Source organism: Azolla caroliniana, unplaced genomic scaffold (genome assembly GCF_043228905.1).
Source record: "Azolla caroliniana isolate FFs.n. ecotype wild unplaced genomic scaffold, voAzoCaro1.0.p SCAF_12, whole genome shotgun sequence".
NCBI lineage: Eukaryota > Viridiplantae > Streptophyta > Polypodiopsida > Salviniales > Salviniaceae > Azolla > Azolla caroliniana.
The window spans coordinates 17,756,375-17,817,322 of record NW_028230447.1 but is presented as its reverse complement, the minus strand read 5'-3'; the positions used below and the strand labels follow the sequence as shown (position 1 = coordinate 17,817,322).

The window sequence follows — 60,948 nt, the reverse complement described above, 5'->3', positions numbered from 1 at the left end:
AACATATTTTTATCATCACTGTCGAGGATATGTGTTGAGTTAAGATAACTTTGCCATGCAAATTGTCTCCCTATGTTTTCTCATTGTTGTCCCGATAATCGATAAAATTCTACTTCTATATAAACAATTGAACACTTGAGATATTTTTCGTTGGATGAATTAGTGTGCTTTTGCTTCGTAGTAGAACAATGTTTTAAAATCTTCAATCCACTTTCAATTTTGAATGGCGAAATAAAATAAAAAACTCAATAAGCACCTAAATATTATCATATCAACATGACATGACCATGTTACTATTGAAAGACATTTACACATTTCACCAGTGCACGTTCTCTCCATTCATATGCACTTGCAAATATTAGGTTGCAATAAATGTTGATTAAGTTGAATGAAGTATTGTATTGTAATGACGTATTGGTCTTGCTCGTCAAATGTAATGTGACGACATACTCTTGGGTTTCCAATGTTTATTGTAACAAGAATGGGAAGTAGGTTGAAAACAATATTATTGCATGAATTATTGTAGCTCATCTCAAGAGCCGTATAAATCGAGGGTAGCCCATATTCTTCTTTGGAAAATTTAGAAAACATTACTCATGTCATGGTAATATGAAAATTACTTGTAGTAAAAGTAGTGATAGTTAAGATGACCAAGTGTCGAAATGCTTTCATATTTGATAGGGAAAGTTTACGTATTTGGCAATTTACTAGCCAAAGGACACATCACACAACCACTTGTTGCCTTATCATTCATCGCATCTTGTTTCTTCTTAGTAGATCTTAGGGACATCATTCACAATGCTTGAGTGAAGTGTGGCCTTGTAAATATGTATTTTCATGTGATAATAAACACAACACCATTTAGGAAAATTTTAAAAGAGATCGACATTAACTCTGTTAATTAGTTATTGTTCCCAACATTGGCCACACGATTTCATAGCCTTTGATTGTTGATATGATAGAAGCAATGGTAAATTAATCGCTAATCAAATTTAACGTTGACATATGATGACAACATAGGAGAGGGTGTAAGCGACAAACCTTGAAATGGTAACTGCCTTCTTGAACATTGCTTGACACTTATTGTTAGCATAAACAAAATAAACAATGAATTACTAAAAATGATTCATATTATTAACATAGGTGATTAAGCATGAATATGAGTAATTTGTAATTCCATAAAGATTATGTTAAATTGAATGATGTTGTTAATGCCAACTGAATGCGGGAAATCCATCGTTGTTGGAGGACTTGTTGCTATAACAACATGCCATCCCATACTTGTAGAGATATTATAGAAGCTTCTTGCTTTTGCTTGATTAAACCAATATCAAAATTGGTGATAAAAGTGAGGATTCTATCATATTCTCTAGATCTAGGTCAAGGTTCACTACTTGCTCTTCTTAAGTTTTGATGCATAAGTTGGACACCTCCTAAATTTTATGTCAAAGAGAAGTTCATCCATTCTCTCGTACCATGCCCTTGGTGTCTACTTCAATGCACACAAAAACATATGTAGCATCAAGATCTTCCTTTGTTAATTAGGTAGCTCAAAATTGAGTGGTTTCTTCACACATTACCCCCCTTGTTATTCAAAAAATTGAAAATTTTGAGCTACAAGCTACAACTAGATTGGTCCATTGGATCTAAGCTCAACATTTCTAAACAAATTAATCATCTATCTTTCCTTCCCTTCTTCTACGCATACCCTCTCGATGGTAGTATTTATTTGCATTAATTATGTCCACCCATCTCCATTGTACTTAATCTTCTCAATCAACTCTTGCCAACCATATTCTTAGTTGGCCTTTCCATTCAACCCAACTTGGGTGCTTCAAAATGCTTTCCAGTTTAAATTCTATTGCCTTTTTCAACATTGGATCACTTATTGCCTCCTCCACAAGGCTAGACTCCTTATCTTCTTCAAAGATATTTATTATGTTTGTGAGATCAATAAATTGACCCATCACATACTTCTAATGTGCATGCTCCTATATTCTCTTTGACCTTCTAGAATATTATAAGAGAACGTTGAAGATTGGCAAAGTCATAATAGTTCATCTCGCGTATATAGCAGGATCGGACACATACATGCATGCTAACTATTTCACGACATGAATGCCAATTGGCATTCATACAAACATGCCATTTGGGGATCACGCATTAGCCTATGCAAAGCTGATGATGCCTCGTAATATTATGTATATGAAACTCAAGTTCCTGAAGAAAGGTATGGGTGGCCAAATTTGTGACCATGTCATCAAATGTTGAAAACAATATACAAATGCATTTGTCACTTTCCATGTGTGCTGAATAATATTCACTACGAAATCAATTATCCCCATAACGATTGCCACTACACGGTGTTTACATTCCACCTTCTCCATGGTTTTCTTTTCCCCAAAAAAGATACTACATTAGTATTAAAAAAAAGCCCTAAGGCTATACTGTATACAAAGTTGGGGAACTGAAATAATTTTGAAAGTGAATAACATAGCCGGTAGGTCGTCAATGAATGTGGGAGATGACCGCAAATGTTGATGATGTAGTATGGAAGTTGTAACCCACTGGATAGTTATAAACGGCAAAAGGAGGCCAGAATCTCCTAGAGTGAACAACAACAAGGCTATGGTTGAATAAATCTAGAAGATGATAATAATGTCAATGTTCCAAATATGGATGAAGTTGCAATCTTCCAAAAGATTGTTGCAAGCAGTGAAAGAAGGTTAGAACCTTCTTGAAGTCAACAATGGAGGTGGTAGTTGGGATCAAATGGATACAAGAAGTCACAATAGATCGGTTACTAGTCCCAAATTGAAAAGTTGTGGACTTCAAGGCGGAGATCACCAATGGTGAACAAACATTTTGGCGTGAGAACCTTCCAAATATGAATGGATGTGGGAAAGGACATCAACACGTGTCGACAATTGTCGAGATAATTAGGAAGTTGTTAATCTTCCAGAAGGCCATGAGGAGCGGGGCGACAAGAGGCCAGAATCTCTTAAAAGGAGCTATGAGGAAGACTAATAAGACCAATTCATGTTTGGGAGAGAAGCCTCGACACAATTTATTCCGGAAGTTTCCAGCCGTGTGGAGGAGAAGCCTCTCCTCAATGATGGAAGTATATTCACGCCTAGCTAGAACACAAGCATGTTGAACCCTTCCTCAAACAAAAGAAACAACTACCATACTCCACCAAAACTCTAATAGCTTTATGGAATTGAACCTTTGAAAATTTGACCTAAAAGTAGACTTCCCAAACTTTCCGACAAGCTATAATTCTCTAAATATGGGGGAACTTTACATGTGTGAACTTCCTTGCACAAAACAAACTAAAAACTGTCCAAAAAGGCAATTTGCATCTATATCTATGTTTCAAACATATACACTTGTGAATATATAGAAACTAGAACAAGATGGCTTTCAAGTTCAATGAACTCAATAATATAGAGCACTTTAAAACTATGTTTATACTCAAAACAAGGCTTACTCAAGTGGATTCAAGATGAGCTATATAAAGCTAAATGAGCATGTTTAAACCTAGAGACTATACATTCCCAATGAGAGCCTACAAAATACCCAAATTTGAGAGAGAAAGGGAGATACCACACTATCCAATGTGTTCCTAATATTATAGCCATTCGATTAAGTGCACACTTTGATATTGGGGAAAAAGTGTGCACGTAGGGTTTTTTATGTGTGTTTTTTTGCAAAATGTTTCTCTCTACAATGTCGAAGAAAGCGCAACCCCCACAACCACTCTAGTAATTGCGCCATGACTATAATCAGACCCCCACAACCCCTCTAATTGCTTCCACAACGGTGATCAACCACTCTAATTGCTCCCACATTGTTCCTCGGATCACACCCAAATTATATCTCCAAGTGTGAAGATTTTTATATAACGTGTCCTCCATATATAATTGTAATATAAATTTCAAAATGTAAAACATTGCAATTGTACATTGAACAAACTTGAGCTTCTTTTCAGATAGTCAGCGAACGACCTTACATGATTTGGGAATGAAATAGAGAAAAGGCTTAGAAATCTTATTTTTGTTGATCATATCGTTGTTTTTAAATGTTTGGAACGGAGTTTCAATTTGGTTTGATGTAATTTTGTCATGAAAAAGTGTAAAACTTTTTGATCTGGAATTTGGCCTCTATAAAGAGCGTAGTTAACATAGTGGCACACTCAAAATGGACACACACACACACTTTTAACCGAATGACTACTCCGACAAACAAAAGTTTGTGCGGAAATTGAATTCAAAAGTGAGCTTCGAAATCCCCCCCCCCAACCTTTCTTCGTTACTTACATACTCTTTAACAAAAAAGTTTAGTGACGAGGCATTTCACTAAGCGAGAGATGTTTCACATGCTTGAGCTCCTTAGATTTATAACTCGAGCCACGGATTTCTTCCGGAAGTTTCCGGAAGTTTCCGGAAGGTTCTTGGCCCCTTTGCCAGACCCACACAAAACCTCGGAAAGTCTCAAAAGTAGGAGAAAAAACTGAGCGGTCGGTGTGATCCCATCAACTTGACACCAATATGTCTGTATAATAAGCCTTCCTCCTCTTTTTAGGGTTAGGTTAGGGTTTAGGGTTTAGGGTTTCTTGCATCTCCATTCCTTCTTGCATGTTAGCGGCAGAAGCCGCCATGGAAATTGTACGGAGTGCAGGCTCCTTTCAATCATCGGGAAGCCTTCATCTGCCCTTCCAATCATATCATCGCTGTATTTGCAGCAGCAGCAGCGGCGGCAGCGGAGTTCATGCCGCCTCTTCATGTTCTCGGTCTTTGCATTTCTCTGATCAATCCCGGAGAAGATCAATGCATCCTGACAGTCGATCCGGTTTTTTGAAGAAGACGACGAAGTTTGGAAGGTGTCGTTCATATTTTCTTCTTCTCCTCCTGCGGAGACGAGACGATGATTGTTATTCAACATTGAGACCACATTTTGTTGTGAAATCTCGGAATGAAAGCTCCTCTGATGGAGACTTGCACAGTCATCTCATTCAACGGACAAGGTATTTGTTTGGCTCGCATGTGATCCACTTGTGAGTTTGAAACCAATTGATTCTCAGAATATATTTTCAAAGCAATTCATGGGAATCAGTTGAAGCTTCTCATGTAGACGTAAGATTGTTCCTTAACAAAATTTAGAGTTTGCTGATTCCGTAGAATCTGATGTTGCTTCAAAATGCTGACTAATTGGCGGTTCCTTGAATTCTGATGCCTCTTCTACTTGGAACGTGTTCAAATCAATGCTATCTTGAAATCTAATGTTCCTTCTACTCACATAGAAAGTGTTAAATTCAATGGTTGCAATGAGGTCATGTTTTCAGCCTAAGTCTATTGCAATCTAGAATTTTTTGATTCAGTTGGATTTTAATGCCCCTTCGGCTGATTTAAGATCCATGGTTGTGTGGAGCCGTGTTGAGGTGCATTCTTGGATACAGGACAAAGTTTTAGGTCATTCAACCTAAATTCGGACTGATAATTTCAAAATCTTCTAGTGTTTGCTAGCATCTTTATATATTTTATTTTTGTTTAACATCAGTGATTCGTTTGAATTGTTTAAATGGATGCTCAGAAACAGGTTTGCTTGAAGTTGACCTCTCTTGTTTACCTGGAAATCGGAAGTATTGTTCTCTCTTTTAAACAAATGCTCTTTCTGTTTTGCTTATTCTTTATCTGAACAGCGACACAATTAGATCTTCAGAAATATCACTGGGGAGTGATGGCTTTGTGCATGAAATTATGGCACTTGCAGTTCCTGCATTGATGTCACAGTCAATCGAACCTATTGCACAGTTGTTAGAAACAGCCTATGTTGGGAGACTAGGTAATATTTTGTTTATTCAAAATTAAGTTCTTAATTTTATTTTTATTTTTAATATGAATTTTATTTAGACCAAGGGCCTAATTTGCAGAGAACTCATGAAGGGATGATGAAAAATACATGGCAAAAAATGGATGAAAGAAATGTGAGAAAGAAACAGTGCACGTAAACCTTGTGCTATGATCATTGACAAGTTTAAGGTCTTGGTGATGAGATGAGTAGGGAAAAAGCACGTCGAATTACATTTCAGCAAACTGAATATTAGATAATGAGAGAATTTAGAATTTCCATGGTCTTTTCCCAAAGACTCGTCCAAGGTCATAGCGTGATAGTCAATTGAAGCCTCAGGGTTTTTGATCATCATGGAAACGCTAATTATTAATCATATCCTGTAAATTTGCCCAAGAAAACATTCTTACAGTAAAGAAACTGTTAGAAATCTTATACATCTTGCCTAGGTTCACAAAATAGTGTGTGGGTATGACAATTTTTTATTTTCCTTCCGTTTATTACAAGTTTCCGTTTAGCTATTTGTTCCAGTCAATGCATGAGACCTGAACATCTGGAACCTGGGTATGACATTCAAGATCTGGAGATTGCATTTGTAACTTTTGTTTGTTGTGCATGCTCCCCCCCTCTTTGGGAATTCTCAACCCTTTTTAGACTTTGGCGATACGTTAAAAAATGAGGTTATACTTCAAATTTTTTCTGTGTGGTGTTTTCTATCCTGCATCAAAAGGATAGAGTAAACTATCCTCAGATTGTATGCAACTGATTCTGATGGTCGTGCTATGGAGTTGTGGAGAGTGCTATAAATGGGGAAGATAGCGAGAATGGCTCTTTGAAGTAAGGCTATACCTCCTAAGCATAGGATGTAGAGGTTATAGCTGTTAGGCACATCATTGACACCAGGCCTCATTCCATATATAGATAATTGGTTGGTGGCCTGCATCCATGCAGTTTAATCCCCTTTTTAAATATCCTTGAATTCCAGCTTGATTATTTGTCGTTGTAATCAAGTGATGATATATGGTCTTCTTTACGTGTTAGAGACATAATTTTCATTATTAGTGTGGCATTATCTTAGCTTGTAAACAAGCCTGGATCTTGGATTTTCTCCCTATGGATTAACTTGTAGATTACAGATATTATAAAGGTATATGTTTCAATTTCACTGCTTTCCACTTGCCTACTTGAGGTTTGCTCATCTTGAAGAGTTCATATATTTACCAATATATGGTGATATCATATGATTCTCTAGTAAGGGGGATGTAATAATATTAAAGAACTTAAATGTATGTACTAAGGATGAACGAACAACATTATTTGACACAACCAAGACCATGTGTGGAGAAGCTGTAGTTAAAATTTTGCCTAAGCAATGAGCTCAAGATGAAAGAGAAGTAACAGAATATGGCAAATACTTTGTAGCCTTTAGTTGTGCACATGGATTTATCTACGCATGTTTCTCAAAATGGACAAGATCTTTTGCATTCCCAGAGGAAAGTCCTGAAGGGTTGTGAATCATTATTTTTGCGCAGTCACAACCAAGACCATGTGTGGAGAAGCTGTACTCAAAATTTTGCGTAAGCAATGAGCTCAAGATAAAAGAGAAGTAACAGAATATGGCAAATACTTTGTGGCCTTTAGTTGTGCACATGGATTTATCTACGCATGTTTCTCAAAATGGACAAGATCTTTTGCATTCCCAGAGGAAAAGTCCTTAAGGGTTGTGAAAATCATTAATTTTGGTGCAGTCACAAATGCATTTCCCCACACCACTGTCTGCAATGTACACATGTGTTGTAAAGTGATTCTAAACAGTTGGTATGATGAGGAGTGTTATGATACAAGGAGATACTTGCAATGAGAAGTGATCTGGGGGATTTGGAAACAAACTAGCTAGAGCAACTCGCCAGTGCCTTGTAAGGAAGAATAAGATATACACTTTGCTAAATTTGAAGGTGGGTGTGTCCGTTCCATGGACAAGCTTGTAAGCAGCCCACTACACATCCGACCTTATTTCAGGCTTGGCAGGAATATGCAAAGATACTCGACATTTTTTAATAGCCCCCAACCCATATGGCCATTTCCACTTCTACCTTCTTTATCCACAAAAGGTGGAAAACGCCATTGGGAGGTTATAGTTTGGAAAGGCTCAATATCATCATGGATTGGTAGGTGAGATTTTTATCTAAGCCTGTGATGATATCTAGGATTTATAGAACTATCATGACTGGAAATTGCTTGGCTAAAGTATATGGTTTGATCCTAGAGTTAGAATCGAGTATATGTATGGGTAGAGAGAAATGGCTGATGTTTAGTCAAACATGGTGGTTTCTGAAAAGATTTCACAACTTTGGATAAAATATTGACCCATCCGAGCCCTTTTCAAGGAGTCAAGAGCCCATTAAAGAAAACCTATTGTTGCGTTGTTGATTTCCTGAAATCCTTTGACATGCAGCATTTAGAATCTCATCTCATGCAGCAACTAGAAGCTCTTGGTGTCCTAGTAGATATGTAATGGGAAATCTATGCACTATAGTGAATCAATTTTTGTATGATTGGAGTAAAACAAAGTTGCCGACTATCACTCTCTCTATTGTCTATATATAGATGATTGAATTGCATTAATACGGGTAAACATAGTGATATATGCCAATGACATTGTGTTGATGCCAATTCTTACAAAACATTGAAATACTTTAAAGTCGTCTTTTAAAGGCAAGGACTTGTCAGTCAATCTTGATAAAACTAAAGTGACGTTGTTTAACTTCATCGAAGCATGGACAATGAAATTAGAACTAGAATTCTTCTTGGGAGAGGAAGAGATGGCATACACATGGGCCTACACATTTCTAGGAGTAACATTCCACCTAGATTCAAATTCTCCCTGCGAGAGGCTGTTCGTGCTTGGGTTTCTTGTGGATATACAGCCCTTGGTGCCCCTCTAAGACAGTGTGTGCATGCACAGTTCCAATAACCACAAATCATGATTGCTTCATACTCTTGTAATACCAACTCTTCTATATAGAGTTGAAATTTGGGGCTGAACCCTCATAGGACACAACTTGTACAGATTTGGAGAGCCCGTTAGTCTCCATGAGTACATACATGATAAAAAAGCAAAGCATCAATACCTCATGATGTAACCAAGGCATTATTACAATCGACAGCTGATATCTAATGGATTTGGGAGCTCCTTAGCAAAGGTTCTCAAGCCAGGCTTTTATGTCATCAAAATAGCTTGCTGGACATTAAATGATCCCTGGTGGTATGCTCAAATGCAAGAACAGTTCCAGTTTCACTACCCCCATTCCAATATAGCTTGGACTGTCCATGAAATGATCAGAGTAGAAAAGCATATAGGCATCCTGATTATTGGACTGGATTGTGAAAGAACATGGGTATTCCAATAACTTGCGGTATATGGATATGTAAATCTCATGTGTAGTATGGCCGCTTATAACAATTTCACTGCAATTAGAAATTGAGATACAAATATGTGTGCAAATCTATGGAAGACTGGATTTGCCGAATGTGCCTTTGGAAGAACATTATGTTTGCTATTGTGCTATATTTCTTATGAAATAAGGTGGTGGATATATCATTGCCTACAAGGCTTTTGGCCATTGCGCAAGGTTCTGGAATATGGATACCAACCGTGCTTGGGACTCTTCTTCCTAGACCACAACAAGAGTGCCCATTCAAGCATGCATGCACACCCTTGTGGATCTGCATGCATGGAAGGTAAGAGCATGACCTTAAAGCTCAGTTTCTAAATGAAAAATCCATGAATATAATTTTCAGGGAATTTTCCTCAACTTTGTGATTCTTAGAATAGAAAACATATTGTGGGGAAATAAATATCTTCTTAGATCCCCCAAATTATGGCGATACTAGTGCCATTCCATTGTGCAATTTTTTCCTGGAGATATGTCATGCTCAATTTGTATTCTATTAAAGGGTTCTAATAGTTGAAATGGATGGTTAAGTATTGCTACGATTTCCTTCAATTATATATATATATATTTAAAATAATCATTAGTTTCATTTATCATTGTTCATTCAGGACCGAATGGATAAACTATCAATGCACGTGCATGAGAGACACATTGTATGCCTAATACAGTTAAAAAAATGCTGGCATTTGCATTTATATTTGCAACGTTTTAATTAGTGATTATGTTTTCTATTTTATGCTCTATGTTAAATCTCTTTTATTCTATCAGGTTCCATAGAGCTGGCTGCTGTTGGAGTTTCAATTTCAGTGTTTAATTTGGTGTCAAAGGTTTTCAATCTTCCTTTACTCAGTATGACAACCTCATTTGTTGCAGAAGATTATGCCACATCTGGCTTAGAGTACGATGCAGAGTTATGTGAGTGACATCTTGAGGTGCCAAAATAATTATTCGAACATTTAAGGTGCTCGTGGAATAATATCAACCTTGTGTTGATAATTCTTTCCACAAGAATATATAAATAAATGAATTGCTTCTTTGAAGAATCATCTTTTAGTATAATAAATCTCACAGCTACTTGAATTATGATAAAAATAAGCTAAGAAAAAGCTTCATTGTTACAGCAAGAAAACGAGTTGTACCTGCAGTTTTTTCTGCCCTTTTTCTTGGTTCTATGCTTGCTGTTGTGGAAGCAATTGTACTAGCCTTAGGATTTGGCTTCATTTTATCACTGATGGGTGTATCCATGGTAAATACATGTATGTTTTCATGATTCAAGTAACACATTCCTTGAGGTTGCAGTATGTGTTTCTTAGTTATTCTCTTACAGGGTTCACAAATGAGGATCCCGGCAACCAAATATCTTATGCTTAGGGCACTTGGAGCTCCTGCGAACGTCATGGCCCTTACAATTCAAGGAATTTTTAGAGGCATCAAGGATACAAGGACACCACTATATGCGATAGGTATGAAACTTGTATATGATTGTGAAAATAATAAATTCGTCTTAATGGTCGTTGAAGACTATATCATTGTGGTTTGCAGCTGTCAGCAATGGCTGCAATATCTTATTGAGTCCAATTTTGATGTTTGTATTTGGTTTTGGCGTGATTGGTGCTGCAATTGGAACAGTCACATCACAGTAAGTACCTATTAGAGGCCTCTAGATATGTTTAACCATTGTATACATCTCTAGCCTCTTTGGTACAGTCTTAATTTTTAGTCTTAAATGCCAGTCTGTTTTATGCATTTCTGTATATGTTTAACATGTATTTTGTACCACTTTAATTTTGTGCATGGTTTCTAATGTTTAGAATAGTTTTTCTTGATTGGCAAAGATATGTGATAGTACAGCTTTTATTGAAAGCAAAGATATGTGATAGAACTGAGATATGACGAACGTGACTTGATTTTAAATTATATTTTTATCCCTACCATGACTTCATTTCTTTAAATATATCAGAACAGTTACAGAATTAATGATACTGTCCATATACATAAATTGTGTATGTGTAGGAGCTATAATGGAATACGAGCAGGATAAACTGACTTGGATTACATTTACAAACTTTTCAAAACTCTTTGATTGTGGATATGTACTGATTTACAGGTATTTTTTGGCTTTCTTGCTTTTATGGAACCTGAATAAGCAGGTTGTTTTGATCCCACCAAATCTTACTTCACTACGCTTGAACCGTTTTTTAAGATCTGGTAAGCCTAATATACTGCTCCCTTCTCGAGAATTTATTCAGGTTGGAAGATTCATAGTTGGAATGGTTTCTTATGCTGTGATAATATGTATAGGAGGTTTCCTTCTTGGGCGGACTATGGCTGTACTTTTTACCATGACATTGGCCACATCCATGGCTGCTAGGCAAGGAGCCATTCCCATGGCAGGCCATCAGATTCTTATGCAAATTTGGCTTGCAACATCTTTGCTATCAGATGCTCTGGCTTTAGCAGGGCAGGTAATTAAGCTACTTAAGAGTCTTGATTAGTTGGGTATAGGCTCAGTTTCATTTCCTCATGAATACTTAAATATGCTATGCAGACACTTATGGCTACAGCTTATGCAAATGGAGATCTTAAGCGAGCGAAGGACGTGTGTTTTGGAGTTCTGAAGGTAATGCATGGAAACACCAGGATACTTCAATCCACATGAAATAGATTGTCTTTTTAACTCTTTTTCACTATCCACAGATGGGTCTTGGTTTTGGTCTACTGCTTACACTATTTCTAAGTGTGGCTTTGGGTCGAATAGCTGAATGCTTTACAGAAGATCCAGCTGTAAAGGCAGTGTTTATGAAGGGTGTTTTGGTACGCATTTTTTAGCAAAATTTATTGTATCTTGCACATGATGTTCTCTTCTTGTTATTGAGTATGGGCATTTCTCATGTGAGTATCACAAATTATTAACAAATAAGTTTCTTAAATGTAAGGTCTGTTTTTCTAGTTCAATACTGTTGACATGCTTGAAAAGAAATTCATTGTATTGCAAGGCATCATGGTAAACATTGCAATGCAATATAGTAAAGTTTGGCATTAGAATGAAACTTTGAAACAAATGGTGAAAAGAGCGAACATGTTTTAAAGATTAAATCAATATTAATGATATGGTGATATACACAAGAAGGGGAACCTCCTCTCTCTTTTTGGTAGGCTAATGCTCCACTTATATAGAGGCCCAAAGGGTCTGTTACACATGCGTGTAGCCCAGCATGGTGCCTAATTGCTACACATGGTGGCTGCATGAGGGGCACCATGGCGCCTCGCATGGGAGTGGATGGGACCAGACAGCCAGGATTGAACTGGACTCAGCCCCAATCCACATCCCCTTCCTGACCGAACCCGGGCTGATCTTGGCTTATGCTAGGGTTTGGATTGAGCTGGTGTCGTGGCGGCTGAAGAGTGACTTGGGGATGCTGGGAAGGGAACATGCTTCATGCACGATACGTGAGTTGTAGCGAGTGTGCTACCCTCCAACAGTTGAGGAGGGACTTAGAGAGTCCCTGACAACATAGAGGGAAATATAGTCGGGCTGTGTCCCCCAGACAGAAGGTGGGTCAAACGGGTAAATATCGTATGCTTGCTTTTGCCTTTGCTGTGCGACTGGCAAATTGTACTGCAGGGCCTGTTGCAGTATCAGCTGGTGGTGTTGCAAGTAGAGCCACCATTCCATGGCATCTGCGTGCTGGGGGATTCACCTGTATTGATTGGGGGTCTAGAGGTAGTCAAGGATTGCGACCATATAGTGTGCAGAAAGGGCTTATCCTGGTTGATGCTTTCACAGATGTGTTGTATGCATGGATTGTAAAAGGTAGGATCTGGTCCCAATCTTGGTGTAGAGGATCCACATAGGTGGAGATGGTCTGCTTGATCATCTTCATCCTCTCGGACAGTTCCCTTGGAATTGGGAACATTGGTCAGATTAATTTGTCCAGGAGAGCTCGGGCCACTGTATCTTTGAGTCCCTCCTCCATCGTTGGGTTGGTACTTACTTCGTCATTTGAGCAAATCAGCCCCTGCAATTATAAGCAACGGTTGTTGGAGGGTAGCACACTCACTACAGCTCAAGTATCATGCTTAATGTGCATTTCCTCCCTGATGTCCTCAAGTAACTCCGCAACTGCCATGACATTAGCCCAATCCCAACCTGCGCATAAGTGAAGATCACCCTGGGTTTACGGGGGGGAGGTGTGGAGTGGGGACGGCAATTTTGGTTCAGTCCCGGCTCGGTCCGGTCCCAACCACTCTCATGCGAGGTGCCATGCGGGAGACAAGGCACCATGGGCGTAGCCCAAGCAGCCGCCATGAGTAATGGTTAACGTCATACACGTAGCCGATTTGGGCTACATCCATGTGTAACAGCCTGTCCATTTGGGCCTGTATATCAGTGAAACGTCTGCCCACCAAAAGGGTAGAAGAGTTTTCCCTTTCATCTTATTAATCTCTCGCACCTAAGCCAAGCCCTCAGCCTCGGCCAGCCGTTCAACGTGTCAGCTCATGAGCACTCTGCAATGCTTGCCAACCTTGCTCCTTTTCTTGCATCCTCGCCTACGGCATGACCGCTTTGGCAATGTCGTACATCAAGGCCCCACCAATTACCACAATGGCATCAATATTCCCCAACATATCAAGATAGGCATCTAGACCCCCATGCCTTGCTCATGCATGTTGTCACCGGATCCCACCGGCACTGTCCCAATGGACATTAATGTTCAATATGCCTAGACAAACGACAAGAGTGGAAATCCACGAGAATATATTGCGCTATTTATCAGTAGATGGTACTATTTCCTGGTTGGAAATCTTTGTCATTCTAGACAATGATTACATTCCAATACTACCAACCAATTTGAATACAACCTATCTGAGATATACGGTTTATGCTGAAGGAATATAAAGTTGGACTAATTTGGAAACATCAGGCAATTTACTTTATACCAACTATCTGGTTTTGTTGTTCAATATGCCTAGACAAACGACAAGAGGTGCTCCTAGAACGCGATGCCCAAGGTAAGCCCAAATGTTTGTTTTGTAACAACTATGGTCAAGTCAAGAAATATTGTAAGGCTACTTGGCAGATGCAGAACTTGGAGTTGACTAATGCCGCTTCTTTGGCCAAGCTCTCGGGTAACACTTCTTGCAGTATTTCTTGACGTGACCATAGTTACAAAATAAACATTTCTTGACGTGACCCTCTTGGTTCATGTTTGTGCATTTTCAATGTTGATGTCCATCGATACGGTGTGGTGTAAACCCCCATATCATGGCGTCAACTAGAGAAGGCACACCCAACACCGAAGAAAACATAGCATCCACAAGCAGAGCTAATCTATTTCGGGATATGGACTTGCAAATGGCCTACCAAAAGTAAGCAACATGGGACAGAAAAAAAGACTTGGAAGAAGCGTAGAAGTGGATACTCCCAAGGAACAATGCCAACGACATGCCATGATCCAAATGGAAGAAGATTTGGCGTTGTTGGAAGAAGTCATAGATGGCGTCGGCCTCCCTAGTGCCACCATACCTTCACATATCATCAATTTTCTCAACAAATCAATCGAAGAATTTAAAAGGTTAACATTATCTTTAGAGAAGGCAAAAGCATTTCTTCTCAAAATGCTACAGAGAAAGAAGGGATCTTCCCCAATTGCCTTCAAGTCAAACCTCCCAAGTTGACTATTGGTGATGAACAAGCAAACATCTTCTTTCAAGACAAAATGCTAGAGTTATGTGAGGTCTACAAAAAAGTCTTACAAGATGCATATCTTCAAGCCCTCGACTCCACATCAAAAGCATTGGAAAATAAGTTAAAATAATATCCTATAATATTTTGATGAAAACCTTTAACCAAGTTTTTACACTCTTAGTAGATTGTGAAATGGTAGACTCTCGCCCAATCCCTAGGTAACTTACTCCACTCTAACCGAAGTGTGGTAAAACGCACTTGAGGAATGGAAAAAGGAAACAAGAAGAGACATTTTGCAAACCATCAACACTTTCAAGTTGACCAGGTGAACTTTCTTAATAGCAAGATAAAAGAAGCTTTTTTCGCAAGAAACGAAAAACGTGATCAAGCTATGGAAGATGTTGAGCATTTGGCCCCAAATGGTAAAAAAAGTCTTAGGCAACCAGGACAACACAAAAAAGTACGATGGCCACGATATCCCAAAAGACCAAACGACAACAAAAACGTCAACTATAACTCTGGCATTTTGTCTTGAAAAAAGATGTTTGCTTGTTCATCACCAATAGCAACAAAAACGTCAACTATAACTCTGGCATTTTGTCTTGAAAAAAGATGTTTGCTTGTTCATCACCAATAGTCAACTTCGGAGGTTTGACTCAAAAGGCAGTTGGGGAAGATCCCTTCTTCTTTCTCAGTGGCATTTTTGAGAAGTGCTTTTGATAACGTTAACCTTTTAAATTCTTCGATTGAGTTGTTGAGAAAATCGATGATATGTGAAGGTATGGTGGCACCGGGGAGGCTGACGTCGTCTACGACTTCTACTGTCGAGGCCAAATCTTCTTTCATTTGGATCCGGGCATGTTGTTGGCGTTATTCCTTGGCGCTTCTTCTAGGTCTTTTTTTCTATCCTGTGTTGCTTAGATTCGGTAGGCCATTTGCAAACACCATTTTTGAGAAGTCCATATCTTGAAATAGGTTAGCTCCACTGGTGGATGCTATGGTTTTCTTCAGTGTTGGACGTGTGTCGTCTAGTTGACACCATGATATGTGCCTACTCGAGCGAGACCACGGGGGCCTTGGACTGGGGAGAACGCGAAGATTAGGAGGACACGAATGTTGGCAAACTCGGACGTAAAGGTGGACGTGAATGTTCGGTGGACTCAATCGTTCAGAGGGAACTCGAATGCTTGGAGGATACGAACTTAGTAGCATTAGTCAAAACGAATTTTTGTTTTACAAAATGTCAATTGGGCTTCACAAATAACGCCTCGAATGTGGTGGCTTTTACAATGCAATTAGTCAAGTGGATTGCCAAGATTGAGACTACTACCGGTGGCTACGATGCGTCAATGTCGGAGTAATGTCCTCGGGCCACTCTGTGCTTCCACCAAACAGTTGGTAAGCAAGCTAACCTTTTCCCTTCGTGAAACTGTCCACACGTAACGAGCTTGGTGATGACGAAGATCGCAACGATCACCTGATTAGAAGAGTGAAGAAAACAATACACCTCCATGCGAAAAACCGTGGTGGAGCTCGAGATGCCAAAAAACTAACATAAAAAATGGAGAGCTCCTTTTCCTCAAGCCGACTCAGAATGTTGAAAAATGTTAAAGAAGAAACAAAATTTCATGAAACAAAAATCGAAAAAGAATAAATATTCCGTAATTAGTATTGCGTTGGCAAAGATTTGAACTCTACACCTACAATATTAAGTCAATGGATCTAACCACTTGGCCAATCACTCATACTATTATATTTATATTTTCATATTTATATATACAGTTTGTGGCCATCCTACTTTGTCTTTTTCCCACATTTTTCAATATCGGGCACCCCACATCACAACGGTGTCAGTGGGATCCAGTGATGACGTGCATGGACAAGGCACGGGGATAGGATTCCCATTGTTGGGTTTTCTGTTGCCTCGATACGTTGGGTGATCTCGATGGCGTTGTGGTAAGTGGTGCGGCCTTGATGTGCGACTCTACGGGAGAGGTCTTGTTGTAGGCAAAGATACAAGAAAAAGAGCTTCATCTCCTCGGACATAGATGGGTCGGCACGTAGAACTAACTGGGTGATCTTGACTGCGAACTGTGCAACCAGCTCGAATCATTGTTATTTCAAGGACTGGGTGGGTGGGCTGTCGGAGTGGAAGGGGCGGGCTGCTGCAGCGAAGATATGAACTGTGTGATGGATCGATTGGTATGTGTTATCTTGAGGACGAGGTTCGTCAAGGCTTGGTTCCACATTGATTTTCAAGTTCTTTCTTTCTATGTGGACGTTTTTTTCATGCATTATTTTCCTATCAGAAAAACATGGGAGCCTGTTTCAACTGGATTTGACTCCCTTTATATGAAGCTGACTTTTTGCTAGACATCATTCTTAAAAAACTTTTAGCTAATAACACAAATTTTTCTAGAGCAGTAATGTCTTCATGACAATTTTTCCTGCATTTGTGTTGGTTATTTTGTTATTGATGGTGCCCTTGTTCTCTTTTTTTAGTTTGTTGCTGGTACTCAGCCCCTGAATGCTCTAGCATTTGTTTTTGATGGTATTCACTACGGAGTTTCAGATTTTCAGTATGCGGCATGTTCTATGGCAAGTTGTTTACTGGATATATGCATTATATGTTGATCTCTGAATATTAAATTATTTCCTCTATTTATATATTTCTTTGTTATTCTCAGATGTTGATAGGTTTGTTGTCATCTATGTGTTTACTTATTGCACCCTCATATTTGGGAATTCCTGGTGTATGGCTGGGATTGTCATTCTTAATGGGCTTACGAGCTGCTGCTGGTTGGTGGAGGTAGCTAATGACCCTTATTATTCTTTACAGGCAGGTCTTACCATTAATAGAAAAATTAGGGCTTTTTCTAAACATGCCAAGGTGTTGTACATTGTGTTTATAGGTTGAGTTCCGCAACTGGACCATGGAAATTTCTTAAACAAGTTTAGAGATGCCTAATTCTCCACTCTATCCCAGAAATAGAATCCACTCAGTTTCAAGCAGCGAAGAATTCCATTTATTTCAGGTCTGCTCTCCATATTACTGTCATTCCATGTGACAATGTAATTTAATTGTAAATCCAAATTCAGCAATCAATAGAAGTAAGTTGTACACATTTGAGGCTGGAAAGGTATAGTTTTGGCAGCATTAGAGTAATAGGCAATAAATATTGAGCTCTACAGCTCAATGCAATAGAACTTTACAGATGGAAAGCTGTTGAAAATTTTGTTAATATTTCATGAAAGGTTTCTTGAGTGCTCAATTTGGAATCCCGAGTACATTTAATTCTTTACAAATTTTCCACATGATCTCAAAACCCAGTTTTTTAACACTTGCAAGAAGGAAATGGATAATGTCTGAAGTTGTTCACTGCCGATAAAATGTTAAAAAATTGCTTCTGCTTGCTTCAATGCTTTCCATATGGTTGGCAAGATATTTTGAAATTTGTTCCTCGATTTTGACATAGATAGCGAGTGAAGTTTTACTTTCAATATGGGAACTTGTAAGAGCCCCTTGGGGTGGGACAATGGTGTTTGGAAGTGTTTCTTGTTAGCATTTTGCAAATTACAATGATTGATAAAAGATGGCTGGCCAACTTTCATGTTGCCCATTGTGGAAGGGATTCATGAGAATGTTGCAGCTCATTAGGCATGGTGTTTGGCAATTGTTCGTATGAAAATATTTTGACAAAGTCTTGATTGGTACTAAAAGGTGAGGTTGGGGTATTTGTGTGCCAATTGATTTACTAATGTCATTGTGGGATTGATGGGTATTTGGAGTAGCAAGAGCATATTCTTTTTCCAGACGTTTTTGCTTGCTTGGGATTATGTGAAGTGACAATTCTGGAGTTTTTTTGTAAGACTATCCACAAATAACCCAAATGAGGAATTGATGTGACTATAGATTGACCCATGCGTAATATACGTGGTATTCGACATCCGTAATATTCGCAATATTTGAGAATATAAAACAGCCCCAAGAATATTATAAAACCATTCATTTACATATACATGTACACACATACACATGAGATATGTATATACACACACATATATCCACATACATATATGATATATACATATACACACATACATATGTGTATACACACATATATCATTACACACATACATCAATAAGTAATTAACTCACTAATATAATAATAAATTAATTCACTTAAACATTAATTAATTTACTAATACATATCTTAATTCATTGGAAAATATTAGTTAATTAATTAATAATTAATTAGGGCTCTTGCTAAACTTAGGGTTTCAGTGAAAGCTTGAGTTTGTAGTAGAGAACAAGATGTAGGATTAGAATAGAGCATGAGAGGGAGTCAACGATGCGGGCTGAAAAGAGAAATATTGTCGAAATTAGGATTATGATAGAAATTAGGGTTTTCAGCCGAAACCCTAATTTCTTGGCCGAGAACAAGATGCGAGGGAAGCAAGGGCAACACACATAGGGAGTAGAGTGAGGCTTCCTCGCTTGCTTGTTCGTTCACTCGCTCACAGGAAAAAAACAATTTTTCATTTTTTATTTTTTAAAAAAAATTAAAAAAAGAAAAGAAAATGAATACATTTACATGCATTCATATTCCTATTTGTATGAATTCGTGGGGCAGGCCCCACGAATGTGAATATGTCACTGTGGATGTGACTAATGAACACAAAAATGACAACCAAACTATTAAAGACCTACTTAATGTTCTCTAGATTGGAAACATGCCTAGTGTTTTGGGTATACATGTATTAATAATTCTGGACTTTACTAGGAGTACTTTACTTCATAAAGATCAATATAGAGCATGGGTCTTCTAGATCAATATTATCTGATTTGAGATTGGTTTTGTTATGAGAGAATGATTAGTAGCACTTGTGCTAATAATATTCTATGATCTATCTTTACATTGCATTTGCTTGAGAGGGTTACCAAAGATTGGTGCAAGGAACATAGTGTGCATCAAATTAATTAACAATGCTCGGTTATTTATAAAATTGTGAACTATATGATATCGAGGCATCCCCGAAGTATAGGGAAAGATGATGGCCCATGTGGTAGTATCAAAGAAGAGGATTTGATTCTAATACGTTTTGAAAGTGCTATCAAATTACAATATCAGCCTATTCCTAAGTCTATTGGTGTTAGTGGGATACATTTTCAGTAGTCCTTAAACTCAATACTGCTTAAAAACCATATGATTTAAACAAGTGGATAAAACAATATATTTAAGGTAGACCATATAACTTACATTATCATGGGTCTTATATGGGATACTTAATGACTTCAATGTTTGATTGGGTGGGGACAATTAAAACCAATCAACAATTCTCAACATCGCACTTGATATAGAAAATTTTCAATGACATTTGGCTGAATTTGAGGGGCAATGATAATAACATGAATACGAAATCCAAGGTTGTTGTGCATACCATACAATTGAGTTTAAAGGGGTGTCGAGATATCAAGGTCAACCACAATTGTTAAGAGAAAGAGTGTAAATGGTTCACTCTTGTAATACTCTATGAATCTAATAGATACTTCATGATATCATACCCACTCTCTCAACGTTTTAAATTGGTTTAGATATCTATGGAGATACATATAAAAGATGTAGACTAACTTTCTCCTGATGCATTTATTGTTGCATCATAGATCCTAGGCTTTGAACAACAATGGATCCTTGGAATGAGTGCCTTTTACAGAGGTGCATCCAGCTAGGTGTTAATGGCTGGAAGTATGGGGAAGAGCTTTAAGATGCTACGTTGTCGTGAAGAATGTGCTTCACGATATAGAAATGAACTTAAATATTGCATTTAAGAAGCAAATAACGGTTCAATCTATTTGGTATTATACCGCGTTTTTTTCTTCTCCGGAATCAACAAAACTACAAACCTCGCAGAAAATCGGTAAAACTATTTAACAAATAAATATACTTGAAACGTTTATTATAATTGTTAATCCGGTCCTTCAATAAGGGATTTTTTACGTAAATGGAATAGCTTTGTGATTCTTCTTCCCCTAAGTAACTCGTCAGCCGAGATGTTTCCAGACAATCGAGAACTGAGGGTTGTTTACGGAATTTTGTTCGTTTGGGGTTACGGTAGGTTATCAAACTGAATATTCGGGAATAAAATTTGGTTTATTGTCTCAGAAAACGCGAATCAATTATTCAAATCGCACTCAGAGGTAAGGCATTCCCGTGGCGACCTCCCTTCTTTTTTTCCTATAAAAGGAGGTCGAGGGGGGCTCATTCGGGAGGACGTTTTGGGAGGAGGAAATTATCGCCAATTTTCCTTCGAAGCTCTTCATCTTCTTATTCACCACTTCTCTTCATCTCATACCCCTTCATCCCCCCATCGTCACGTGCTCGTCTTCTTCGTGTCGGCACTCAAAGTGCTCGTGAGCCCAAGCTTCGTTGGTTCGTCATTGCAAGCCCGTGTGCTCGCCGTTTGGGTGGTCGTGGTTCGTTGGGATTGGCATTTTGGTGGTGCTCGTGTGTTCATCTTCACCGTGTTTGGATTTGCTTTTGTTTCTAAGGGCATTTAATATTTATGTTTTGATTGAGCTTGTGGTTCGGCGTGTGCTCGCCGTTCGGGTGGTCGTGGTTCGTTGGGATTGGCATTTTGGTGGTGCTCGTGTGTTCATCTTCACCGTGTTCGGATTTGCTTTTGTTTCTAAGGACATTTAATATTTATGTTTCCATTGCACAGCTTAATGATTCTCAACAAGACTAGGTTTTTGGCAGTCCAAACAACAAATTGTAATATGGCGAGGGCATGTGATCATTGGCATTGGTTGAGTAAATGGCCAATTTATCTCTCATAAAGGTTTTGATGCAAGGATGTCATATCTTGCTTTCATGGTTGGGTTTAGTACAACTGTTCCATGTCATACCAAATGGTGGAAAATGGCACGACATGGTACCTTTGGTTATCACTTGGTAGGTAAATGATACAACATAGTTATTCTCTACCAACATAGGCACTTCCATCCTTGCAACTCTCAACAAAGTTAGGTTCATTAGTTTTAGAAAATGCTATTTCAATACCAGGTAGGCATATAATCACATTTAGAAGCATGCAAACCACATTTCATGTACCTCATGTATGTGATTCTATTTGGCAAACATTACTTGCTTTGTCTGCTCTTATGGCCTTCTAAAATTTGTGATAATATAAACAACCGAAAATTTGGTTAGTTGAGGTAAAAAGATAAGAGTTCATTGGTAATGAAAACAAAGGGAATTCTTGAGCGGCAACAATTGATCACGTAAATGGTAGAATCTGAGCTTTTCATGCCAAAGACTGTTACATCCCATGTCCAAATTTTGGTTGAAAGCAAGACCATCAGCTTTTCAAGGGACACATCATTTAATTGATAAAACGAAGATGTTTCATGAAAAATTCTTGTGATCTCAAGAATTAACACTAATGCTTTGCTTGAGATTCTATCACATCCTTTAATGGCAGTAGCATACCATGAGGCTTCATTCAACGATTTATCAAACATGCATGATAACTAAGGACACAAGAGAATGTCAACTTTTTTTATGAACATCTATCCAATAAGAAGTGAAATTCTAGACCTTGAAAGATATTCTCCTGTGGTGATGGCATGGTAGATCAAGAAAACAAAAGAGCTAGTTATATAAAGAAAAACTCTCGAAAAATGACAACATACAAAGAAATCACTGTGCACATATTCAAACAATAGGCCTACTTCGGCCATCCATGTATATCACATTTTTGGTGCTCTTTAAAGAAGCTTCAAGTTGCTTCTACCACCTGGTGGTTGTTTATAGCTAATCCTTGAATAGATTTCTGGAGCAGGAGTGTCCAAGGTAGAGAAAATATTGTTTCCCAGCATTTCTCGACGCTTTGCAGCACTCACACTATGACTACTGTTCTTATGCTCAGTACTATATCCATGTAGAGCTGAATCCTTCTCAAAGAGCTTGTTTCCTGACACCTCGACAACTTTCTGGTTGGGATGCGTATTCTTCGTGCCTTGTATCCCATAGTCAGGCCCGTCATCGGAACCAAATGAGATCTGACTTCGTCCGCCTGCAGGCTAATAGATGACATGGGAAGCCATTGTTATTTACTGTATGCATACACATGTATTTTATATGCATGTATGTGTGACATATATGCATACTATATGTGGGTGTGGATGCAGAATATATATAAGATTTTAATGTGTATTATGAGAATTTGACTATGTCTAGAGAGGTCTTATGATTAACTATCCTGGCATACATTACTCGTTAACATGGTTGTACTTACATTGGAAACTTTAACACAAGTTCTGGGCACTGCATTCTCTTGTTGCTCATGTTCAACTATATTACTGTTGACTTCATTGGTGAAAGACTTTGGGGATATGGTACTAGTATGCTGGGTTGATCTACCAAAGATATCACTGCCTTCAAGCTCCTTGCTTTTAGCTGAGGAACAAGGCCTCCGCACCGAGACCCCGCCCATATCGAAATAATTTCCACTAAGATCACGTTGTTTTGCTGCCTCATACGGGGAGAGAGTATGCTTTGGAGATAGAGTTGAGTCTTCAGCCTCAACAAATGAAGGGATTGTCTCTGGCATTGGCATTGGGATTTCTGGTGCCTATTTCAAACACCATCAATCAATATTATATGCATGTCGGCTTTACTAGCATCATTGACAAATCAATTCATCATCATTATACAGGTGTGATGGACTGAATTTCAGTTTCGATTGAAAGACATTGATACAGACGACGCAAAATCTTTCTTTATACTTTCATATGTTGTATTTCTACTTCAGTTTTATGGATTCTAAATGCATGCATGCAAATGTTTCTGTCAGTTTTTAAGAGTTTCACATATACATGTGTTAGAAATCTGTATTAAGTTTGGAGTTTTAGTCATTTCGTATTTGGTTCTAACCAATCTCTTTTCAACAGGAAGACAAGTTGCAGACAACTTTGGCTCAGGATCATAATCAAATATTCCACTCCCTGTCATTTCTCTTCTCTTATAGTCAGAACCGGATCGCCTGCATTCAGGAAATACACGATATGTACACAACATTCTCACCTCTATATGCATACATGTGGGATGTTAATTAGTATGTTTTTTTTTTTTAAACTCTCAAACTCCTGGGTTGCATTTTGCAGTCCATGTAAACAGTTGGTTCTTACTGTGAAAGTTTTTGGATTTAGGGCATAGTTGATGCATCAAAGGTTTTCTCATAGTAATTATAAATAGATGGAGTCTTGAATGTGTAAACCACATATTGCCTTACGTCCCAAATTAACTTACCTTCTGTGGAATGTTGGATCAGGCTCTTCTAATGAGAAACTTTCGCCGAAAGAAATTGTGCTTACTCCACCGGCAGGCTGAATTCACCAGGAATTTATGTAAAAAATTGTCAAGGCAATAGCAAAATGGTATGAACATGCATATGAAAACATGATGGAATGCTTGTGTGAATTAGAAAGGAAGAAGAAGAAGAAGAAGAAGAAAGAGAAGAAAGATGTGTGTCTGTGTGTGTACCTGGTTTGTGCGAATACCAGTGGAGCGAGAAGAAGGTTGTGTTTGGTGGACGCTCTGATCATTGGAGGTGCCGCTGCTCTCAACAACCGGGGAACGCAAATTTCGTGAGCTAGACCGTCTTTCTTGTGACCACATCTTTCTATATTTTCCTTATTTGACCAAAATCTTGACGGTAACCCTAACCCTAACCCAATGTCGACCAACAAGAAACAGAGAAAGAGGGAGGGGCAGGGGGCACAACACCACAAACCCTACAGACCAAATTTAGTCCAAGCCAAAGAGTGGGGTAAGCAAAATCGAATGATCAGCCAATAAGTAATATGACCCTGACCCTAACCCTAACCCTAACCCTAACACTAACCCTAACCCTAACCCTAAACGAAAGAGAAAGAAGCAGGAAGAGAGAAACCCTTACGCAAAACGAAAGAGCGTCTTCAAGAATAATTGCCCAACTGCCAAAGTTTTCACGTGAACACACAAAAGCTAACTACATACATACATACATACTAAGGGGGGTCCAAAGGAACAACTGGGCCTGGCCCTGCTCTGCCCCACCATGGCCCATTTGTTGGAGGGGTTCTTAAGTTCACATGCATCTCTTTATGTTCACTCAAAATATGTATGTAGTTAAACTGCAACGTGTCTAATTGCTACCAAATATATTATTATAAAGAGGGCCACGCGAGAGAATCGCGGTCACGGACTGTGCAGGTCGTTCGGTCGAGAGGACGCATGCGATTTGCACTGTTCAATGTGGATTAAAAAAAACAAAAGTGCCAATGAAAAGGCTGTCACCAGACACCCGACCCATTAGCATTCAGACACCTTGCTCATAATTGTCAAACACCCCTGCTCATAATTGTTAGGCATCCTCCTCATAATTGTCACACACCCTGCCCAAATCAGACACCCTGGTCATAATTGTAGACACCCAACTTAGAAGGGTTAACGCAAGTGTTTGTTGATTTTTCATCATTTTTCAAATCAAAGATTGAGCTATTTGGAGGGATTTTCAAATTAGAAAGAGATGTGGAGATAGAGCCAGATCTAGACGTGGAAAGAGAGGCCGAAATCGACATGGAGACAAACTTGGCCGAACCAAGAGACATGGAATCATGGAAGTCTCTTGAATACAATCAATCAAGGAAGTTATGGAATGGGTTAGGATCCCTCGAACGGACAACAATTGAGGTTTGTCTGCAACAAATGGCAGATTTGTGGTAAAGCATGTATGGTTTTAGTGCACCAAATACAACTCACAACAAAGGAGCATGATCTATAAGTTAGAAGCAACAAATTGGTGCAAAAAGAGGAATTACGACTGGCATCTTGCAAGAACTTATTGGGAACCCCCCAAACACTTCCAAATCCCACATTGGAAAACTACAAAGAGATGCAAATTGGGCTAGGAGGTGGTTGTCAATATGTGAGACCGAGAAGGTTTGATGTTTGCATTTTGATGGCTTGACGTTGACCTCAAGGGACTCAAATGCTATTTGCTGCAAAAAATGTGGTTGCATTCTACCATCATCCCCAACATGAGCCAGATTTGCGTCTTATGTTGGAGTTAGTTTTCATCCTTAGGGTTTTGGACTTCGATTGGGGACATGAAGTAAAGTTAGATATTGGACATTTTGTGATTATATATTTTGTAATTTGAAGATTTAAGTATTAAGTTTAGTGTAATTGGAAGAGTGATGTTTTTTAGTGGAGTTATTGTATAACATTTTGAGTGTCAATTAAATGTCAAATTTAATTTTTTACACTTGGATTTTTTTCAACGATTTCATGTTTGTCGGGCGTTTGATTTGAGCAAGGTGTTTGAGAATTATGAGCAGGGTGTCTAAATATTGGCGGATCGGATGTCTAGTGACAACTTTTTTTATTAGCGTGCTTTTTTTTATCCACATCGGATGGTACAGATCGCATGCATCTTCAACTAAGCGACTTGGACCGTATGTGCCCACGATTCCCTTGCTTGCCCTCTTTATTATTTGGTTGCAGTTAGCCACGAGAAGTTAAGTGCTCCACTTTTTACCTCTTGATTGTCATCGAACACAAGGGGTGGGGATTTTTACCTCTTGATTGTCATTGAACACAAAGGGGCTGGGAGTGTGTGTGTGTGTGTGTGTATCCACGTGTGTGTGTCGAGGGACCATCCTACCCCAAGAACTCTCTAGGCAAAGAGAGATGCTGATTGGTGATGTTTTAATGCTCTCATAAAGCCATAAGAAACAACCCCTATGGCATCCCAAAGGAGAATTGCAAGAGTAACCACATGTGATTGTGGTCTTTTGTTAAAATCACTCATTTGGTTCACTATAGAGAGATAGATTATATTAAATTATCAATTCTAAAATCAAGGTCCACATTGAAGATTCACTAATGATGAATAAGGTAAGGAGCATAATATGCGGACAATGTACAAACCAACAAATTCCAAGGCTTTCTATAATGATGAATATTCTTGATTAGACGAGATGCCAAGAGGCCAAGCTAGAATTGTGGTCATCTATAACAATACTATTTGGACAAGAAGCAAGTGCAACTGTATGAGATGAAATGTATTATGCAACTTCTGATGTGGAAACACAAGTGGCTTATTTCATTTGAGTGACAATCTGCCATCTTCCATAAGTTGACGAGATTAGCTCATAAAAGTGAACAATAGCATATAAATTCTCTCCATGTACCAAACTTGGTACAATGATCAACTGTTTATATAAAGAAATTACACCAACATCCAAAGTCATGCCATTAGAGGATAGCAATGTTATTAACGCTTCGTATTTGAAGTTGTTGACTTGATCAAAATAGAATCACAAGCCTACGCCTCTAATTCACAAATCACCTCCACTAACATACCAAAAATGCGAAAAAAATTCTCAAATTGATGAATCGATCAGGTTGAGAAATGATACAAAGATTTTACTTGTATGTTTCAATGTCACTCCCACAAGAAGTGTTATGCCTACTATTATAAAACTCTAGTAGAGGCAATCAGAGAAAGCTGTAATACACTCAAGCTCAGGCTCATACTTCACAACATTAGCACAGGTAAAAGGACAAAGAAGACAATGTGTAGTTATACAAGGTGAAGAATCTAATCCAGCTTTTTAGACACGACAAGGTGGCCCATCATACAAAAGCCAGAATCCTGCACAAACATCTGAATCTAATGACTTTTGCACCGCAAGAAAATGAAGACCCCCACAAGCTTTCTTTGATGCCTCCCAGGCAATAGCTTCTTGATCAGTTTGGCGGCTTTTGCGATAGTAGGCATAGAGCCATCGATCAGAAACACCAGTTGTGAGCACCAGGCATTTCTTTTGCCTATCTATCTGTATCGAAGCTAGCTCAAGAGCATTTGTCCAAGCTAATAAAAACAGAATAGCACTACATTTCAGTCATTAATTATAAACCTTATTCACACCCAACCCAAAACGCAATTCTAGGGCAGTTTTCATGGACAGAGATGTTCACCTGCAAGTGGTGTTGCCCTTGATGAGGCTACAGCAACCCCTGGTATAATTGCATTTGCGGGAAGATCTAGTCCCAGGATCTCCAATGGAAAATAACTTCCGAAACTTGCACCATTTTCAACAGCTGAAACCTCCTCAAGAACACCTGCACAACCCTAAGGAGGTATTAGCAAAATAGTTCCTAATGATTGTGAGCCTCATCTTTTTCCAACTTATCTATGCATGTACAACTACTAACACATGATTGTTCTTAATTTATTTCTTTCTTTCACCCTCTTTTTTAACTTCCTTTTTATCTGTGGTGTGGAATGGGGCATGGCTGGATGAAGTATATCAACAAAGAAACACATTGGGGAAACATGTACACCCAGTTTTGGATTGAATGGAAATGTTAAAATTATAGATGACTAAATTGTAAATAATGTTGTGTAAATCAAAAGAATACAAGAATTACAATATCTTTATCAAGTCTTAAGTCTTTTCACTACTCAGCCTCATTTCAAGCTATTTTTCCTTCAACAGAGAGGACCATTGCACTTCACTTCAGCTTTCACTCCATCTGTGTTTCCTTCAAGTCTCACTCCATGCTTTCAAATCCTTTTCTCTTGATATAAAATGTCAAAAATCTGACTGTTATGCATTTTAATCAACTGAAGAGGCTGGCCTTTTGTTCTTTTCCATTGGATTCCCCGCCAGCTTCCAGAACTCGAATTCAGTGCAACCATTCTTGTGGCAAGTGGGGTTCTATGTTGTCCTTGTAATAGTTAGGAATGAACATCCCCCACAGGTTTTAGATCCTCCAAAGTTGTCGTGGAACAGTTGCTTCACGATTTAAAAACTAATTCAAATTTTATAACACATGACATTTGTGAGGTTTGAACCTATAACCTCCCGTATCAAACATCAAGTATGAACCATCGGCCCTCAGGATAAGCTCTACTATAAGTTTACATTCTCATCATTGTAATTACGTCTTATGTATATTCCATAAATGGTTACTCAGATGAGCAACATGGCTTTCATGCATCACATGTAGCACATGTTTGCTAAGTCGCGATCACATATCACATGTACTCTCACATACATCACATGCATTCTCTTATTCAAACGCCTATTTAAGGAGAAGGGAAACATGTAGGCATCAATCAAGAGATAAAATACATTGATTAGAAATCAAGAGATTAAGCTAGCTCATTTGTAAAGTTTCTCAATTCTCAAGATAGAAGTCATCAAGGGTTTAACTTTAAGCCAGAGTTTGGCAGAGAAAAGGTGTCATCCTTACGGTCAAATATTGTAACTTCAGTAAATAAATTCTCGTACTCTCAATTTAATAAAACATAATTTTATCATATATTCTTTGCTTCTTGAATCATGGACTATCCTCATTTATAACCTCGGCAGTTCAACACACCGATCATGAACTCTGTGATAGTGTGACCAAGGAAAGAATCTCTTTACATAGCTTTGTCCATTGTGGTTGGATGTCATGTTTTGCTAGTAATGGAAGCCTGATGCTCAAGTAATTGTTGTACTTTCTTCAAAGACTGATGCTAAAACACTTATTGGAAGCTCATCCCAAATGCTGAGAGACAGAATTGAAGTACCAGACCTGAATTACTACCTTGGGAGGAGGGCAAGGTCTCTCTCCACAATACAGGGAAAAGTTGTTAAAGGACAATATAGCCACACAAGCTCATCAACAAAGAACAATCACAACTTTCTTTAACCCCATAACTCCTACTCATACTACAAGCCAATCAAGGGCTACAAAAATGGGCTCCCAACCAGGAATAGCAATTTGTCATGCACGTAGGCCCCGCCCCCAAGGACTGCAATCTCACCATCCTTGTCATTGACAGATGAATGCTCTTATCTCCCACCATCACAAGTGCCTCCATTTTGGATCTACCCCTATGCTAGAGATCTTTTGAAGATAAAATACAATATGTCTGACTTGAGAATCTTACATGTAGCGATAACAAGATTCTTTAGCCTCTTTTTATCTTATTTACTTTTTTTTACTTAGTAACATTTATTTATTTTGATTTGTTCTTCTCAAAGACAAGACAGCACTTAAGACGTAATCTCTTGTTTGCTCTTACAGGCCATTTTGGCCTCTTAAAAGACTTTAATATACCTTTCTAATATATCTTTCTCCATCTGTTGTTTGCATGAGAACAGCTTGTTCTCACATACGTCTATGCCCAAAATTCCTGGATGAATATCGAGGTATCTTCATCTTTATCAACTTCTCAGAGTTTTACTTATCAATCAGCCAGTTCCACATATTATTGATAAAGCAAACCTCAACTTCCAAATTTTGTGGTTGCTTCACGACAAATGGTGAGGCTAAATATTGAAGTTCAGGTCATTTAGGCAATTTGTTTAATGATGAGGCAAACTCAACAAATAGGTTGAAGGATGTGCTAAGAAGACCCATGTTGGATTGGAATGAGAAATCATTATCCACATAGATAGACTGCAAACCCAAATCTGGTTAGGTTGTTTTAACTGAAGCCCTAGATCTAGGATATATGCGTTGCTACCATGAAAGACTGGTCACTAGATAACAAAAGGGTGAACTACCAAGAGAGGCACAGTGGTGATCCCCTGACTTGTAAATTGCAATGTATGGAAATGGCCTAACTTCAGGCAGAGCCTCCTGAATGAGTTGCCTCTTTTAAAGGAAGACGGGCTAAAATAAGATCAAGACAGGTGTTTCTTTGCTGCTGCATTACATGGTGTATTTGAGCATTGAAACCATTATCAGTGCTTCATGTAAATAATTTGAAGCATTCCGTTATAAAACCTCAAATGCAGCACTATTATGTTATCAAAATGCACATGATCAAATGTTCTAGGGTAGCTTTAAGTCATGAATAAAAATAGATAATAAAAAATTTAACAGCAAGAATCCATGCACATCAATAGGAGAGCTCTTAACTTTGAGACTGCTGGATATATTATGTATCATTCCATGAAACTATTCATATATATCTAATGAAAAATGTTCAACTGTAGGGACCTGATAGGGGAAGTTGAACAAATGCCCATTGTTCACCGCGCAAGTTATCTGGAAGTTCAAGTGGAAATGTTTGTTCCAACTGTAAAAGCGGAGCAGCATTTTCCTGAAAACCAGGATGTTGACTGTAAACCGAGTCATATCTCTCATCCATCCACCGCATCAAGGATACACACTGCAGTATCATTGGGAATATTCATCAATACATCCAATGAAATAAAAATTGAATTACAAGCTGTTTTTTATGGCAAAATGGCTACCCTGCGACTGGGCACAGCCTGAATATCAAGTTCGGCACAAGCTTTGGAAACAATATTCTGCATCTGTGACCTGAAAAGGAGAAGCGCTCTCTCTCTCTCTCTCTCTCTCTTAGTGAAAGCACACAATTATATTAATAAAAGTGTGTGAAAAACACTACTTACAATGGGTGTCACAATGGAGTATGGTCACCCACTAACTACACTACATGGATAGCGGAACATTCTAAATTGCCAATAGGCAAGATAAACACTCCACTAAGGAAAGAATTTCCACTTGCTCCAATAAAGAAATTTGACCCATTACTACTCCCTTCAACTTTCGCAAATATGCTTTCACTCCATGCCTACCATAAAGTACAAAAGCATTGCGCATATCCCAATTATGATGCAATCCCCAATATCTAAGAAATAGAAAAACGATCTCCATCTCTGATTTTGGGTCATCCTATGTAAATCGTGCAAACACCCACTGTCTAGGCGTCAAATAACACCGTGATATAACTTGCCGAATTTGAGAAATATAACTCCAAATCTGACAATGTATAAAATGATGAGTACTATCTTCCATTTGAACAATGCAAACGAAGCAATTACCTATTACTAGTCCACGACGTTTAGAGCTACTCTTAGAGACAATCCTCCAATCAAAACTCTTGAAATGAAGACCTTTGCTACAAGTGGCAATTTAGAATGCCAACTACGTTTTAAGATCTGCCACCACCCATGATCAAATTTGTGTATTTTCCATTCTTCTTCAGCCTTAGATGATAGCCATCCAAGAGACTCAACGGAGCAATGATACAAAAGATTAATAGTCACTTATAACGACATCCGATCCTGTAAACACCAATCAATCCACAATTGTTCTTCTATTTGTAGAGGTAAAGGGCCTTGCATCAATGCAATATTTTGTAGTTGATGCTAGATAAACCCATAATTAGGTGGGATGTGTAATGATTGTCACGCTTTGACAAACTCCAAAATTCTTTGAGATAGAGCCTCAACTATATCCCCCCACCTCTTTGACCCCCAAATGAAACAAATGATTAAACTAAGAGTACAATCTCTCCTTTCCATGCCAACATAATAACTGAGAAGACACAAGTAACTCTTTTTACAAAGAATTACAATGCGCTCTACTGCGTGATGGTTTCCATACACATAACAAGACAACTTCTTGCCATGAGATAACCAAGTGTTAAACATATAAAGAGCTTGAAATCTTATGTGAAATACATCTATTCAGTAATTGCCAACATGAAGCCTTAATCTTTGTCCTCCCATGTTTTAAACCCTTGTTCTCAATGAAATATTGAACAATAGATATCATGGTTATGAGTCTGAACACATGTCTTGTAATAATGAAAATCTACGAGCCATCATGTGCATAGACAAACCCAATATTCTAGCTCCCCCCAAGCGCTTAGGGGTTGCTAGATGATTCCACGCAACCTATGTGATTCCCATCTTATCCCTCTTCTTCCACAACACATATCGAAAAGGCAAAACAGAATGCAAAGCCTTCTTTGTCCATGGCAACAATGGCAAGTAATATAATATCATGGGTTCCATAATACATTGTACAACCTCTCTCTCTCTCTCTCTCTAGATGATTCTTCCTAAAAAGGTTCTAAAGAATGCCCTAACCAGATTGATTTATCCATTTCAAATAATTCGGTCGATTATGTGTTTTTCATGGCATGGAATACTACATACAAGTATGTAAGTATGATGAATAGAAAAGATATATTTGGATTGAAGTAACAATATGTGAAGGTAAACTTTATTTTGGGTATACTATTACATTCCTCATAGACAGTCCAACTAGTATTGTTTGTAGACCGTGATGATCCTTTTTTCAATTTGTGTGATGACATTCTTACATATGAGAATATAGGAAAAAAACTACTTGTGACAGATTTTAATGCTAACATTGGAACTTATCAAAATGTGAAAGTTGATGATAACTTAAAGTCGTCAAATTCGTAAACAAATCCATGGAAGAAGGATTAGATGACCCAAAACATATGCAAGAGCTTATTTTTATATTTCTATATGCCAAAGATGTGTTATTCTCATATAATTTGGATGATATCTAACCCTTGGTGTTGGAAACATTCTGTCAAATCAGCAAGCTAAGTGTGAACATGGACAAGACGAAAGTGGTGGCAATAAAGGAAATAAAACCAAGACACTACCCCACTTTTACATACATGAGAGAGCCAACATAAATGGTGCAAAGCCCCAAATACCTTGGTATTAATGTCTATTGACAAATAGGTGGAATGTATGTTATGCGTCTAGACTTCAAGCAGGTTTGAGAAGTTATTAAATATTTCAGAATCTCTGCAGCCAAATTGATATTAGAGAATGGGAAGTGAAATTGATATTATTCAATTATATGGTGGTTCAAGTACTGCTTTATGGAATGGAAGGTGGGTTGGCAGTATCTAACTTAGAGCATGGATTGAAATAGAGAAAATTAGAAAATTATTTTTACATAGACAATTTGGGAGTTAAATTCTCCACATCCTATCCAAAACATGCAATTGGGCTAAGAACATAGGATGCAAGATGTACAAAAGAACTAATAAGAGCAAAATCCTCTCATCTGGCTGGTTGCTTAATATTACGAAACAAATCCACATGACTAAGGCAAGTTCGCTTAAATAGGCAAAATTTTGAATCTAAATCAAATGTTATCTCTTGAAATGTGCCAACCTCAGTACAACCAGCCTTGATTTCAATACCAATTGAAATCTTTTCCTAAGTTAAAACATTCATTTGAACAATCTTCCACACTTCAAATACTTAAAGATAACGCAGCAAAACATACCTGAAGAAGCGGATTTTCTGGGGTTTTGGGAGTCCTCTTTGAATCATCAGCATGAGTGCATCTTTAAGAGTGATGCTGTTGATGACATTGTTGGGGTAGAATTTAGCAAACTGAAAGTTTTTGCCACTGTCACAGATGAGAAGTTCCCACAGCCTCTTCCCTCGAGCATCAATAATTGGGCGGGAGCAGAAGTCGAGCTCCCACTCTCGAATCAAAGTCAGATCAGTACCAGGTTCTATGAATGGACCCTCCTCCACAACAGAAACATTTTCTTCTGCTTCTTCTTGAATACCAGAGAAAGAATGTGCAACACTGAATGATACCGCTTTCTGATGATGTTGCCGGTGAGCTTGAAAAACAGTTTCTTTACATATGCTTGTGAACGAAGAGGAGGAGGAGGAAGAAGAAGAAGAAGACTGATCACAGACACAGAAAGTGGTAGTAGTGATTCTTTTTCCATCTGGTGAGGCTACCTGTCTGTAGGTTGCGCGATTCGTGGAAGAAGGATGAGGAAGAAGAGCGGAGCTTCCATGGTGGCCATTCAAAGTGGATGCCAAAGAAGCTCTAGCTCCAACCACAAGGCTCATGGTGATTGATGATGATGATGATGATGATGATGATGGATGAGGAGGAAGAGGTTTCTCTGTGCAAAGACCGAAGGTTTAGGGTTTAGGGTTAAAAGGAGAGGAGCAGAGAATCGTTGAAAGAGGAGAAGAAGGGCATCCTCTGTTCCTTCTGCTCCTCCTCCTCCTTCTGCTTCTTCTGCTTCTTCTTCTTCTGATTCCCCTGTTCCTTGAGGAGGGGGGGGCAAGCAATGGGAGCTTCAAATAATGTGGGGGGGGGGGGGGTCTTTTATTTTATTTTCCTGTTCTATAATGTTTTTTTGTAAGGGGATAATGAAGGGAGAGAAGAAGAAGAAGAGAGAGAGAGAGAGAGAGAGAGAGAGACATGGAGCACCACAAGTTAAGTTCTCTGTGTGCTCTCTCTCTCTCTCTCTCTCTCTCTCTGGGGAGGCATGAAATCTTGACCTGCTTCTCTACCGGACTCTCCCCATGATCTGGTCATCAGTATCTTCACCATTCTTCGCCGCCTCGTCGATCTTCCAGTCATGTCCGTGATATGCCCTCGCGCTTCCATTTCTTCTCCCCCCCCCCAGCTCATAATAATGATAATAATGTGCCTGAGATCACATCTATAACTAAGCTTTGTGGCGAGGAGTTTTCTGCTCACCACGGTGACTTGCCAGACTTCCAACCCGTCGAACTCGATGATGCATGCCATTGAGGAGGAAAAAAAGAAGAAGTTTATCACACGATGAGTTGTTGAACTTCCATCGGTCTCGCATTGTCGAGGAGAAGAAGAGCTGAGACAATAGGCAATCGTCATGAAGAGAAGCTACACACACAATAATATGCTATGTGTATTGGGTGTATGTGGAAGGGTGGGAGACACACTAGAAGCACACACAAGAAGCTCAGACAAGATGCACTCACACAAAGAAGACAATGGCTAGAATAGCTCTCTCTATTGACGAATAACTCAAAACTAGTAAGAGTTGAAATATATGTCCCTAAGTACTAAGTACCACCACATATGAGTGAGTCATGTATGTGGTAACATGGGGAAAAAACCTCTAGCCAGCACTAGAGTAAAAAGTGCCCATGTATAGGGAAAAGGTTCACATCAAAGCTACTTGAGGAACACGTAAGTGTAACAAACCCCCCTAGAGCAAATTATGTGAACACGTACAGGGAGTGACAGATCAATCCCCACAACGCAATAAGCCTAAAGCTTTGTGAAAAGCTTCAAACTTTTCTCGTGGAAGAGCTTTGGTGAATATGTCTGCCACATTATCTTGTGTAGGCACATATACCAAATCAATTTCTCCTGCATGAAGGTGCTCTCTCACATAGTGATAATGCAGCTCAATATGTTTGGTCTATGCATGAAATACAGGATTTTGTGCAATAGCCAATGCACTCTGACTATCTATGAGACCATGTGTACCAACATCAATCTCCATGCAAAGATCCATCAAAAGGTGTCTTAGCCATATACACTCCACTGTAGCTGTGAAAATTGCCATGTACTAAGCTTCACAACTTGATGTTGCCACTATAGGTTTCTTTTTACTCAACCAAGATATACATGAGTTTCCAAGGAAAAAGCAATTACCTCTAGTGGACACACGAGTATCGTAACAACTAGCCCAATCACTATTGGTAAAAACATGCAAGCATGGTTGAGTATCTCTACCAAAGAGACTCAAGCTCAAAGTGCCTTTGAGATATCTAAACACACGTTTCAGTACTTGCCAATGCTTAGTGCCAAGGCTATGCATGAATCGACTCAATTGGGAAACTGCATAGTGTATATCTTGCCTTGTATTGCATGTATATGTAAGACATCCCACAACTTGCTGATAAAGAGAAGTATCAAATGCATCACTAGAATCCTCAATTGAGAACCTAAATCCTATCTCCATAGGTGTAGAAACCGGCTTGCAATCCTCAAAGTCAAAACGTTGAAGTAGTTTTTCAACATACTTTCCTTGATGCATAACCATTCCCCCCTCAACGGATACAAACTGGATGCGAAGATAGTAGCTCAAAAGACCAAGATAAATGACATCAAATGTATGCTACAAATCAGCCATAAGAATGTCAAGTTTTGCATCACATGACCCTGTCAAGAGTATATCATCAACATAAAGAATGAGCACTATAAGATCAGCCCCATCTTTGCGTGCATAAAGCGTGCTTTCAATCGGACTACAAATGAAGCCAAGAGCAATCAAGTGCTTATGGATTTTTTCATACCATGCACGTGGAGCTTGCTTGAGACCATACAAGGCTTTATGCAAGCGACAAACCATATGCTCTTTCTCTTTCATAGCAAATCCAGGAGGTTGCTTCACATAAACCTCTTCTTGCAAATCACCATTTAAGAAAGTTGTTTTTATGTCCAACTGATACACTTCCCAACCTCTTTGGTCAACCAATGCAACCACGGTACGAATGGTAGTCATGCATGAAGTAGGTGCAAAAGTTTCCTCATAATCAATGCCATATTGTTGTGCATATCCTTTGGCAACCAATCTAGCTTTGTGGCGATCAATGCTATCATTAGACTTTCGTTTAATCTTGTAAACCCACTTAGTACCAATGACATTCTTTCCTTTTGGCAATTCACATAACTCCCAAGTACCATTCTTATGTATGGAATCCATTTCTAATTGCATAGCACTCATCCAATATGGATCATCACATGCATCTTCAAAAGTAAGTGGTTCCTCATTACATGCTATTGCAACAATAGAATAATCCATAAAATTACTTGATGTATGGCGAGAGCTTGATTTTGTTCTACCAAGTAAAGGTGCACTCAATTTGCTATCTTGCAAAGTTTGTTTTAGCCACTTTGGCATAGTTTGTGCACTCTTGATAGACATGCGCTCATTATGTAATACATCTTTAATATGTACATCATGCGTGGGCTGAATTTCATGCTCATTTTCAACCATATTTTGTTGCAAATGTTCAGCCATGTTTGGCTGGACATTTCGTGCATTTTCAGCACTTATTTGCTGGAAATTTTCAGCCCTTTGAAGCTCACTTGGCTGGTCTACATGTCCATAGTCAAGCACACCAATTTGGAACAAAGGCATGAGTGCATCAAACACATTTTGTGAGCTAATTGTTGGTTGTTTTTTGCATTCAAGAAAAGGGAAGGCTGAATTTTCAGCAAATACCACATCTTGACTCACAATAATTGTATTTGTCAATGGATGGTACAAACAATATCCCTTACTTTCAGCGCTATAACCAACAAATATGCATTTCTTTGCCTTGTCATCAAGTTTGTGACGTTGTTGTGATGGCACAAGAGCATATGCCAAACAACCAAACACACGCATATGACTAACCATAGGTTTATGTCCATTCCAAGCTTCATATGGAGTAATGACTCTCAATGCTTTTGTAGGGCAACGATTCAACACATAATTTGCACACATAACCACTTCCATCCAAAGCTTGTTAGGAAGATGCTTTCCTTCAACCATACATCGTGCCATCTCTAAGAGTGTTCTATTTTTGCGCTCTACAACACCATTTTGTGGAGATGTATATAGCATCGTACATTGATGTGAAATACCTCATTAACAAATAAAAGCATTAAACTCATGTGACATGTATTTGCCACCATGATCCGTGAGTAGAGTCAAGAGCTTATTTCCAGAAAAAATTTCAATCATAGCTAAAAATGATTTGAAGCAAGAAAATGCCTCATTCTTTGCTTTCATAGGATACACCCATGCATGGCGAGTAGCATCATCAATGAAGGTAACAAAATATACATGCTTTCCAAAGGATGGAGTCTTCACGGGACCACACACATCACTATGAACAAGTTGTAATTTTCTTGTAGTGTGTGTATGACTATCTTTTGGAAAAGGGGCACGATGCATTTTTCCAAGAATGCAACCTTCACATGCATGTTTTTCAATGGACTCAAGTGTAGGAAACCCAATAACCATATTCTTCTTTTGCAAGTGGAGCAAACTATTGAAGTTCGAGTGCCCAAAATGAGCATGCCAAAGCTCCATTTCAACCATGGAAGAAGTATGGACTGCCAAGGCATTTAGAGCAGCCCTCTTGTATGTATCCAAGCGATATAGCCATTGCATAATGTACCGGACATCACGATAACATCGCCATTGCTGAAATCATGAACCATGCTCTTATCATCAACAAAATGTACATGAAGTCCAGCTTTGGCAATCAAAGGAACCGAAATTAAGTTCTTCTTGATACTGGGCACATACAATACATTCTTTAAGATGACAACACCTCCATTTGCAGTCGTAAGCTCATGTTCTCCTACTCCAATGATAGGATAGGAGGCATTGTTTGCACACACCACATGTCCTCCTTTGGGTGCATTTTTCAAGGATGAAAAAAAAATGTTTGCATGAAGTAATGTGCTTTGAAGCACCCTATCAAAGAACCAATCCGAATCAATCTCACTTACAACCATACACTGAGAGTGCAATGATGCATCATAATGATATGTAACAACACATGCCCAATAATCTTGGGCCATGTTGGCTTCATCACTCTTTGCACATGAAACATTTTCAACAATGGTCATGCCGGATTCCGTCTTCTTCTCATTGCGCTTAACAAGCTTTCTACACTCATCAATAGTATGACCATCCTTCCGGCAATATTTTCATATTTTCTTCTTTTGCAAATCGCCATCATTAGAGGAATAAGTGGAAGCGGGAGGTTGAGGCTTTGGTTTTGATGAACCAAAAGCTGAACTATACTTGATTTTTCCCTTTTGTGAGATAGTAAGTGCTTGTGTTCCCTCTATCAAACCACTTCTATTCACTCTAGATTGTTCTTCTTGCAAAAGAAGAGACACAACCTCATCAAATGCATACATATCGGTATTCCCTTTTGCAACCAAACAGATTGTAGTAGCAAAGCTTTGAAAAGATTCGGGTAACCCTTTCAACAATGTAGAGATGAGTGATGTATTCGGAATGATCTCATCTATGTTTGCCAATTTCTCTTTCAAATCTTTGATGCATGTCACATACACATCTACCGATTCATTTTCAACCATATATACATCCTCAAGTTGCTTTCTCAAATATGCAACAGGTGCTTCATTATGCACAACTTACAATGAAGCAAGAGTGTCACATGCTTGTTTGGATGTAGGGCATGACTAAATATGTGGAACTATCTGACGCTTCACAGAAAGTGCAATCAATGCATGAGCTTGAGCATCTTTTCCATCCCATCTAAGTTTCTCCTGAGTAGGTGGAGTAGATGAAGTCATTGTGCTCGAAGAAGAACCTGTATCTGTGACAATAGACTGTGAAGTAGAAGGACTGGCGGGACGCCGATCTGCATCTACCACTATGTTCCATAGTTCTTTGGCAACAAGTACGTGTTTCATCATGTAGGACCACATTGGATAGTTAGTCCCATCAAGCTTATCCTCAGCTTGAAGCATGCCAAACAAGTCACTATTGTTAGCCATTTCACCAAAGAACAAGAAAATGGTAAAATCTTACCTCAACGAAATCGGAAATGAGAGCTGAAATTTCAGCTCATAAACCGTCACTCGGATGGCGATTTTGACTACACAAACGACTTCAAAATGGGGGTAAATAGCAGGGCACCTGAGGGAAATGCTCTCAAAGTGCTGAAAATCACTTCTCTATATTCGGAAGTTGATTTGCATTGTCCGCGACGCGGAAAACTGAAGATGGAGAGGATTAAGAACTCGCTCTGATACCACTGTTGGGTGTATGTGGAAGATTGGGAGACACACTAGAAGCACACACAATAAGCACTCACACAAAGAAGACAATGGCTGGAATAGCTCTCTCTATTGATGAATAACTCAAAACTAGTAAGAGTTGAAATATATATCCCTAAGTACTAAGTACCACCACATATGAGTGAGTCATGTATGTGGTAACATGGGGAAAAAACCTCTAGCTAGCACTAGAGTAAAAAGTGCCCACGTATAGGGAAAAGGTTCACATCAAAGCTACTCGAGGAACACGTAAGTGTAACAATGTGAGCATCTAGCATGGCAAATTAGGACATATGGCATAAACTAGAATGAAGGTGTAATAGAGCTTTAGTTATATGCTTTCTTTGTCACATTCCAACTTCTATTTCTGAGAACACCACAAAATTGGAAAGAAGACATTGAATATCCACAATGTGCATGCAAAATCCATTATAAACCCAAAAAGTTTGTATACTATATTGTCAGTAGACCAATGACCATTCACTCACTAGATGAAACATAACTCTTTGAGACATTCATCAACAACACCACAAGAAATATTCAAGCATGCATACTAAAGAGCAAGGATGAGACCTTTGCTATGGCAAAGGTATGGTTGGGTGTTGTGGAAATGGAAGAGTGGAGACGAACGCCCTCTGATTGAACAATGTGGGGGGGGGGGGGGGGGGATTCAATTAGAATGAAATCTAACTTTTGTGAAATTTGAGCTATCCGATGATAGTTGGTTGGTATACAAAGATCAACTCATAATAATATTGTTGATTGGATGAATAAACAATCTAGGATTTTGTCCTTCCAATTTTGCAACACAAATTTGAACATTGGGTGGAAGTCGTATCGACAGTTCTCCAAGCAAACTAAGGGTTAGCAAGTAGCGCAAGACCTTTGGTGCAAAAAGGCCTTGCAATATTATCACATGTAGACGCTTGGTTGTGAAGTCCACATGCCCAAATATCTACACCAAAAGTTGGACCCAAAGTCAAGAAAATATACTTTTTCGGCAATGAACCCAACGCCAAGTTTGGGTATCAAATGTGGGTTCCAACAACTTGAACCATGATCCTGAACAATGATATAGTTTTCTACAATAAGAAGATGTATATTAACCGGCTAAAGAAGAAAAGGGTTTACGGAAAGGAAAAGGTTCTAGAGAACCGGACTTAGAGAGATGAAAGTAGCTTTAGACAAAAACAAGGATAGCCAAAATGCTCCCCATCCAAGAGGAACTAATGTGAGCATGCCACCAATAAGAAGCTAAGTACAGTTCAATGAATGTGGTTTGGTGTTTACCCTTGTTCTAACTCAAAGATTGACATATATGCTCCCATCATTTGACATTTTTTCTCCTCATAATTGGAAACCTTTGACTTAATTATTAGTAGAGAGCCAAATGATTTGACATTCTCTTCTTAACCATTGGGTTTTCCATTTCTTTTCATTTTTTTGTAAATAATGTCTTTCAGTATGAAAGATAATGCTACCATGACTAACTTGCAACAAACTTTAGAGCTTTGGGTCTCTATATACACTTTAGAGCTCTTGGTCTCTAAATACGATGAACTCAAACCACCCCACACACCAATTCAAATGACAAATACGATGGCATGTCACCTTACACAATCGCCTCTCTTCATGGTTTAGATTTTGTGACTTCTCTAACATTGGACAATCATCTCTCTTCATGGTTTAGATTTTGTGACATGTCACCTTGCCCGATCCTCTCTTCATGGCTTAGATTCTGTGACTTTGTCTTACATTATCATTATGAGCATATCTTGCTTATGCTCAGCTATGGAATGTCTTATTGCATTGGAGCATGTCCTTCATTCTTTTGTAGCTCTCTAATTCTTGCTTTTCCTCATGATCTGTCTTTTATAACCAAGATTACATATGCTCAAAAGAGGTCTGCATGACATTCAATACAATTGTTGCTAAGTATTGATTTCCAAAGTTTTTAAAATGGCTCGAACTACATATAACCCACCATAATTACATTATCAAAGAAGGTGCAAAAGGAACAAAGATTTCTTCATACCAAGTCCAATTCTAGAACAAATGAAAGAGCGTAAACTCCAAACATTTAATAAATTTTCAATTATAAATTGCAATTAGGTGTATTATAAATGGGCTTCAATAAGAATCAGGTAGATGGATAGGAATAACTCCCCTCTGAAGCAATATGCTATTTTTATGCAAATTGTCAATATGCACACGGTTTTGATAAATAGCCCAATTCAATTATTCTTTTTCTCTGGAGATGAGATAACAAAAATATATATCGTGCAAAGAAAGAAGGATAAACACATAAATATTGTGAGAAATTATAAGGAAATCATTCCTGTGCCCATATCTGTAACAAAATTGGAGTAACAATGGGGAAGTGGATCTTTTTCGTCGGAATCCCTTCCTATACTTTGTCTGTCTATTTGTATAGAAAAAACTCTTGCCACCTTCAATGAAACAAAATCCTTAATAGTGCGTTAAATCATCTGGAGATATGTAACGCTTATCGATAAGGAGCAAATACAACTACAGAGTTATGGCCTCCAAACCCAAAAGAGTTGGAAATACCTGCAGCAAAGGTTTTAAAAAGATTTTGGTAATCAATGTTCGATGAAAATGAAGTCTCAATCTCAATCTGTCTAGCTCATTAATAAGGGATCTAATCCAAAAACATGAGATTAGATGACAAAAGAAATGGAATTTTCTTTTTTTTAATACTTGAAAACAGAGTAGGGGGGCATTTCTTCTTACCAACATTGACCTCATGCTGCTTTTTCACATTGGGGACTGTATCGAACGTCACAGCAGGCTCAGGATTCTACCAACACAAATAAGAGTGGAATTTTGCTTTGGTAAATACATATATGAAGCGCAGTTGCATTTTGTGGGGATATGGATATAAGTTAATAAGTAAAAAGAAAAGGATAAGACTCATTACAAATTGATTAATCGTAGGGTGTATCCAGCCAGTGGTTATTGCCTTAATTGTAGCAATGGCTTCTATCCCTCCTGCTGCTCCCAAGCAATGTCCAATCATTGACTGCCCAATCACCATTACACACATACATAAACATAGTTTACAAAAGATAAAAGTATGTGAACAGATGGGAAGCACAACAGAAGAGAAAAATAAAAGAACCTTTGTGCCATTGATTTTGATATCAGCCGACTCTTTGAAGACCTTTTTAAGTGCATTAACCTCGGCCAGATCGCCAGCAAGTGTAGATGTGGCATGGCAATTTATATAATTTACCTGGTCATAAACCCAAGAAGAAATGTACTTCACTAGACTAATGAAATAAATTAAGTTGCATAAGCAAACCCGAGGAATATATATACATACTGTTACATGTCAAGCAAACAACTCAAAGTTGCATATATGCATATGGGTTAATACCAAAATCAACTTAAATTTCATACTCAAGGGTTTAGGGTATCACCTCTTCGGGTGAGACTCCAGAATCATTGAGACTTTGTTCGATGCATGATGATACACCCAAGCCATCAGCCCTAGGGTCCGTCATGTGATGAGCATCGCAAGTGACTCCACCTCCAAGGTATTCAGCAAATATAGGAGCATCTCTCTTAATCGCATGCTCCAAGCTCTCCATAACCTTCATCATTGAGAGCAGTGAGAAAGGGTGACCGAAACAAATTGTATCAAGAAAAATGAGAGAAGAGGAGAAAATATATAATTACATGAGAGAACATGCATTCAAATCTATATGAATGATAAACAGCAAGAGGAATTATACAAAAGAACAATGAGAGAAAAAATATGTTTGAAGTAAAAACATGTATGTGTTACCCTACCAGTACTCCAGCTCCTTCTCCCATCACAAAACCTTCACGGTCTTTATCCCAAGGGCGGGATGCTGTTTGAGGGCTATCATTCCTTGAAGACAAGGCTCTACAGGCAATGAAACCACCTAAACCAATGGGGATAATCGCTGCCTCCGTACCCCCCGCTATCATTATATCAGCATCCCCTCTTCTTATGTGATTGGCTGCAGCATAAAAACAATAGTTTGCAGTTGCGCAAGCTGTGGAAATAGAGTAGTTCGGTCCCATCAACCCTAGATCTATCGCTAATAGTGCAGATCCCATGTTTGTAATGGAATACGGAATAAAGAAAGGTGTGATCCTCTTGTATCCTTTCTCCACCAAGGCTTTCACACCATCCGAGAAGACAGACAATCCGCCCATCCCTGATCCTACTAACACACCGACCCGTTGCTTGTTCACCTGAATTGCATGAATCATTAACAATATTTTTCTTTTCTATGCTTGAAAAAGTAAAAAAATGAGAATTTTTAGCATTTAAGTTTTCTTAAATATATGCATGCACTGCACAAGATCTTTAAGATACCTTATCAAGCTTCTCTCCTCCTAAATCGGCATTTTCAAGAGCCCGTTTTCCACTGACCAAGCAATATCTCAAGCAATCATCGAGTCTTCTATCATTCTTCCCATCAATGTATCCTTCGGATGAGAAGTTCTTGATTTGTCCTGCGAATGTGGTGGAATAGGTCGAAGCATCAAACCGATCAATATAGTTCACACCACTTTTTCCTTGGAGTAGAGAATCATAGAAGGCATCCACATCATTCCCAAAGCAAGACACAAGCCCCATGCCTGTGATAACCACTCGTTTCTTTGGATCTGTCTCTCTCTTTGGAGCAGACACGGCAGAAGAAGCTGCAATTGTGGTGCATCTACTCTTGTTTCTTGGATCTGAAAGCAAGAAAAATCATTAAGCGTGTTTTTTCTTAGCATCTCTACTACACTGGTCACTCACATACCTACATATCAAATATACACATGTATGTGCACATGTATATATACAATGCATGCACAAATCAATAGATTTATGTATTGTAAAGAGACCATGCATAACCCACATGCAATAATACTTAAAACTATGTGTGTATTTGTAAGAATGTACAAATGTTAAACAATGCACATGTATGGATACATGCACATATACAATACAAATACATTATGCACATCGGCATGGTTCTGTAGCAGTACAAATGTTAAACAGTGCACATGTATGCATACATGTATTGTAAAGAGACCATGCATAACCCACATGCAATAATACTTAAAACTATGTGTGTATTTGTAAGAATGTACAAATGTTAAACAATGCACATGTATGCATACATGCACATATACAATACAAACACATTATGCACATCGGCATGGTTCTGTAGCAGTACAAATGTTAAACAGTGCACATGTATGCATACATGCACATATACAATAAAAACACATTATGCACATCAGCATGGTTCTGTAGCAGTACAAATGTTCATGTACGCATACATGTTACAATACATACATCAATATACAAACAAACATATGATGTCAGTATGTTATGAATACGTATACATGCATGTCTGATATGTATGTACATATACTGTATACAAACAATTCATGCTCAGATTTGATGCAAAAAAGAAAGTGAGTACATGAATTTCTGCAAAGAAAGTGAGTATGAGGATTCAGGTTGTTTTTCCATGTCTTTCTTCTAAATTAAAGCTACCAGCATATCCAAACATTAAAAAAATTAATGCAACAATAAACAAACCCGAACAATTAGATGCAAGCAAGAGAAAGACAGACAGAGCCAGAAAGCTAATTTCACAAGAAATTATTACAGTGGAGCAGAAAAGAAGAAAGAAAGAGAAATATACCCATTTGTTTCATGAGCTTGGTGGGAGGGAGGTGAGATGCAGGGTGTGGATTTCTGCGTCCTTTGAGGCCATCAAAGGAAGTGAAGGAGTGTGGTATAGCCTGAGAAGTTTCCATTGCTGAGGATGGATGGCTGGATGGCTGGTGGTGGTGATGGAATCAGAATGAAGAAGAGTTTTTTTCCAACTTCTTGGAGGAAACAGAGCAAGAGCTGTACAGTTGATTTATGTAAAACACCCAAGAAAAGCTTCTTCAAAGAGAAGAAGAAGAAGAAGAAGAAGAAGCTCTCTTTCCTCCCTTTCCTATTCTCTGGTTTTCTCTGCCTGTCTCTTTTTCTTTCATGCATTCTTCATGGCCCATGCAACCCACATCTTTCTCTCTCTATTTCTTTCTTTCTTTCTTTCTTTCTTTCTATCCATGATCCATCTACATATACCTTTTCTTTCTCTTCTGTCAGTCAGTCTGTTCTGCTCTATTCTGTTCTGTTCTGTTCTGTTCTGTTCTGTCTGTCTTCTTAAGATTAGATCTCATGGAATTTCATGGGAATTCAACAGTCCTCCAATTCCCCATATTCATGATTCAGAATCATGAATATATGTATGTAGATGCCATGCCATCACACTCCCATTTTGTGTTAGATACACCTACCATAGATAAATAACATACTCCAATGCATGGGCAAACATTCTTTTTTCAAACGAATGCGTATGTTGTCATAACATTCTTATGTTTTTTTTTTCTTTACACTTTTTTACCGTGAAATTTCTTTTTTTACCTTATCATAAAAATGGATACAAACGTATGTTATTTACCATACTTCGAGGGTTGTTTAACATACTCGAATGCGAATGCGCGTATGGTTCATATTATGTCACCTACCATCCATCCATTCATGAGGGGAGGGGGCTTGGCAATTCAATACCTTTTGCCAAACCCTGCCCGTCCATCCGTCCTTATGTCCGTCCATACGCCCGCCCCACCCATCCCTCGCCTCCAGGCTCCCGCTCTTTCTCCTTCACGCCACGTGTGTGTGTGATCGATCGATCTTTTGCTCCCCCCTGCGATCGAGGTCGAATCGCTCGTACCACATCTCATGTTTATTGATGATGATCCTGGGTTTTGATGGCATTAATGCCGCTAACAATGCAGAACCGCAGCTTAACGGTTTAAACGGTTCGGCTCGGTTCGGTTCATGTAAGTTTTTTTTAACGATTCAGTTTCGGTTCGGTTTGGGGAGTGAATGATTCGGTTCAAGTTCAAGTTTTTTTTAACGATTCAGTTTCGGTTAGGTTTGGGGGGGGTGAACGATTCGGTTTGGGGGTGAATGATTCAGTTAAAAACAGTTTGATGGCTTAGGGATGCCAGTTGATTATTTTTTTTAATACTTTGAACAACCTTTTCATTTTTAAGCCTAATTCTCACATTTTAGGAAAAAACTTTAAATTTTTGAAAATTTAAAATTTGAAAAAATAAAAATTTTTAAATTTTTAAGATCAAATTGAAATTTTGAATTTTGACCTAACTTGAAAACCGAAACCGAACCACGAAATCATGGTTTTAACGGTTTAATGGTTTGGATTTTTTGTAACGGTTTCAGTTTTAATGGTTTTGTGGTTCGGTTCAAGTTTCAAATTTTAAAAACGGTTTGGTTTTGACACTCTCAAACCGAACCATGCAAATTGTTATTAATGCACATATGCCAACCAACCATCAGACATTGATGCATAAAAAGAAAGCTTGGGGAGGAGAGAGGGGAGGCATAGTCTAGTGTTTATTGATGATGGTTTTGCTAGCATTAAAGTCCATGTGCCAACCACGCCCGAATCGAACCGAAGTGTTGGTCAGTGTTCCATCCGAAGACAAGTGTGGTTGGATTCATATTACATGAAGGGGCCTGAATGAAGAGCGTGGAAGATCCGCACATTGTGATGTTAAAACATGGGACAATGTAGTAGTAGAGAGGGTTACCTAACTCATTCAATGGCTTTAGATCTTCCCACCAATCTCACACCTCCTTTGCCAATGGGGCCACGCTATCACTCCTTTTTAAAACATTACTCCCTCTCTTAACAAGCTTTGCACTGAGTTAGCAAGTACATTGTTTTGAAAAGTTATCTTAAAAGCCAAGTTAGTACATTAGAGCGAAGCATTGTCTTTTTATTTTACGTAAATTTGGGATTGTCTTGCTATGTGAATAGTGACTCAAGACGCCTTTCAAATGTTACGAATACTTTCTCGGAGACACCTTTAGATCGGATCAAAACAAGTATAATCCACTCGAAAAGGTTGTTGGAATTCTTGCATGAGTTTTCTAATATAGTTCATCTTAACCAAGTACACACATCCAATGCAAGCATTTTATGGACATTTGAATGCCATTTATGAACTCTTGAGTTTCACGCGTTTCTTCTAAGGAAATGAGTATGATGTACAATTCCATAATTATTACAATCGATTCAAGTAGGTGCACATGAATTTAGGAACACGAGCCCAAGTATGGTTTTTATGGAGAAGTGCAACTCTTTTCGAGAACTTTGGTGTGTGTGTGTGTGTATAAGGAAGTAAAGAGTATTGGGGCATGTTCAAATCGAGCTTTTGTTCTTTAATTTATACATCCCTCGTCTCATCGCTTTTGCCTATCTCACTTCTTTTGGTTTTCTCAATTACCTTGTCACCAAGTGGGATAAATTCGTCTAGAGGGTTGTTCAAATATGTTCATTGTAGTCTGTCTTTTTCTTTGTAAAAGTAGGATATGTATGTATGTTGTAAACAACACTACACTACAAAACCTCCTTGTTAGACATGTAGAAAACTCAAGATCTTTATGGCAAGGTACACCCTCAATGTGTTGTAAGACTTAATACATCAAATGAAAGTAACTCCTACGATAACATGCATATAAACCTCAATTAATGCAAGACCTATCAAATCAAATTTCCTTTCAACAATACATATTGATTGTGGTATTCCGTGGAAACTAATAAACAAGAATCATGTTCTTGCAGTCCAATTGTACATTAGACCCTGAGACTTATGGTATTGAATGGTAACTTATATGATAAGAAGAATAGAGTGTGGCCTTCAAACCAAAAGCTCATTGACATAAGGATGGATATCCAAGTTAATGATGCCCAAAGTTGAGACATAACATCCAATGTTGCGTCAACAATCTTTTGTCATGTGAACAATTTGTTTTAGGTATCCTTCTCCACATTGCCTTGAAAAAGAATCTCCCATCTTTAATGTGTTGGTGTTGTGAAACTATAGCCAAAGTCCGCCTTATAAGTTATCATTGCATGGAGTGGAAGTGGTATTTTCATCAACTTAAAACACTCAATGGCACATTCATAATGTTGGTTATTGTGCCATTTAAACATGTTCACCACTAGGCAAGATTTATTTCAAATAGTTTGTGATAAACTTCATCATTATACATTATGAGTATCACATTCGTTATTGAATAGGCAATCTTAGTATAGTTTTTCTACCATATGGCAAATGCAATTATATGGGCATATTGGGGGAGACCACCATATAGGGTGTTAAATTTTGATGACAATGCACCCAAGAGTCTCCTCTACTCGTCATCATTTGATGAGCATTGTTAGTTAGTAATATTCAATTAGTGATTGGCGAATGTCAATAGACAATTCATATCTGTGGGGTCCTATTTTTGTAGAAAGAAAAATGTCTATGCACCAAACATCTATATGAACTCATACATGTCTTCAACATTGTGTGATTGAAGAAAAAAGATATATTTGTCATTCTTTCTCTACACAATATATAATATTGATCTATATCCAACAAAGCAGATGATAACAAAACCACACATATGAAGGCATGAAACAAATTTCTCTAGGGGTGGACTTTTGAGCTCCATGATGTTGTAGATTCAAGTTTTTCATGGGAACATGGCAAGAAAGACCACCAAGTTACATATTTTGCGTAGACTAGAGACTATTATCAAACTATTTTTGAGCTTGTTTAATAGCATACCGTGTAAATTCAACACTTAGTTTCAAAAATTTGATCATTTTGTCACAATCTCCAAGAGGAGGTGGACGTTTCTTTGCTCCATTTTGATAACATCCAATCAGAGGTGGAAGGATTCATTGCTCCGTCATTTAGATAACATCCAATCCAAGGTGGAAGGGCTCATCCGACAAGTCGATTTCAAACAACACAAAGTTGTAATGTATGGGGAGTGGGTTGTAAGCAACACAATAGATTATACATCTGCATGTAAGATAAGGCAAGTTGCATGTTGATTATCCTTCATGCTACAACGCCCCAAATTTCATGTCACCACAAAGTTTATGTAGTTTTACCACATGCATTAGTCCCATCTTGCTCAACACACGGTTTACATTTTGCAATATGTTGATTAAAAAATATCCTTTTAGAACTCTTCCTCTGAAATTCAATGATTGAATGCAAAGAAAAAATGTTCGTATAATCTATGACTTCTCTCTTAAAATACAGATTTCCAAACAAATTCTAGAGTCTACACTTAAAGTCTTTATAAAAGTACACAATAACAATATACAGTAGACATTCGGTTAAGTGCGTGCCCACATAAGTGCACCATTCTATTAAGTGCGCTTTTTTTAGTGGTCAAAATCTGGATCAAAAAAATTACATTGTTTCATGACGAAATTACATCAAACCAAGTTAAAACTATGTTCCAAACATTCAGAAAACAACGAAAGGAGCTTCTATGGGTATGTCTATGTGTGTGTCATATGTGTGTGTTTACGATTACAAGGACATCCCACAAGTTTAGTCACACAGGAACCAAGAAGTGTTATGGTAACGAGAGCGAGTCCAAACATTAAGAAAACAACGAAAGGAGTTTCTGTGGGTATGTCATGTGTGTCATGTGTTCTACATGTGTGTGTGCGCGTGTGTGTGTTACGATTACAAATCTGTGATTTTGATTCTTGATTAAAGAACATAAGCAAAGAATGGAAAACAAATCTTGATGATCGTGAATAGTCAAGTTTTGTAGCAATTGGCTGTGAACGTGAGCTCTCCTTCTCCACGCGCAACATATCCATCTGTTCTCCTTCTCTTTCTGTGTGTGCCTGTATCACATCTGTGTGTGCTCTTTTCTTGCATGAAAAAAGCCTCTCTCCCTCCCTCTCTCTTTCTGTGCATCTTGTTTAGATGACAAAAGTTGTAGTCGGTGATCTATCTGTTGCTCCCCCTCTCTCTTTTCTTGTCTCCTCCATCTGTACTTCAATTCCTCAAACTTGCTGCCACTAGGAAGAAAACGCAAGAAAAAATCCCATCGCATGATGCATCCAAGGAAGCTCATTAGGTTTGTTGCATAATGGATGTATTTCTCAGATGTAGCAAAAAGACAAATACCATCTAGAACCGAGAAAGAAATTGAAGAGTGTGTATGGTGAAACTAGAAACATTTTAGGTTAATTTAACACATAAATTGATCACTTTTCTTATCAAGAATTGTATGATTAGCATACAGAAGGAAAAATATTTCAGAAAACCTTAAAAAATTCCCAAAAACCCTAAAATGTTTGAGAGAAAGAAATTGAAAAGTATGAATGGTGGAACTAGAAACATTTTAGGTCAATTTATCACATAAATTTATCACTTTTCTTATCACGAATTGTATGATTAGCATACAGAAGGAAAATATTTCAGAAAACCCTAAAAATTTCCAAAAAACCCTAAAATGTTTCAGAAAACCCCTAAGTGCGCAGCTCGGTTAAGTGCGCACTTCTTCCTTGCGTTCAAAGTGCGCACTTAACCGAATGTCTACTGTATTGTTAACATTATTGCTTGATGTTTAATCTTCATGAATGTACTTGCCATACCAATGACAATGGCTCACACAAATTTGGCAAACGCTTAATGTCGGAATTAAAGAATTTCTCTTATAAGATCTATCGAGAAATTAATGTTTTGATTACATGTAAATGCTAATATAGACACTATAATTATGGTCATAGAACCTATACATCTATTGTAGGTGATTACATTCACGGTCTTTGTTTCACTACTCTTCTTTAACAATAGTTTCATGGACCTTTTATGACGATACTGTGTTGATCCAACGAAATCTAGTTTTGACTCTTCATCTTGGAGGGAATTGTCTCACAAAGCTGATTGATTATATGCTATATACATGGGCAAGCTAGGGCCAACAATGGACTCATTCAGTGCTCATTAAGCCAAAAAGAGAAAGAGAGACTTGATGGATGCTTCCCTGCAAGAGAGTAGTCACTTGGGCTCAAAAAGGATGCCCATTTTTCCCATCATTCATTCGAACCATCGTTGATGATTTCAACCACCTTATCTCTTCCTTCAACGTCTCGTTCAAGGCTTTTTGACATAATTACAAAACTCACAAAAGCCAAGTCAGCCAAATATTCATCTTTCAAATGTAGAAAAAATTCATGTACAACATAAAAGAAGAAAACTTAATTATGTCTTCCTAAGCTTGTTTTAGAAAGATTTTTAATCAATCTTTGCAGCTTTACTCTATTGGGTCACAAACTTTTCAAATTAATCCTTTTGCTTTCTTTTCTTTTTATACATCTAAATTAGCCATAAACCTAACCAATGCAAGGCTCTTTAAAAGAAACGGTATGCCTTGTTATTTAGTAGATCATGGAAAAATCTTACCATCACGAAGATGTGCTTGTTGTTCCATGGCATGTAATCGTAGTTTAAGCTCACTATTCTCTATCGAAAGACCTCCAGAATCTTTCTGCGAAAGGTAAGAAATGACGTGAAATTCAATCAGCCCTCTTCCTCTTTTTTCTCGTCACGAGAATGCTATTATTCTACACAACACAAAGATGACTTAGTTTTTTTTTTATGTGTGCATCTATGAGATGGGGTGGCATGCGATTTGTAGATACTGGTTTTGGTGTCATTGGCTAATATTGCCTCGGAATGAAACACATCCTTCTTTCATCAAAAGAGAACACATAGGGATTTCACATAGTATTGCCTAGCATGATAGTACCCTAATAGCTAGTATTGCATTGAATTATACATTTATATATGGTTGTATACTTACTTGTAGCCTGGATAAGTGAGCCGAAAGTGAGTCGGTCTCTTTTTGAAGTGTACGCACTCGCTCCTCCAACTCCGCAGTATACCGGACCTTGCGCTCTTTGGACCGAGCTGCAGACTGCCGATTCGCCAAAATCCTGTTAAAAGATGACTATGATTAACCCCGGAATTGATAGTTCATAGACCAGATTGATTTTCATTATCTTCCCCCCGGGGGTTCAAAAATGACCTATCGGAACGAACGCGAAACATTTTTTTTCACAGAAGTGTATGGAGTTCACAAATGATTCTCATGTAATACACATGAGACAGATTGTTAGTTCATAGACCAGATTGATTTTCATTATCTTCCCCCTGGGGGTTCAAAAATGACCTATCGGAACGAACACAAAATATTTTCTTTTCACAGAAGTGTATGGAGTTCACAAATGATTCTCATGTAATACATGAGACAGATTGTTAGTTCATAGAACAGATTGATTTTCATTATCTTCCCCCCAGGGGTTAAAAATTGACCTATTGGAATGAACGCGGCACATTTTCTTTTCACATAAGTGTATGGAGTTCACAAATGATTCTCATGTAATACACATGAGCCAGATTGTTAGTTCATAGACCAGATTGATTTTCATTATCTTCCCCCCGGGGGTTCAAAAATGACCTATCGGAACGAACACAAAACATTTTCTTTTCACATAAGGGTATGGAGTTCACAAATGATTGTCATGTAATACAAATGAATTGTGAGGATGAACCAACCGACCTCCTGGCGCGGCGAGGGTCAATAAGAGAGAGTTCGGAGAGAGACATCTTTGTTTCGAGGACATCTAAATCACTCATGATGAATAGATCCTCTGTGGGCATGTTGAAAGAGCCATCCATCGACATGCTATGATGATGCCGGGGAGGCCTAGCTTTATTGGGATACATGTTCGAATCATCGGATCGAACCACTGACGATGATGGCGATGACAAAGGAACCCCCACATGGTTTCCGGAAGCTTCCGGGCCTTTACCTGACAGGCATGTAGAATTAGCCTCCATGGCCATGTAAGAAGAGAGGAGATCCTCCCCTGTTCCATCTGAACCCATAAGAACCTCACCACTATTACTATGACCATGTAAATTGCCCACTTCTTCTTCGCTTGTAAACATATCGGGTATCCGAAACAGGGTCTCCGAGTGTGCTCTTCTGTGGGTTCTTCTTGTCCTTCTGCTGCTGCTGCTGCTGCCACTGCTCACCTCTGCTGGATGATTCTCCCTCATCATGTCTCCCACAACATGATCTGAGCCATATGTGGCAGCAGCAGCATGTAGAGATTCCTTGATGTGGGGAGAAGCTTCCATGGAAGCAGGGCCATGGCTGTAGATGAAGGGAGTGGTCTGGAGCAAGGGATCAAGGAAGAAGCTCTCCAGCCCATCTCCAGCAAGGCTTGAATCCATGGATTGGATTGAATCCTAAACAGGGGAATCCATGAGGAACATATGTATAATATTATTATGAAGCACAGGAATTCTTCTAAGTGGGCCTTTGTGGGTTAACAAACATTACATGCCTTTGGTTATTGGTCTTTGACTTTCATTGGCTTCTTTCTATATTATCGGACACGAGCGATTGTCCCCCCCCCCCCGGACAGTCCATTAGGCTCCATCTGTTGGACATTGTGTGGAACCCAGCAAGACCAACAAGCTACCAGATCTCTCGGCTCCTCCCCATCCAGACCATCCATCTCCACTTGTCGATCCATCCATCCATCCATTGATGTTTCAGGTAAATATGCATGTATACACCCACGTTAGCACCTCCATTCTATCTCGGCCCCATGGAATTCATCCATCTATCCATGTCATATCAGCGCCGCCCCTTAGTTCATATCTCTCCATTGCTCAATCATATCATGCAGACGTGCATGTGTACATACGTTCGTTCACATGTTAAGCAATGTGATTTTGTATAGAGTATGATATATCCGCCTAACCTCGTTTTCCATCCGTATGTCCCAAGGTATCAATCAGTCTACACCTGTTCAGCAATGCGATATTGTCTTGTTTATGGTATCCATTTAATAGCCCTGGGCTTCTCGAAATCTTCATAGAACACAATCACCTCTAATGCGATTATTTCCACTACAAGGTATGATTAGTAAGTTTATTTGTATATCAAACAAAATGACCATTGTAAGGGGACTTGTGTAACAACACCTATTCATGTATGTGATTCTACCCATCCAACAAAGGTGATAGACATATTAAGTTTTTGATAATTGTCTAGTAAACCATGATAACCATTTTAAGAGAAAAAGGAATCAATGCAACAACAATTGGTCACAAATGCATTTCTACCTACACATATAAGTTTTTGATAACCGTCTAGCAAACCATGATAAGAGAAAAGGAATCAATGTAACAATACTTGGTCATGTATGCATTTCTACGCACCCTGAGGTATCCATCCAAACCTCCATGGTTTGTGATAATCATCTTAGGACAAATGAATTTTTCAATATGCTCAAGTTCTTATCCATAAGATAAAACAATGATCGAGTTGCAAATATTAAGACATTGAATAAGGTGTAAACAAACATGTTAGATAATTACAACACATGGATATATCCTCGTACAAGTTGGGCTTCATTTCCATAATTACTAAAATCATTAATGTTAAGGTAGATTATAAATGAAAGTCAATAATAGTAATTGTATATCCATGCATTTTACAATAGATACTCTACATAGACAAGGAGAGGGACGAGGGTAAGTGTTATGGGCATGACCATCATTTATCCTATGGGAAGTTGTACCGTAGTATTCTACACACGAGGATAAAGTGCGAGGGTTAATCGAGAGTGTAAAGAAGGGAGGAGTACTTTGAATCTTAGGAATTGAGACAACCCATAAGGGCCAAGTATGAACTTGCATGGGGGCTTTAGGTTTGGCAATAGATGTAAGGCCTAACTACCCTCATTAGACACATGATTTAACTATGTCAAGAGTGTGATCTTGTGGTGACCATACTCTTGTAGGGAGCATGACAATACCATGCATGATTTGATGCCATAGCCATGGTGGTGGTATGGGATGATGATCAAGGCTCGAGTCCATCTCGATCCCTTAACTCGGGGGTGATCAGGTGGATCGACACCCTTCTTTCTCTCTCTTTCTCTTATCTACCTTGTTGGAGTTATTCAACTTATATTCCCGAACAATATGATGATCTTGTCTAGAACAATAATACACATTGTGTACATGATGAAACAAAATAGACAGATATCAATGGAAAGCTTGAGATAGACAGAGAGAGAGGGAAGAACAGAGAGGCGCACAATACAACTTGTATTATTCAAAATAACAAATAGTTACAAAGTCAGTTATATACTAATTGACTTTGAGCAACTACCCTTTATGATATTTACAAAGATAGCTTAACTTAATTTGTCCAATGGGGTAATGTGAATATGTCCACTATATGATTGTATTTGACACTCCCCCGTTGTCGTGGCGTGGCTCGCCTAGAAGCGTACCGTTGCGTAGACAAAAGATATCGTGAAAGTGAGGAAGGAATCACTGGGATTATGGATGGAAGAGACGAAGAATAGAGAAGAGTAAATAGAGATCAACAAGATATGACAAGATGGGATATAGAATTATATTTGAAGGAATGAAAGAAACTTATAATTATTTGATGAATGAGTTACAAAATGATCGTGAGCATTGTTGATCCTTCAAGCTTTGTCTCACAAGGTAATCGCTCTTCTCTTTCTTGATGGTAGACCATAGTCTTCCCTTCAATATCTCGTTGGTAAGGTTTGAATGTTGTAAGTTTAAGGTTGTTGGTTCAAGTCCTCTTTTGCCCATGTAATTTGCTATATGGTGTGCATGTATTATATTACATGGTTTAGACTATAAAATACTACTTCAAATAAATTAACATATATCTTATAAATGATAAGTATAGGCTAAATGGTAACCTTTGAGTGTTATAAGGTAGGGTTTATTGGTTCAGGTTCAAGTCCTCTCTTGTCCATGTAATATAATATATATTTTTGCCTCTACATATATTGTATAATGTTATCATAGTCTGTTATTAATATTGTCTTTATGTATAAAACATTATAAAGGTTTATTTTATTTTTGTTACGTATTTATCTTATTGTAGACTTTTAATGTGAAGTTTTCGTACTTCACGACACCGTAATGAGCGTATTACAAAAAATATGTAAAAAGAAAACAAAGAAATACAGATACACCAGGGCGAATGATATACGAAGACTTCGATCGTAGTTGGGCCGAAGTTTGCTTCCGAGTTTGAGTTGAAATAATCTCCACACTCATTAGTTGCCGAATCAACCGAAACCTGTTGGCCGAAAGAATATTCATCATCGCATCCACAACATTGTCGGCTGTAGAAAGCTTCTCCAATATGAGCTTTCCTTTGGTCATGCAATCCCGAATAAAATGGTATTGAACGTCGATATGCTTCGAGGCATTGTGTGAACCAGATTCTTCGCCAAAGCTACTGCTCCTTGATTATCATTGAAGACAACTGGAGCCAAATTCGGGTTGGCTTGTCGAAATGTGCAAGCTAGTCGACCGAGCCATAGTGCTTCTTTAGCCACATCGAACTTGGCAACATATTTGGCTTTGTTCGTCGAAGTAGTCGTGCACTCATGGAGTTTCCATAACCGAGAAATATACACTTAAGTGCATGGGGTGCCAGCTTGGTCCTTTTCTCCCTGGGGATGAAAGCATAGGCTTCATATCCGAATATATGGAGCCTATCGTAGGTCGGATGTTTGCTAGACCATAGTGCATATGGAACTTCGAGCCGTATTTCTCTCGACAGTGACAAATTTATCAAGTATATTGCCGTTTGCAATGCTTTGGCCCAGAATTCCAACTTCAATCCGGATTGCTGGAGTATTGTCATCACTCTCTCTTGGATCATTTGGTTGATCTGTTCTGCCATGCCATTCTTCATGGGGGTATAGGGAACGGTCTTTTGATGTCGGATTCCTTTTTCGGACAAGTACTGTTTGAAGGCTTGGGAGGTGTATTCACCTTCGTTGTTGGACCGGTGGCGTGAAAATCCGCCAACCAGTGCGGATCATGCGACGGAACTGCCGGGGTTTTGGACCGGAAGGATTTAGGGCTAAATGATTTATGCACTTTAAGTTTTAAGACGAGATATTTCCTTCAAATAAGAGTAAGATAGTATGAGAGCTTGATTAATACTTAATTATAGTTATGCACAATAAAATCTTCGAGTAAGAGATTATGCGAGATGCAAGATCGAATAATATTTGCTTATGCTTACGAGTAAGAATGCTTAGAGTAAGAGAGTATGACATTTAGGGTTTGCCTTACGACTTTGCAAGGAGTGTGGGTCGGTATACCGCTCGAATATGGAGCGTGTCCACTCTTGATAGCAATGGGCCCCCCCGAACCCATTACTATCGTAGATGTAACCAGGACTTCCCGAGAGGTCACCCATCCCAGTATTGTTCTGGCTCAAGCACGATTAACTTGCAATGCTTGAAGCATCCAGGCAACCACAAAACTCATGGCATGTGAGTTGTCAAGGTAGGTAGGAATGTGTTACACATTGATCCCCAACAAGTGGTTGGCGGTCACCCGCGAGTGGATGGTATACCGATTGCAAACGTCACACCAGTTACAAGCGTGAACTACGCAACCACCGGAGGCCCGTGATTAGCAATCACCTCATGATGGCGGATTCTACACTCAGGTGTAATCCCTCCATAGTATATTAGCATCACATTTAGGGTTTGCCTTATGGCTTTGCAAGGAGTGCGGGTCGGTATACCGCTCGAATAACACTTAATTATACTTATACATAAACAAAAAGAGTATGAGAGAGGAAACATAGAAAGTTTTTTATTACGAAATCATCAATCTAATGGACTTATTTTGTTACATGATTTGTTTTTTCTATCTCCCCTTTAAGGAAACATAAATATTTTCTTCTTCAAATCCCCATCCATCCCCCCCTCTTCTTAAGAATAGCTCTTATTTATAGGTTTTCTTTGGCTTGCTTTTTTTCTCCTAAAAAAAGCTCGTCTATATGAGGCGTTTTTTATTTCTATCATTATTTCTCTTTTGTATGCTCAAATTGACATGCAAGGTATATTTGGAAAGCCCTTCGTGTTATTGCTTTTTATGAATATTTTCTTTTCTAATTTGGACATCGGATGAGGAAATTATGAGCTTTTTTCTCTCCCTTACTCCTCATATCCACATCTAGCTTTTTTTCCTACTTTTTCTCATTTTTCTACTTTTGAAAACCTGCCTCTAACTTTTTATTCTTTTATTTATTATAATATTTGACTTCACAACATTAGTTTATTTGAACTATTATTTTATTCTCTTTTGAGGGTGGTTTCGCACTATGTGTCGAAACATCACGACATCCACCCCCACCAAACCTGCACATCCTCCGGCATGTGCCAGGTGTGGTATTTTATTCTCTTTTGAGGGTGGTTTCGCACTATGTGTCGAAACATCACGACATCCACCCCCACCAAACCTGCACATCCTTCGGCATGTGCTAGGTGTGGTATTGAGTTGCATCATCCTAGTTGAAATCTTTAATCCTTTTCCTAATATTTTCCTTTCTTCATAACCTAACTATCAATTATAGAGATTGACCTTGAACCAACTCATTGGCTCCTTATCTCTCTTCTTCCAATGCCACCACAACCATTTTTTCTACCATAGCTAGGGAAGCAATCCAAACCACCAAATCCTTTGTCCGAGCTTTGCACCACCACGACTGATTGTCGTGGCCTCTTCCACCTTCCCCAAGCATAATCCTTCATGCACCATGCATGTGCCGCCTTCGTTCCGACCATATTCATGGTCAAGGCACTTCAATCTTCCTTCTTCCGTCAATCCAAGCTTGTCTTTGTTAGGCCTCATCCTAACATTGACTTTGACTACTCCTCGTAGCCCATGCTTCAAGTACATGCGCACATTTAGGCCCTTAGATGACCACATTTTATGTTTTCCACTTCGTCCGTTTTCATGGTATGCCTCTTTCGAGTTGGATATTGTGATCAAATCCCAAGGAACCCCATTCGAATTCACTTCGTTCGTTTGGCCCTCGTCGTGCACCATTGTGCATTGTTTGACCTTGTTGAACGAGCAAGCTCAACTAGATCCGGATCGGCTGAATACGCCTGAGCCAGATCGGCATCCGAAAGGATGAGCTAGATTAGTATCCGGGAACAACCGTCCGGATTGGGGAGTCGGATCGGAGAGCCGGATTCGAGCGGGAATCGGAAGCCTTGTAGTAGCCTAGACTACTAGGTAATCATTGTCTCGTAGTTAGTGTCAGTTGCACTTGTGAGCATTGAAGTACCTGTCAGTACTTCTGTCAATCCTTTATGGACTTGTATAAATAATGTTGTTTAGCACGTTGTATCTACAGAGTTTTAGAGTTATTTTTTGAATATAGTTTTATGTTCTGCTCTCTTTGTCTCCTCTGTGTTTTGAAGCTTTTCCATTAAACCTTCATCTCATTTTCTGTTGCTATCCGGCTGAGCCGGTTATGTCTGACGCTTTTGCACATTAACATTCACAGACCTCTTCATCATATGCATTATCTTTGACCTTTGATTCCTCGTCGCCACCTTCCTTCTCTTGAGTCTTAATTTGGTTCGGGTGTGTCTCTTCGCTGATGGCCCTTTCTCCATTGACCGATATG

The 60,948-nt window shown here is 38.5% G+C and overlaps 5 protein-coding genes across 7 annotated transcripts; 1 reads left to right on the top strand and 4 right to left on the bottom strand.

Annotated features, from left to right (window-relative positions):
- Positions 1-4,604: 4,604 nt before the first annotated feature.
- On the top strand, positions 4,605-18,335 carry LOC147857312 (protein DETOXIFICATION 44, chloroplastic-like). Of its 3 annotated transcripts, none has more exons than XM_087328686.1 (13): positions 4,605-5,026; positions 5,702-5,844; positions 10,074-10,220; positions 10,427-10,551; positions 10,633-10,768; positions 10,848-10,944; positions 11,413-11,513; positions 11,607-11,770; positions 11,854-11,925; positions 12,003-12,119; positions 17,497-17,592; positions 17,682-17,803; positions 17,907-18,335. In XM_087328686.1, the coding sequence occupies exons 1-13, from the start codon at positions 4,638-4,640 to the stop codon at positions 17,950-17,952; spliced, it is 1,755 nt and encodes a 584-aa protein (XP_087184812.1). In that variant the 5' UTR covers positions 4,605-4,637; the 3' UTR covers positions 17,953-18,335. The 3 variants fall into 3 exon arrangements, with proteins under 3 accessions (XP_087184812.1, XP_087184813.1, XP_087184814.1); XM_087328687.1 differs by having other exon boundaries at positions 4,829-5,026; positions 5,722-5,844; XM_087328688.1 differs by lacking the exon at positions 5,702-5,844 and having other exon boundaries at positions 4,829-5,026.
- Positions 18,336-22,647: 4,312 nt separating this feature from the next.
- Positions 22,648-24,769, bottom strand: LOC147857311 (uncharacterized). Its single transcript, XM_087328643.1, has 5 exons — positions 24,540-24,769; positions 24,306-24,382; positions 23,931-24,039; positions 23,293-23,628; positions 22,648-23,077 (listed from the first exon to the last, which is right to left on the bottom strand). Exons 1-5 carry the CDS (start codon positions 24,672-24,674, stop codon positions 22,763-22,765), a joined length of 972 nt encoding a protein of 323 aa, XP_087184769.1. The 5' UTR covers positions 24,675-24,769; the 3' UTR covers positions 22,648-22,762.
- A 2,632-nt stretch (positions 24,770-27,401) lies between these two features.
- On the bottom strand, positions 27,402-34,965 carry ATAB2 (RNA binding protein). Its single transcript, XM_087328340.1, has 5 exons — positions 34,140-34,965; positions 31,304-31,373; positions 31,047-31,218; positions 28,023-28,166; positions 27,402-27,915 (listed from the first exon to the last, which is right to left on the bottom strand). The coding sequence occupies exons 1-5, from the start codon at positions 34,724-34,726 to the stop codon at positions 27,656-27,658; spliced, it is 1,233 nt and encodes a 410-aa protein (XP_087184466.1). The 5' UTR covers positions 34,727-34,965; the 3' UTR covers positions 27,402-27,655.
- A 7,725-nt stretch (positions 34,966-42,690) lies between these two features.
- LOC147857309 (3-oxoacyl-[acyl-carrier-protein] synthase I, chloroplastic-like) lies at positions 42,691-46,339 on the bottom strand. The gene is made up of 8 exons (XM_087328227.1): positions 46,178-46,339; positions 44,848-45,212; positions 44,292-44,723; positions 43,919-44,092; positions 43,618-43,731; positions 43,417-43,518; positions 43,230-43,296; positions 42,691-43,046 (listed from the first exon to the last, which is right to left on the bottom strand). Exons 1-8 carry the CDS (start codon positions 46,290-46,292, stop codon positions 42,982-42,984), a joined length of 1,434 nt encoding a protein of 477 aa, XP_087184353.1. The 5' UTR covers positions 46,293-46,339; the 3' UTR covers positions 42,691-42,981.
- Positions 46,340-51,967: 5,628 nt separating this feature from the next.
- Positions 51,968-54,707, bottom strand: LOC147857308 (putative transcription factor PosF21). The gene is made up of 4 exons (XM_087328228.1): positions 53,989-54,707; positions 53,230-53,362; positions 52,830-52,914; positions 51,968-52,526 (listed from the first exon to the last, which is right to left on the bottom strand). The coding sequence occupies exons 1-4, from the start codon at positions 54,666-54,668 to the stop codon at positions 52,435-52,437; spliced, it is 990 nt and encodes a 329-aa protein (XP_087184354.1). The 5' UTR covers positions 54,669-54,707; the 3' UTR covers positions 51,968-52,434.
- Between the last annotated feature and the right edge of the window lie 6,241 nt (positions 54,708-60,948).

Coding starts and splice junctions, on each gene's coding strand:
- LOC147857309 (XM_087328227.1), bottom strand. CDS start 46,292: ATGGAAACTTCTCAGGCTATACCACACTCCTTCACTTCCTTTGATGGC. Junction 44,724..44,847: donor GAGGAGAGAAGCTTGATAAG/GTATCTTAAAGA, acceptor CATGCAATTCAG/GTGAACAAGCAACGGGTCGG. Junction 43,732..43,918: donor CTGGAGTCTCACCCGAAGAG/GTGATACCCTAA, acceptor GTTTATGACCAG/GTAAATTATATAAATTGCCA.
- LOC147857308 (XM_087328228.1), bottom strand. CDS start 54,668: ATGGATTCAAGCCTTGCTGGAGATGGGCTGGAGAGCTTCTTCCTTGAT. Junction 53,363..53,988: donor GACCCTCGCCGCGCCAGGAG/GTCGGTTGGTTC, acceptor ATCTTTTAACAG/GATTTTGGCGAATCGGCAGT. Junction 52,527..52,829: donor ACAAGCACATCTTCGTGATG/GTAAGATTTTTC, acceptor TATGTCAAAAAG/CCTTGAACGAGACGTTGAAG.
- LOC147857311 (XM_087328643.1), bottom strand. CDS start 24,674: ATGTGGTCACAAGAAAGACGGTCTAGCTCACGAAATTTGCGTTCCCCG. Junction 24,383..24,539: donor CTGGTATTCGCACAAACCAG/GTACACACACAG, acceptor TGGTGAATTCAG/CCTGCCGGTGGAGTAAGCAC. Junction 23,078..23,292: donor CTTGTGTTAAAGTTTCCAAT/GTAAGTACAACC, acceptor GTCATCTATTAG/CCTGCAGGCGGACGAAGTCA.
- ATAB2 (XM_087328340.1), bottom strand. CDS start 34,726: ATGAGCCTTGTGGTTGGAGCTAGAGCTTCTTTGGCATCCACTTTGAAT. Junction 31,219..31,303: donor AGGCTGTGCCCAGTCGCAGG/GTAGCCATTTTG, acceptor ATGATACTGCAG/TGTGTATCCTTGATGCGGTG. Junction 27,916..28,022: donor AAGGGCAACACCACTTGCAG/GTGAACATCTCT, acceptor TGTTTTTATTAG/CTTGGACAAATGCTCTTGAG.
- LOC147857312 (XM_087328686.1), top strand. CDS start 4,638: ATGTTAGCGGCAGAAGCCGCCATGGAAATTGTACGGAGTGCAGGCTCC. Junction 10,552..10,632: donor CACTGATGGGTGTATCCATG/GTAAATACATGT, acceptor ATTCTCTTACAG/GGTTCACAAATGAGGATCCC. Junction 12,120..17,496: donor TGTTTATGAAGGGTGTTTTG/GTACGCATTTTT, acceptor CTCTTTTTTTAG/TTTGTTGCTGGTACTCAGCC.